The sequence below is a fragment of the Sciurus vulgaris genome (genome assembly GCF_902686455.1).
Source record: "Sciurus vulgaris genome assembly, chromosome: X".
Lineage (NCBI taxonomy): Eukaryota > Metazoa > Chordata > Mammalia > Rodentia > Sciuridae > Sciurus > Sciurus vulgaris.
The window spans coordinates 47,061,397-47,122,344 of NC_136471.1; the positions used below are offsets into that span (position 1 = coordinate 47,061,397).

The window sequence follows — 60,948 nt, forward strand, 5'->3', positions numbered from 1 at the left end:
GCATGAGACCTGGGGCCTTCTCTTTCTACTTGCACTCTGCTTATAATAGTTTCTATTTGTAGATCTCAGGCCTTCATAAAGACCTCCATCAACTCACAAGATTACTTGTCTCATAGAGTGGCATGTGGTCATTTGAGTAAAAAGTTACATGGGTATTTAATTCATAGGCATTCTGTTCATCCAAAATAACTGTTAATTTTATCAGCAGGTCAACTGAAGCCCCTTTCTTCTTACCCATACCAATTTTTTTCTGCCAAATTACTACACAATATCTTAACAAAATTACTTAAGTTTAAGTGACAAAAACAGTGGCATTTTGGTAAGTAACACTCAGTGGGTGCTGGCATATAGTTTAGGTAAGATTAAAACACCAAAGGCTGAAGTCTATGTGTACCAGGAACTGTGCTTATAGGTTTAGAAATTGACTGTGTACCCTAGAATGTGCAGTGCAATATTTTCAATAGGTGTTTTTTAACGAACACTAGATTTTTGGAATAATATATTTCTAATTAGAAGTATAGTGTTTTTCAATGGTCCATTAAAACATCATGCAAAATATTTATTTAGTTTATTGTCATGTATTGGCTAACTTTCAGGGGGCCTCAGATTCCATATGTCTTCAGTGGATTGACAAATTTCAGGTTTATTTGTGCCTGCCTCAGCCATCTCTACATTATTCTGAGGTATTCCACAATCTCTTGTTGCAGGTGCTGCTAAAAAAAATCTCAAAATTGTGTATCAGATATTTTAATTCAACTGTAAAAATTCATCTGTGTGAATAAAAGTGAATAAAAGTGCATTTTGAATAACCAATTTACAATGTTTTTCTTTCTTCCCTTTCTCATTTTGAGTGACTTGTGGATGTGGAAAACAGTACTTGTTAATCAAATCACTTTTTTACCAGATGTACCTGATGTGTCCTCCAGGTCATATTTCATGTGATGCCAAGCAACTCTAACTAGTGATCAGGCAGATCTGCTGTACTGATTGGGGAGCAAATTCAAAAGATTGGGGTGGGGAGGTTCCTTTTATTTTGTACCACTTTCTAATGCATGCAGCAGTGTATTAGGACTAGAAATCAGATCTTAAGCCTCTATTTCTTTAATACTATTTTAAATGAATGTTAAAATATCATAAAATATAAACAAAATGTAAATATTCCCTTTATTTTTTTGACTGGTGAATTGTCCAGATCTTAGAAAAATATGAAAATATAGGTGAAGCAAATCAGAAAACAAAGGCTAATTTTGTTAAATATTCTGATCTCTGGACTCTCACATAATAGACTTTAAAGATATACTAGCATCACATGACTCAGATATTCACAATAGTGACCTTTTAATAATCTCTCTACTGCACATAATTTTATCATATTGATTCCACCTGTCACATATTTCTCCCCTTTATCTACTCTTGCCTATTGGAACTTTGGACAATTAATATCAGGAGGAAAATACATTATTTTTGCCACATAATTTCACACCATGCTTCAAATACAACACCCCAAATCCTTTAGATTAGCTTACAATGATGCGACTTTTATGCTATAGAAGGTCATAAATTTATGGGTCCCTTAAAAAGGATTCACTCAGGCTAAGAATGTAGCTCAGTGGTAAAGAACTTGCCTAGCAATGCATGAGGCCCTGAGTCTGAACCCCAGCACTGAAATGGGAAAAAAAGTATTTTCCAACTGATATTATCCAAGCAGAAAGGTGGCTTTCTGTCTTTGTTTTATTTCTGCCTGATTCATCACCTAATAGGAAATCTCCTCTTGGTATCTTAAGAAATAGCATGGAGTCTGATTTGGGGGGAGTAGTTTGCCCATGGTACTTTTAGAAAATAGAGGGTTTGGAATACATGGTTTCTCTTTTATAATCAAATTCTCAAAACACACGGGAAAATTGAGGAATTAGTTTGAATGATTTTAGGAAGGAAGTTGAGGTGGGCATCTCTATTTTCATTTTAATTATCCAAAGTAGTCCCTAAGCATTTTTAACCTCAGTGATCCAGACAATCATTTCACTTCTTTCTTGCTGTGGAGATGTATGATTAATTACAAAGGAGTGATTTTTATCATACTTGATTTTAGGGAAGGTAAACTGTGATATACTGTCTTAGCACAAACTGCTATAACAAAATGCCACATAGTGGATGACTTATTAAGAACAGAATTTTATTTCTCCTGATTCTGAAGGTTGGGGAGTCCAATATCAAGATGCTGGTAGATTCACTGTCTGGTAAGGACCTGATTTCTGGCTCATAGATGGCACTTTCTCACTGTGTGCAGGATACAAGGGGTCCCTCTGGAACCTCTTATAAAAACACATTGCATTTATGGAGGCTCTGACCTTACCACCTTATTACTTCCCAAAAGACCCACCTCCTGATACTACCATCACCTTAGGAGTTATGATTTCAACATATGAATTTGCAGGGGGGACACAAACACTCATATCATAGCAAAATGTTAATATATGAGTGTGTTTTAGGATATTCACTAATATTCCATTTTTCCCAATTATATAATTTTCTCAAGTTTCCACACTAATAGAATCCACATTATTTAGTCTTTTCCCTTTAACAGAAGGAAGGGTTAATGACAGAATCTGGGCAAGTTTATGGAATAAAGTAAAGATTGTTAAAAGCCTTCTTATTGATATGCTTACAAAATCTGATGATCAATTATTTGCCTTTTATTTTGCTTGTGGTGGTGGTGGTGATATTCGTGTAATGTTTTCTTGGATTTTTTTCAGAGAATAAAGAGTTACTTAATGTTTTCACAGTGATAAAGACCATCTTCACAGCTCCAGATGAGAGTTATTACCTTTAGTCATATAGGAACTGCTGGAGTGATCTGTGTTTCTTCATAAATCTCTTTGCCTTCTCCAAGGAAACACAGAAAATTATGATTCAGCCATATATAAATGACTTTTTAAACAGTGAGCTTTATGTGTGTGAATATGTGTATTTTAGGTAATTTGTCAGTTTCTTTCCAGCTCTATAAACTATGGGTAAATGTGTAATGACTCTCACTGTAGCATTCCTGGATTTTAACCAGACCTGCCAAGCTGTGCTGCTTCCAGAGAATTGATAAAAAGGAATTAGAAAATGCTGCCTTAATGAAAGAAATAGCTCTCAATTCCACATTAGCTGCATTGAGTAGAGTAAAAATGCAAATCATGCCTTCCTGTGGTTCATTCATGAGCAAGCAAAAAACTGGCTCATGTCTTCTCTTTTCCCTTAACATTGTTCCTGGCTGCTTCAGAAAAAGCATATATCCAGGGGTGTGTCCTGTCATATATCACTCAAAAGTTTCCTGGTTGATGTATAAGTGTTGGTAGCCCTTGAATCTTCTCTTAATGTCACAAGTAAACATTTTTAAAACTTTGTCTTTATTGTTTTTCTGATTGCAAATGTTACAAACATTCATGGCAGAAAAATGATGGAACAGAAGAAATAAAAAGCAAGAAAAAGAAAATGAAAGTCATCCTTAATCTTATTACTCCAAGATAAACTATTTTATGTTTTAGTGTAGATTTTTCATATATTTCATATCAAGAAGTTGATGTGATACTGTACAGACCGATTGTAATTTTTTTCACTTAATAAACACTAAACTCTTGGCTAAGTCACATTTTCTCTTAGGAATTATATAGTTTTAAAAAATTGCTTTTAGTTGTAGATGGACACAATGCCTTTATTTTGTTTATTTATTTTTAATGCGGTATTGAGAATTGAACCCATTGCCTCACACCTGCTAGGCAAGCACTCTACCACTGAACCACAACCCCAGCCCCGGGAAGTATATTTAATATTTGAGAAATATTATATTGAAGGATTCACTACAATATTGGTAATCAAACATGCATTGCTAGACAGGTTATTTTCCAGCTGTCTCCTTTTCATGAAATAAAGCAGCAGTAAGCATCCCTAATATGAATCTTAATTCATATCTCTGTTTCCTGTAAGTGAAATTTCTGGATCAAAGAATATGAATATTCTTATGATTTTAGTATATATTGCAAAATTGTCATCTATAAAGTTGTCCCAAATGACATCAACAGCAGTAGAATAAGAGGAGGCCTATTTCCCCAAACATCAACACATATGAAAAATTATCTTCCTTTTAAACCACATTTGCCTAATTTGAGGGATGAGAAAATGTATATTTTCATTTACATTTATTTTAATTCCTTGAGAGTCATATTTTTGCATATATGCATTGTCCATTTTTGGTTTTTTAAAGTAAATGAACCATTCTGCTTTTTCCACTTGGAATGGGGAACATTCATTTTTATTTCTTATTGATTTCTAGGAACTGTTTTTTATATTATGGGTATTAACATTTGATCTTATCCATATAGCTGCTTTTCTGCAATCCCCTCCCATATCTCTTAATTTTCTTTATGTCATTTTAAACACATACTAGCAAATCATTAAAAGGGTTGTGTTCTGATAAAATAGAAAACACTGGAAGGTGGGAGAGAGAGAATTCTATGCCTCTTTGATTTGTCCTTTGTTCCTGATCACATTTGAGACCACATGTACTACTTTCTTTAGAAAGGTTCTGAATCTAAGCTTATGTCAGCATGGTAAGATAACTTATAAAAAGCAAATTATTGATTCATCCAGATACCTTATCTGCATGGTATCACAGAGCTGGCTTCAATTGAATTTATTTTTGTTGTAAGAACGGATTATTCTGAAGTGTTATACAAATATATGATAGGAACAGTTCAGTTTTCACCCACAAGGGGACAATAAAGACCAGTGTTCTAGCATAGACTAACCCTAATAGGCTACAGACTGTTAAACTAATGGGGCACCTAGAAATTACCCATTTAGTCCACCCCTCTCTTATTTTATGTACAAGGAAACTGAAGTCTGGAGCAGTTAAATGACTTGTGCAAGGTCACAGAGCTGGTTAGTCACAAAGCTACATCCTAGGCACTTACCAGTTTACCATACAGTGATTTAGTTAAACGGACACAAAATGTAAATATACACATTTTTTCCTGATTTTCAAAATGTTTTAACCTTTTTAAAATTGAGATGAGATTCATGTACAACCATTAACCATTTTATTTATTTATTTGTTTGTTTGTTTATTGAACTGGGTATTGAACCAAGAAACACTTTACCACTGAGCAACATCCCCAGCCTTTAAAAAATTTTTTTTTAAATTTTGAGACAGGGTATTGCTAAATTGCTGAGGGCTTCGCTAAATTGTTGAGGCTGGTCTTGAGCTTGTGATCCTCCTGCCTCAGTCTCTTGAATTGCTGTGATTACAGGCATGCATCCAGTCCATTAACCATTTTAAAGTACAAAATTTAGTTTTATTTACTTTATTCACAACTTTGTAAGCACATACATTTTAATCTCCTGAATTTAAATCCCAGTCCTGCCACTAAATGAGTGTACTTTAGGTTAGTTGTGTGAATTTGCTGACCCTGAGGTTTTTCAGCTTGTATGAGGGAGAAAATGGTGTCTTCCTCACCCTGTTGGTATGAAGCTTACCAGAAATGAAATGCACAAGTGCCTAGAAACTTCCCTGACAACGAGTAGTTGAGAAAGAAATGATTTCTATGATCTAAATCAGCTACTCCCCTTCTGGCATTAGTATATTTGTATCACATTAAGAATAAAAAATAGATGCCTGAGTAGGATTTTTCCTTCTCTTGAATATTACTGCTTTATTTATATTGGGCCTAAGTGTGCTCAAAGGTTAAAAATTAACAAAAAGAACATCATGAAACAGGTTCTTGTGACATAGTTGCAAAATATTACAGTATGTAGTAGATGCAAAAGGTCCTCTGTAGAACAAATTGGTTTCATGCCTGACATTGGTGGCACACGCCTGTCATCTTAACAACTCAGTAGGCTGAGGCAGGAGGAGGCCCCCTCAGCAAATTAATGAGGCCCTCAGCAACTTAGTGAGATCCTGTCTCAAACAAGGGGGACCGGGAATTTGGCTTGGTGTTAAAGTGCCCCTGGGTCAAATCCCCGGTACCTCAATAAGTAAATAAAATTGAAAAAATAAAATAAATTTCTTAGAGGAATTCCGAAAAGGGAAAGGTGAAATCAGCTTAGAGATGAGATGCAGAAAGCATGATGACGTGTATGCCATTTTAGAACAAATGTTAGAAAAGACTTTGAGGAAGTATGATCCAATCCCCTCATTTTATAGATAATAAAAATGAAGAACAGAGAAGTTAAGCAAATTCCTGAAGTCTCCAGTGACCAATCAGGCCTTTAAACTCTTGTCTCCTGCTTTTCAGTCCAGGATTGTTTCCAGTACACCTCTCTCTCTGGGGCCCGGATATTAACAATGTAGTTGGAAGGACATAGAAGGATGGGGATAGAATTAAAATGAAACCAGAGAGGTAAAGAAAGAAAAGATTTGGTTCTAGGCAAAGCAGGGTTTAGCCTTCACATAGTGTAAGGGGCAAAAGCAAACAGTAAACAGCTCTTGCCTGAAAGAAATTTCCTTGGAATCAGTTATAACATTATTCCACAGGAATTAATTCTAGGAACTACTGACAAGATGTGCATCCTCAATAGCTTTTGACTTACTGAATAAACAAAATCTATTGAAAATTGTTGTTCAGATCAGAGCTGATGGGTCTTGTTAGTTTCCCAAGTTTTTAGGAGTTTGATTAAAAATTACCAAACTAAATCTAAGTTTTCCTACTAAATACAAAATGGAAATAGATACTTGACAGGGAGATCATCTCCAAGAGTCTCTTGTTTCATCCCACATTCTCCCTGTTTCTTTTATGTGGATGTAAAGTAAGAAAAACAGCTTTTGGCAATAAATCATGGAAATTACTAATCAATTGATGGCTATGTCACAGTTGTTAGCTGCTATGAACTAAATGTTTGTATGCACTAAAATTCATATAGTGAAGCACTAATCCCCCATGTGATGTATTTAGAGATAAGGCCTTCAGGAATTAATTAGGGTCAGATGAGGCTATGATGGTGGAGCCTTCATGATGGGATTAGAGCCCATATAAGAGAAAGGGATAGGAGACTCTCTCTCTCTCTCTCCTATATGAGGATACATTAAGAAGGCAGCTGTCTGCAAATCAGGAAGAGGACCCTCACCAGACACCAAATCTGCCAGCACCTTAATGTTGGCCTTTTCAGCCTCCAGAACTACAAGAAATAAATTTCTGTTGTTAAAGCCACCCAGTCTACGGCTTTTGGTTATAGCAGCCTAAGCAGAGTAAGATACAAACTTTTGTTATTAGTTCCATTTAAACCAAATGAGCCTTCTACTGTGTGGTGTTATGCTTTAGATTTTTATGGTACTTTGTCCTAAGCAAATTTTTTTTTATTTTGAATAACAAGTTTATTTTTTTAAAGGCATATAGACAATATACAAAGTAAATATTTAAACGGATCTTAACTTCTGTACTAGAATTGTTCCATTAAGGTCCAGTCTCTAAACATTTTTAGTTCAGTAATCGTCATCTTCATCAGAGTCCATTACTTTTCTTCTGTTGAATTTAACTGTTGTTTTCTGTTCGTTGGCCTACTTTTTCAAGAATTTCTATTAAGCCTTGTTCTGATACCTTCCCGCTGAGTTGTCCATCTCTTGCCATTTGTATAAGGTAATTTTCTACTGCTTTAGTTTTTTCAGGCTTTACAAGTGCTAAGTTACTTAACCTGGCCCGAGCTGACTGATCCAGAACTTGGGCCAAAATACTGTTTCTCATTTCTGCTTCCCTGTGCTTTGTTTCTTGTTGTGCTGCATCACCTGGATCCCCAGGCTTCGCCTGCAGCTCCGCCAGCCTCTGCTTCCTCAGCGTCTCCAGCTCCTCATCCGCCATGCTGCGGCCAGCGGGGGTCGAGCAGCCGCCGCGCTCTCGGGCCCTGACGGAGGGATCTCGTGCCCACTCGGAGGGGCACATTTTTTGTACATACTAAATTGAGTTGGAGAATGATTATCTCTCAGCAACATGCCCTTCATTTATTAATTAATTAATTTATTTATCTACAATTACTTTTAGTCACAAGAATAAGAGCTGGTTTATCTGTTTTTAGTCACAGGAGTAAAAGCTGTTTATCTGACAATCTAGCAGAGATCTTTCTTAAATGACATTTCCATACTTCAATATTGTAATCAGAATTAATGTTTATGACAGTGACCTCCGGACATTATGTGTCCAAACTGCTCTCTGGATCATCAAGGAAACAATAAGGGTTATTATTGTTAGTTCTGTTTGATAGTATGGGAAATAGACATTCCATGTATGGCATGTATGCATATGGTATTTATGGTAACAATTAACCACCATACTTTATTTCCCTGTAATGGAGAGTTCATTTTCTTTCCTTGCTCTCTTCACCTTTAATTACCCCACAAAATCACATAACTTTAAGAAACCTTTTAAAAATTTATCACATTTTATTATACATTTTTAGTTGTAGATGGACATAATAGCTTTATTTTTATGTGGTACTGAGGATCAAACTCAGTGCCTCATATGTAGTAGACAAACACTTTACCAGTGAGCTACAACCCTAGCCCCAAGAAAATTATTTTATTTAAATTCCACTCAGTGCTTGAATACTTTCACCAATGCCTTCCAAGGATTCATAGAATCAATGCTAGAATAATTCAGGTGACAGTGAATATTGTTCAAAGCAGATTATCACATCTTGTAACAGCAGTGATCTCTCATATTGAGTAAAATTATGACATTTTAGGACTTCCACTACTTGGTCCTAGGGTCATTTGAAACAAGCATTCCTATGACACAGACCTTCCACACATGAAGACAGCTCTTTCCCTCTCAGATATTATTTTTATGACTTGAAATATCCCCAAGTACTTTAGTGAAATGTGCCATATTCAAGTACCTCATTATTCTAGTGAAAGAATGGACATTTTTTTAAGCTGTCTGAGGTCACCCTCCCAGTTATCTTAACTCCCTAAGGTCACCCTCCCAGTCATCTCAACTCCCTAAGGTCACCCTCCCAGGAATGGGAACAAAGCCCTTAAAGCTGTTCCAAGAAACAGCCCCAAACAGAGAATAAAAGGGTAAATTGAGCCAGATAGCCAGATAGTGCTCAAAGTGTATGATTACCAGAAACTATGGACCAGAATCTACGCCCTGTTGTAAAACATTGTGAAACATGTTGTATGTTATCAGCAAACCCAGACCCCCTTTGAAATTTCCCAGCGGCTTTGTCCCCCTTTTCCCTTTCATGTGCGACCCCTCCCGATGTGTGGTTTCTGCCTTTATAAACCTACAAGATTTTCTGCTAGGGACTCGACTCCTCGAGTTGGGTCCCAGCGCGCTGGAATAAACACCTCTTGCGGTTTGCATCAAGTGACGCCTCCTGCGGTTGATTGGGGTTGCCGTCCATCCATGGGACAGAGTTGGGGTTTCCTTTTTGGGGGCCTTACACTAGTAATTAGATAAATATTTGTTCAGAGAACATCAAGCACAACTAGAAGCATGAAGATGAAGAAAACAAATGACAGAAGCAGAAGTTGAGGCAGAAGCAAAAGAGAAAACATAATTTATGTCATATTAAAGAATGTGGACATATTTTGAAAGCAATTAGGAATAAAAGTAGGTATTTTAAGCAAAGGAGTGGGAAGCTTAAATGATTACTCTAGTGAGGTGGATGATGGGATTATAGTGGGAGTGTGGGTGACACACCTACAGATAGGTGACCAGTGAGAAGGATAGACAATAGAGAGGAAAAGATGAAGGATCCTTCAAGTTATGCCAAGGCATTGAGAATTTAACCTGCCAAAGCCTAAAATGAATAATGTAAAAAGAACAACAGAACATTTGTAGCGGAACCAACTGGGGACCTTCTTAAAATGCAAATTCTTGGGACCCACCCAGACCTCCTTTTTCAGATTCTCTGTAGTAGGTACTGCTCAGTGATCACCTTCACAAGTCTTCCTAGTGGCTTTGATGCATGTGAACTGAGGGGGAGGGGTTAAAAAAGCCCAGGTGGTAGCAGACTTTGTTACTTAAGTGAAAGCCAGCAGGCATCCAGACCTCAGAGAGCCTGATTACCAAGACAAAGTGTTTGAGGATGCCCTGGCCCACTGGCAGGGATACACCTCACCTCAACATACCCTAGTCTCCTCTCCACTCTTGCCTAGCTGATGTCTTCTTTCTCCAGGGGTTGAGGCTTAGGCATCATCTTCAAGTTATTTCCTAGCCTTCTACCCAATCTTATACACTCTTGCAACACCCTGTTTCTTGACTTTATTTATCACAATTTGTAATCTTATATCCATATGAATGGTTCTTCATGGGTTCCCCTCCCTATTAGACTTGGACTCCAAGAGGTCAAGGCCCAGGTCTGTTTATCTATATGCTATACATCCTACAACATGTAGCTCGAGGAGGGACACAGGGTACATGGTAGCTAAACCTTATAGGATAAATGCATAAATGAAAGAATGGATGAGAAGGCACTAGTGCCCATCCCAGACTGGTCAACAATGCTGGTGACAGTACATCCATAGGGCCAGTCCTAGAGGCACAGCTGGTAAGGTTTCTAGCAATGCTGCTGTCTTAGTCAGCATGGGATGCCATAAAAATACTACAAGCTGCGTGACAAAAACCAACATAAACTTGTTTCTCACAGTTCTGGAAGCTAGAATTCTGAGATCAGAGTGCCTATATCGTTGGATTCTGGTGAGGTCCCAATTCCTAGCTGGAAGATGAGTACAAGCTCAATGTGTCCTCTCACAGCAGGTGCGGAAGGTAGTGAGAGAGAGATCGATTTTCTTGCCAGGATAGATGAATGGTTCCAGGCAGACCTGGGCTGTGAACACTACAGCCTGGTCATGTCCCTGCTGGAAGGGTGTCCAAGGAAATCCCTCCAAAAGGGAGAATGGGATTTCAACTTGACCTGGGCAAATTCCTGACTTTCACCAAAGAAAACAATTTCAGGGCCTTCAGACAATAAAGCACCAACAGAGATTTATACAGTGAAAGAAAGCAATAGAGCAATATATGCACTGAAAGGAAGAGGGAGTTTTGGGTGATTGCTCAAGAGTGAGACACACTTTTGGGGTGTTGGGTTAGTCTTTTAAAGGAAACTATGTGAGAAGTGGGTATGGAAAAGTATGTGGGAAAGACATTACTCTGATGAACTCAGTTCTTTGTTCATGGATCAAAAGACATTTATGACAGTCTGATCTTCTTTCAGGTTCTTCAAGTTCCTATTGCCTCCTGTATCTAGATAATATTTGGAATGTTCCTTTATTATAAGTTCCTTAAAGTACATCTTCCTGTGCTTTATCTAATCTAAAAATACATTGTGTAGGTTAATAGTGCATATAAGCTTTCATAAAAATGAGACAATTTTCGTGAGTGAATTTAAAATAAGTAATATTAGTTAGATTCTCAAAAATTCGGGAGTGATAGACTTGGAGGAAAATCATGGGTCTGGGTAGTAAGTGTGATCATGGGCTTTTAGATTTGTTGTTACAGTCTCTTTTTCCTTCCCTTTTGTCTCATTCTTTTTTCTTCTATCCTACCTCAGCCCCCGGTTCCATACTCTGAATCCCTGCTCCACATAGTAATGTCCTCCTCATACAGCTAAGGACTCAGGGGAAGGGAAGACCAGCAATGGCCCTGGGCTTACACAGCCCATTAATGGCTGAACTAGAGCTAGCAATTATGTCTCCCCTCCCCATCCCGCCATGTCCTTCCCACCACATGGCTCCCATCTCTACAATATGGATAACTCATCCCTGTTTCCAGCCAGAGTCAGGCCCAGGTCTCTTGAGTCTCATGATTGGGTTTTCTTTGACTGCTCAGCACTCAGAAGAGTCTAAGACTGGAAAACCTTGGTGGGAGCAGGCCTCTGGGTGGGAACCAAGCTTTGGAGAAGGATGGCAGCCCAGACTAGCACTGTGCTCGTCTCGTGGCCACGAGCCTCCAGAGGTTCCATTTGCCCTCTGAGGCCTTGGGTGTCAGGGTGTCCCTCTCACAGCCCCTTTGGGAGCTGCTCCCATCCTGCCACTTCCCGTCTTCCTCCCCTTGACTTTCTCTCTGGCTTAGCTCTGGGGGCTGGGCCCAGTAGGTCCCTCCCATCCAGGGCTCTTAATGAGAAGTTTTGTCATGCCCAGGCAGCAAAGATGAATAATTCAGGGAAGGAAGCCCAGGGAATGTTATCCTTTCAGAGAAGAGTCCCTTGACAGTGGGAGAGGCAGAGAACCACTGCATCTTATTATGGGAGGAATGGGGGGATGGTGTGACAGCAGCAGAGGTCAGTGGCAGGAGAAAGGCCACACGGGAATCACAAAGAGTGCTTGCTTTCACTATGGAGTTATAAACAGAAATATGGTTGGAGACCAGAATTACCTTTTTAAAAGGATACTGTGGGCTTTAATGGGATGGATCAGATTTAAGGCTAAAATGAAGGCTGGAAGAGCAGACAGAAGGCTCTTTCAATCATTCAGTTTTTAGTTGCAAAGAGCAGGGAAAAGTAGAAATGGCAGGACTAGATATATGTCATGAAGGAAGAGTCTTGGATAATTCTTTGGTTTCTGAGCACTTTCTGCTGTGCTAACTCTAACTTGTTAATGTATCTTTTTTTATTGTAAACAAATGGGATACATGTTGTTTCTGTTTGTACATGGTGTAAAGGCATTCCATTTGTGTAATCATAAATTTACATAGAGTAATGTTGTTTGATTCATCTGTTATTTTTTCCCTTCCCCCCACCCCTCCCACCCCTCTTTACCCTCTATACAGTAGTTCCTTCCTCCATACTTGCCCCCCTCCCTAACCCTAACTCTAACCCTAACACTAACCCTTCCCTCCCCCCCATTATGTGTCATCCTCCACTTATTAGCGATATCATTCATCCTTTGGCTTTGTGAGATTGGCTTATCTCACTTAGCATGATATTCTCCAATTTCATCCATTTGCCTGCAAATGCCATAATTTTATCATTCTTTATGGCTGAGTAATATTCCAATGTATATATATACCACAGTTTCTTTATCCACTCATCAATTGAAGGGCATCTAGGTTGGTTCCACAGTCTGGCTATTGTGAATTGAGCAGCTATGAACATTGATGTGGCTGTATCTCTGTAGTATGCTGATTTTAAGTCCTTTGGGTATAGGCCAAGGAGTGGGATAGCTGGGTCCAAAGGCGGGTCCATTCCAAGTTTTCTAAGGAATCTCCACACTGCTTTCCAGAGTGGCTGCACTAATTTGCAGCCCCACCAGCAATGTATGAGTGTACCTTTCTCCCCACATCCTCGCCAACACCTGTTGTTGCTCGTATTCTTGATAATTGCCATTCTAATTGGGGTGAGATGGAATCTTAGGGTGGTTTTGATTTGCATTTCTCTTATTACTAGAGATGGTGAACATTTTTCCATATGTTTGTTGATTGCTTGTAGATCTTCTTCTGTGAAGTGTCTATTCATTTCCTTAGCCCATTTGTCGACTGGATTATTTGAATTCTTGGAGTAGAGTTTTTTGAGTTCTTTATAGATTCTGGAGATTAGTGCTCTATCTGAAGTATGATTGGCAAAGATATTCTCCCACTTTGTAGGCTTTTTCTTCACATTGCTGATAGTTTCCTTTGCTGAGAAAAAGCTTTTTAGTTTGAATCTATCCCAGTGGTTGATTCTAGCTTTTATTTCTTGTGCTATGGGAGTCCTGTTAAGGAAGTCTGATCCTAGACCAACAAGGTGAAGATTTGGACCTACTTTTTCTTCTATAATCTGCAGGGTCTCTGGTCTGATTCCGAGGTCCTTAATCCATTTTGAGTTTAGTTTCGTGCATGGTGAGAGATATGGGTCTAGTTTCATTCTGTTGCATATGGATTTCCAATTCTCACAGCACCATTTGTTGAAGAGGCTATCTTTTCTCCATTGCATATTTTTGGCCCCTTTGTCTAGAATGAGAAAATTGTATTTATTTGGGTTTGTGTCCGTGTCCTCTATTCTGTACCATTGATCTACCTTTCTATTTTGGTACCAACACCATGCCGTTTTTGTTACTATTGCTTTGTAGTAGAGTTGAAGATCTAGTATTGCAATACCCCCTGTTTCACTCTTCCTGCTAAGGATTGCTTTAGCTATTCTGGGTTTCTTATTCTTCCAGATGGATTTCATAATTGCTTGCTCTATTTCTGTAAGGTACGTCATTGGGATTTTAATTGGAATTGCATTGAATTTGTATAGCACTTTAGGTAGTATGGCCATTTTGACAATGTTAATTCTTCCTATCCAAGAACATGGAAGATCTCTCCATCTTCTAAGGTGTTCTTTAATTTCTTTCTTTAGTGTTGTATAGTTCTCATTGTAGAGGTCTTTCACCTTTTTTGTGAGATTGATTCCCAAGTATTTTTTTTTCGATGCTATTGTGAATGGGGTAGTTTTCCTAATTTCTCTTTCTGAAGATTCATCACTTATGTATAAAAATGCATTGGATTTATGGACATTGATCTTGTAACCTGCTACTTTACTGAATTCACTTATGAGTTCTAAGAGTTTTCTGGTGGAATTTCCAGGTTCCTCTAAATATATAATCATGTCATCAGCGAACAGGGATAGTTTGAGTTCTTCTTTTCCAATTCGTATCCCTTTAATTTCTTTGGTTTGTCTAATTGCTCTGGCCAGAGTCTCAAGAACGATGTTGAATAGAAGTGGTGAAAGAGGGCATCCCTGCCTTGTTCCAGTTTTTAGGGGGAATGCTTTCAGTTTTTCACCATTTAGAATGATATTAGCCATGGGCTTAGCATAAATGCCCTTTACAATGTTAAGGAATGTTCCCACTATCCCTATTTTTTCTAGTGTTCTGAGCATGAAGGGGTGCTGTATTTTATCAAATGCTTTTTCTGCATCTATTGAAATAATCATGTGATTCTTGACTTTAAGTCTATTAATATGGTGAATTACGTTTATTGATTTCCTGATGTTGAACCAACCTTGCATCCCTGGGATGAAACCCACTTGGTCATGGTGCACTATCTTTTTAATATGTTTTTGTATGCAATTTGCTAAAATTTTGTTGAGAATTTTTGCGTCGATGTTCATTAAGGATATTGGTCTGAAATTTTCCTTCCTTGATGAGTCTCTGTCTGGTTTAGGTATCAGTGTGATATTGGCTTCATAGAATGAGTTTGGGAGGGTTCCCTCCTCTTCTATTTTATGGAATACTTTGAGAAGTATTGGAATGAGCTCTTCTTTAAGGGTTTTGTAGAACTTGGCTGAGAACCCATCTGGTCCCGGACTTTTCTTTGTTGGTAGGCTTTTGATGACTTCTTCTATTTCAGTACTTGAAATTCGTCTATTTAAATTGTTTATGTCCTCCTCGTTCAGTTTAGGCAATTCATATGTCTCTAGAAACCTGTTGATGTCTTCGAAATTTTCTATTTTGTTGGAGTATAGATTTTCAAAATAGCTTCTAATTATGTTTTGTATTTCAATCCTGTCTGTTGTGATATTTCCTTGTTCATTCCGAATTTTAGTGATTTGGGTTTTCTCCCGTCTTCTCTTTGTTAGTGTGGCTAAAGGTTTATCAATTTTGTTTAGTTTTTTGAAGAACCAACTATTTATTTTGTCAATTTTTTGTATTGTTTCTTTTGTTTCAATTTCATTGATTTCAGCTCTGAGTTTAACTATTTCCTGTCTTCTACTACTTTTAGTGCTGGTCTGTTCTTCTTTTTCTAGGGCTTTGAGCTGTAGTGTTAGGTCGTTTATTTGTTGAGTTTTACTTCTTTTATTAAATGCGCTCCATGAAATAAATTTCCCTCTAAGTACTGCTTTCATAGTGTCCCAGAGATTTTGATATGATGTTTCTTTGTTCTCATTTACCTCTAAGAATTTTTTAATTTCCTTCCTAATATCTTCTGTTATCCATTCATCATATAATAGCATATTGTTTAATCTCCAGATGTTGGAATAGTTTCTGTGTTTTACTCTTTCATTTATTTCTAACTTCAATCCATTATGGTCTGATAGAATACATGGTAGTGTCTCTATCTTCTTGTATTTGCTAACATTAGCTTTGTGGCATAATATATGGTCTATTTTAGAGAAGGATCCATGTGCTGCTGAGAAGAAAGTGTATTCGCTCTTGGTTGGATGGTATATTCTATAAATGTCCGTTAAGTCTAAATTATTGATTGTGTTATTGAGATCTATGGTTTCTTTGTTCAATTTTTGTCTGGAAGATCTGTCCAGGGGTGAGAGAGGCATGTTAAAATCACCTAGTATTATTGTGTTATGGTCTATTTGGTTTCTGAAATTGAGAAGGATTTGTTTGACATACATGGAGGAGCCACTGTTTGAGGCATAGATGTTTATGATTGTTATATCTTGCTGATTTATGCTTCCCTTAAGCAGTATGAAATGACCTTCTTTATCCCTTCTGACTAACTTTGGCTTGAAGTCCACATTATCGGAAATGAGGATGGATACTCCAGCTTTTTTGCTGAGTCCATGTGCATGGTATGTTTTCCCCCATCCTTTCACCTTTAGTCTATGGGTATCTTTTTCTATGAGGTGAGTCTCTTGCAGGCAACATATTGTTGGATCTTTCTTTTTAATCCAATCTGCCAGTCTATGTCTTTTGATTGATGAATTCAGGCCATTAACATTCAGGGTTATTATAGAGATATGATCTGGTTTCCCGGTCATTTGGTTCATTTTTTAAATTTTATTTATTTATTTGTTTGACACAACTTGTTTCCTCCTTTATTTGACAATTGCTTTAGGATAACTCCTCCCTTTGTTGATTTGCTTCTTTGTTTTTCATCTCTTCCTCATGGAATATTTTGCTGAGAATGTTCTGTAATGCTGGCTTTCTTTTTGTAAATTCTTTTAGCTTTTGTTTATCATGGAAGGATTTTATTTCATCATCAAATTTGAAGGTAAGTTTTGTTGGGTATAAGATTCTTGGTTGGCATCCATTTTCTTTCAGGGCTTGGTAAATGTTGTTCCAGGCCCTTCTAGCTTTTAGGGTCTGGATTGAAAAATCTGCTGGTATCCGTATTGGTTTCCCCCTGAATGTAATTTGGTTCTTTTCTCTCACAGCCTTTAAAATTCTGTCTTTATTTTGTATGTTAGGTATTTTCATAATAATGTGCCTTGGTGTGGGTCTGTTGTAATTTTGTGTATTTGGAGTCCTATAAGCCTCTTGAACTTGATTTTCCATTTCATTCTTCAGATTTGGGAAATTTCCTGATATTATTTCATTGAATAGATTGTTCATTCCTTTGGCTTGTTTCTCTAGGCCTTCCTCAATCCCAATAATTCTTAAATTTGGCCTTTTCATGATATCCCATAGTTCTTGTAGATTCTGTTCATGATTTCTTACCGTCTTCTCTGTTTGTTCAACTTTGTTTTCAAGGTTAAATATTTTGTCTTCAATGTCTGAGGTTCTGTCTTCCAGGTGTTCTATCCTATTGGATATGCTTTCTATGGAGTTCTTAATTTGGTTTATTGTTTCCTTCATGTCAAGGATTTCTGTTTGTTTTTTTTTTCAATATCTCTAACTCTTTATTGAAATGATCTTTTGCTTCCTGTATTTACTCTTTTAATTGTCAATTGGTGCGATCATTCAATGCTTGCATTTGCTCTTTCATCTCATCGTTTGCTTCTCTGATCATTTTAATTATGTACATTCTGAACTCCTTTTCTGTCATTTCTTCTGCCATGCTGTCATTGGGTTTTATTGATGTAACATCTAGATTTGTTTGCGGCATTTTCTTTCCTTGTTTTCTCATATTGTTCAGGTTTCAGTGGACCGCTGAGATATTGCAGATTTCCTCTATTGACTTACAATGTCCCTGAAGATTTCTATATATATCCCCCATTAGCCTTCAGTAGGCTGAAGTCTTGGAGGAAGTTGATAATGCTGTGCAACACAAGGAAGCTGCCTCTCTAGGAGTGGTGGCCTTCAGGTGGGGTATATTCCCTGCTAGTGGGCAGAGGTGCCTCCACTTGTTGACCAATGGTCATCCAAAGGGGACCTAGGCTGCGGGCTGAGGCAAGGCCTGTTTGGGCCTGAGTCTCTGGTTTTACCGTCCTTGTGGGGAAACCTCACCCACCAGGGAAGACTCACCCGGTGGGGAGGTCTCGCTGGTCAGTTCCCTCCTAGGGGTTCCCCTCAATTTACAGCTACCGCCTGGGCTGGGCTGCCTTCCTCTGCAAAGGTCCCAGGGGCCCGGCCCTACCTCCTGGGCCTGGGAGCCTCACCCTTCGCAGATGAATCTCCTTAGGCTGCCCCTCCTCAGAGAATCTGCCCGCAGGTCTGGAACCTTCGCTCCGCCCTAAGCCTGTCTCTGTGCGGCTCTTCCACCAAGAAGCCTCCTAGATCCTGGGACCCTGCTCTGCACCTAATCGCCTGGCTATGCGGCCCCTCCTCTGAGCAGCCACCTGGGGTCCCGTACAATCGCTCTGAGTCCCCGATACCCGCCACACACCTCTTCCTCCAGACAGCTGCCCAGTATTCCGGTGCGGTCACTAGGAGTCCAAGAAACTCACTGCGTGCCTCCTCCTCCCACCAACCACCCGTAGCCCTGGGCAATCAATCACTCCGAGTCGAAGTGACCCTCCCCGTTCCTCCTCCTTCTCCAGATAACCCCCCGGGTGTTCAGGAGTGGTCTCTCTGAGTGGCTCTGAATCCACGTGACCCGCTGCACGGGTCCTCTGGGCAACCGCCCGGAGCTCTAGTGCGGCCACTCAAGACCAAGCTACCCACCACGCTTCTCCTCCAGGCAGCCCCCCTGTGTTCAGGAGCTGTCACTTTAAGTCCAAACAACTCACCACTCACCTTCTCCTCTGAGCAGCCGCCTGGAGCGCTAATGCAGTCACTGCGAGTCCAAACGATCCTCTGCGCTCCTCCTCCTCCTCCTCCTACTCCTCCTCCTCTGGGCAGGCCCCGGGGTTCAGAAGTGGTCTGAGTCCAAACAGCTCGCCACGCAGCCCCTTCTCTGGCAACCGCCTGTAGCTCTGGTGTAGTCACTCTGAATCCAAGCGGCCGCGCTCCTCCTCCTCCTTGTCCTCAGGGCAGGCCCCAGTGTTCAGAAGTGGTCTGAGTCCAAACAGCTCACCACACAGCCCCTCCTCTGGCAACCGCCGGTAGCTCTGGTGCAGTCACTCCGAATCCAAGCAGCCACGTTCCTCCTCCTCCTCTTCAGGGCATGCCCCGGTGTTCTGAGTCCACACAGCTCTCCTCGCCACTCCTCCCCTGGGCAGCCGCTAGAGCCCCAGTGGTTGCTCCGAGTCCCAGCGCTGTGCCGAGCGGCCTCCTTTACAGCGCTCCCAGTTGTCCGAGTTCACTGCTCCAGCGGGGGGAGGGGTGTCTCACCGGCAGCTCTACTTCACAAAGTTCCCTGCGTTCCGGGACCACCGTCCCATCCGGGACGCCTCCCCAATGGGAGAGACTCACCCGGCTGCTTTGAGTTGGTCCCAAGTGTCTCAATATCTCCTCTTTTGAATCCTGAGTCCTGGAGCAACATGAAATGCAGCCACCCTCTAGGCCGCCATCTTGAAACCCCCAATGTATCTTTTAAAATATAATTTTAGTTGTGTTCAGAGGAACAGAGAGTTAAATTCAATCATTAGTTGCTCTTCCCACACTATGGGAAGAGGCTATGTCATGGCACATACAAAATGGTCCAGGCTTTGGGCCACAGGCAGTCCTTTATCACAACTTTCTAACATTCCCTCCCCCAGGAACTTCATTGCTGTGGGATTTTCTCAAAATAATAAACCCCTCTTAATTCAATCCCAAATTACATTAGCTTCCTTTGCAACCATGCCAGTCTTGCTTCACTTTTTCCATTTCCTTCTTCTTTCCCTTTACTTTCATCTGTCTTAAATAGTTATTGAATACTTACCATATAACAGTCACTAGACTAGGAAGCAAAGTGCTCATTACTATTTAAACCTCCTAGTTGGTTTTCTCATGTGCTAATCCTTGAACCCCCATCTTGTGCTAGTGCAAATAATTTGAGTAGATAATGATAGCTATGACTGCATTCAATGTATGGCAGCTAATGCTGTGTGAATACATTTAGCGTCATTAAATTGCATCTAGTTAGAGTCATCCTGTGGTTAGTCTTTTAAGATGCTTTCTTATCCTAATTCTGTCAGCCACTCTATTTGCTATCACTTTCAAATTTTGTCATCCACAGATATAATGTACAATATCTTTATCTTTGTCTAAGTAATTGATTAAAAAAGTTGTACCCCATTTGTGTACAATGAATAAAAAAAGAAAAAAAATTTAGCAGGATATTCTCAAGAACAGAATTTTTTTATTTACATTAACACACCGATTAGCATTTTTATGGTATAATCATACAACTTATTATAAACCCACATAATATATCATTAAATAATCAATGTTTTTCCATCTTATCCTCAAGACTATCATGAAGAGAACTGGTTCAAATCTCATCCTGAGGTCTGGTTCATTCTCTTATCACTTGGCATAGAAGGGAACTGAGAAACCTTCAAAGATCTATTCCACATATGCATGTAACAATAGAGCTCCAAAATACGTGGTGCAAAAAACTGACAGAATTGAAGGGAGAAGCAGACAATTCAATAATAACAGTTGAATACTTCAATACCTGGCTTTCAATAATACACAGAATAATTAGAGCAACAAGGAAATAGGAAATCTGACTAGAACTATATACCAACTAGACCTAATGGACATCTATTAAAAACTCCACCCGTAAAACAGAAGTACGCATATTCTTCTCCAGTACACAAGGAACATTCTCCAGGATAGATCATATGTTAGGCCATAGCACAAACCTTAATCAATTTAAAAGGACTTATGTTATATAAATAATGTTGTCTGACCATAGTAGAATAAAATTAGAAATCAACAACAGAAGGAAATTTGGAAAATTTGCAAATACATGGATATTAAATAATACCCACCTAAATTACTAATAAAGGGAGAAATCAAAAGGAAAATTAGAAAATACTTTGAGATGAATGAAAAAAATCATGACATGCCTAAGCATATGGGATTCAGGATAAGCAGTGCTATGAGGGAAATTTATAGTTGTTTCCACCCATGGGAGCAGTGGCATACGCTTGTAATTCCGTCTACTAAGGATGTGAAGCAAGAGAATTGAATTGTTCAATGCCAGCCTGGGCAATTTAGTAAGACCTTGTCTTAAAATTTAAAAAAATTAAAAATGACTGGGGACGTAGCTCAGTTGTAGGGAACCCCTAGGTTCAATCCCTAGTACCACATTAAATAGATAAATAAATGAAATTTTAAAAATAGAATGATCCAAATCCACAAGCAAAACTCTCATCTTAAGAAAATAGAAAAAGGTCAAGCACAGTGGCACATTCCTGTAAACCTAGCAACTAGAGGCTTAGATAAAAGGATCACAAAATCAAGGCCAGCCTCAACAACATAGTGAGACCCTAAGCAAAATAGAGACCCTGTCTCAAAATAAAAAATAAAAAAGGGTGGAAGATGTGGCTCAGTGGTAGAGCACCCTTGGGTTCAATCCCCAGTACCAAAGAAAAAAATGTAAAAAAGAAAAAAAGTAGATTAAATAGCTAGGTGCAGTGGAGCATGCTGTAATCCCAGTGACTCTGGAGGTGGAGGCAGGAGGATCATGAGTTCAAAGGCAGCCTCAGCAATTTAGTGAGGCGCTAAGCAACTCAGTGAGACCCTGGCTCTAAATAAAATACAAAATAGGACTGGGGATGTGGCTCAGTGGCCTAGTGCGCCTGAGTTCGATTCCCAGTAAACCCCCGCCCCACAGAAAAAGGTAAAATACATACCTTGCGGAAAGAAAAAAATAGCAAAATTAAGCGTGTAACTATTGGGAAGAAAAAAACAGGAAATCAACAAAACCAGCAGAAGGAAGAAAATAACAAAAATTAGAGTGCAAGTAAATGAAAGAGAGAATAGAAAAACAGTAGATAAAATCAATGAATTCAATAGCTGGTTCTTTGAAAAGAACAAAATTGATGGAATTTTAGCTAGGCCTAATGAAAAGAAAGATGACTCAGCTTACAAACATAGGAATGAAAGATCACCTTAAATTGTTTTTTATTAAAAGATTATAGAGGAAACTATGAACAACTTTAGGTAAATAAATCTGAAACTATTAACAACTAGGTAAACAAATTTGATAATTTAGATGAAATTCCTATACAGGTACACATAACCAAAACTAACTAAAGAGGTAGAGCATCTAAGAGACTGAATTACTAATTTAAAAATTTGCCAAGTGGCACAGGCCTGTAATTCCAGTGGCTATAGTAGACACAGAGGCAGGAGAATCCCAGGTCAAAGCAGCATCATCAACCTAGTAAGGCCCCAAGAAACTTAACTGAATCCTGTCTCAAAAAAATAATAAATAAAAAATAAAAAGGGCTGGGAATGTATCTCAGTGGTTGAGCAACCCTGGGTTCAATCCACATTCCATAAACCAAACCAAAACCAAAAAAACTTACCAAAAAGAATTATCAGGAACAGAAGGCATCACTACTGAATTACACGGATTTTTTAAGGACTAATACCAATCATTCATAAATCCTCCTCAAAATAGAGGAGAGACACTTCTCAACTTATTATGTGAGGCCAGTACTACTCTTACAGCAAAGTCAGATAAAGAAACACGAGAAAACAGAGGCCAATAGTCCTTATAAATACAGACACAGACATCTTCAAGAAAACAGTAGAAAACTGAGTCAAGCAACATAAAACATCCTACACCATGAAGAAATAGAATTTATCCCAGGAATACAAATCTGGTTCATTTCTGAAAATCAGTCAATGTGATACAGTACATTAATAGGATAAAGGGATAAAAGATATCAACATCTTAACAAATGATAAAATTGAACACCCTTTCATGATTAAAAAAATTCAACAATCCAGGAATACTGGTAAATTCCTTAACTAGATAAATGCATCAATTATAAGTCTACAGTTAACATTGTACTTAACCACCAAGGACTGAAAGGTTCCTCCTATGATAAAGACAAGATGTCTGCTCTCTCCAGTTTGATTCCATATTGTAATAGAATTCTAACCAATGTGATTAGGCAAGAGCAAGAAAAAGGCATCCAAATTGGAAAGTAAAATGTAGGATTATTTTTATTCACAGATGACATTAGCTATAAAAATTCTAAAGAAAATCACAAGACTGGTGATGTGGATGTACCTCAGAGGTACAGTACTTGCTCTGGGTTTGATCTCTAGGACTGAAAAAAAAAAAAGAAGAAGAAAAAGAAGAAGGAAACAAAAAACCCCCACAAAAATCTAATCTATCATAGCAAGTAAATTTAAAAGAGTTGCAGAATATAAGATCAACACATAAAATCATGCATATTTCTATACTCTGACAATGAGCAATCTAAAATGGAAATTAAGAATCCAAAAGAAAACAATACTTACACATAAATTTAAGAAAAAGTTAAGACTTATATACTAAAAATGACAAAACTATTGAAAGAAATTAAAGAAAACCTAAACAAATGGAAAAACATCCTGTGCTCATGAATTGGAAGTCTCAATAATTAGATGGAAATACGTACCAAATTGATCTACAGAATCACCAAAATCCTTAGCAAAATACCAGCTATCTTTTTTTGAAAAGATTGATAAGAATAGCTAAAATCATCTTGAAAAAGAACAAAGCTTGAGAACTCGCTTCTTAATTTCAAAATTTGCTACAAAGCTACAGTGGGCAAGATATTTTAGTGATTTTGTTAAAATAAACATATAGATTAATAGAATAGACTTGGGAGTCCATAAATAGACCTTACAATTTAGAGAATTTAGTGAAGCTCTAATTTAGCAATTTAGTGAAACTCTAAGCAACTCAGGGAGCTGCTGTCTCAAAAAAAATAAAATAAATAAAAAGGGCTGGGGATGTGACTCAGGGGTTAAGCACCCCTGAGTTAAATCCCCTGTACCCACCCAAAAAAAAAGTTAAACAAAATTGACATATGCCTTAGTGATTCTACTCTTAGGTATGTATCCCAGAGAATTGAAAAAATTTTCTCACAAAAACATATGCATTAAGGTTGATTGCAGCAATATTCATAATAGCAAAGAAGTGAAAAAACCCCAAATGTACATTAACTGAAGAATAGACAAACAAAATGTGGCATACCCATAAGACATAGTGTATATTATTCAGAAGATGGAATATGTATTACTTGGCAATAAAAGGAAAAAAGTACTGACAGATGCTGTGACAAGGATAAGCCTAAAAAATATTATGCTAAGGGAAAGTAGCCAGTCACAAAAGATCGCTTATTGTCGGGTGCTATTTATATGAACTGCTCAGAATAGACAAATTCACAGAAACAGAAAGTAGATTAGTGGTTGCCTGGGGCTGAAAGGGTGGAAATAAGAGAATGGGGAGTGACTGCTAGTGGGTATAGAGTTTCTTTGGGGATGATGAAAAAATTTTTGAATTGATTGTGGTGATGGTTGTACAACTCTATGAGTCTATAAATCCCTGAATTTTACACTTCAAGTGGGTCAATTTTGTGTAAATCACATATATTCATAAAGTTGTTAAAAAGTAACCTGTCACACACTTCAAAAAATAGCCAAGTTAATGAACCAGCCCAGGTGCCAGTCAGTAGACAAATGATCGAGAAAATGAGGTACATACACACCCTGGAGTTTTACTCAGTCATAAAGAAGAATGAAATTATGGCATTTTCCTGTAAACGGGTGGAACTGAAGAACATCATGCTAAGTGAAATAAGCTAGACTCAGAAACTCAAGGGTCAATGTTTTCTCTCATATGCAGAAGCTAGAACAAAGTAAGGGGAAAATGGGAGGATCCCATGAAAATAAAGGGAGATCAGTAGAGGAAGAGGATTGAGGGAGAGGGAGGAGGGATAGGAAAAGGGAGGAACTGCAGAAGGAAATTGACCAAATTATGCTATCTAGATACAGGAATACACCACAGTGAATTCCACCTTTTTGCATATCTATAAAGCACCAATTTTAAAAAATTATAAATAGAAGGGAAATCAGTAGAGCAGAGTAAGGGGAACAGTGGGAGGGAAGAGGGAAAGGAAAGAGGAAGTACTGGTGACTGAAGCGGAACAGATTATATTCCATGCACTTATGATTATGTCAAAATGACCCCCAATATTATATATGTCACTAATAAAAACATTTTTAAATTATGAGTTTATTTTCACATTGAACTGCAAAGAAAAGCAGAGGCAAAGAACAACCTAGTCATTTTACAGTAAAGCAAAGGCTCTATCTGAATTCATTCCTACACAGTCACTCCCTAGAATTCTATCCTTTTTACACTTGCAATGTATCAGAAATATTATATTTCCAATCAGAAAAATATGCACTCAAAAGTAAAGGATATCATTCCAGGCAAATCGTTTTGTTGTTGTTGTTGTTGTTTGATTTGGAACTAAACTCAGGTTGCTCAGAATTGAGTTGATCATATTCCTGAGTTCTTAGTAAATTTTTGTCATCATTCTGGGTAAGGTCTCCTGTCATTTGCATTGTTCTTCTCTTCCTCCTCCTCCTCCATGATCCCTATTTGCATTTCCTTCTTCCACCCCAAGCACCCACTTTATTGTATTCAATATAGTTCTTAAACATGCTGGTATCCGTGTCAATTATCTGCTGGTGTTTGTGTAGTATGTATTTTTTAGTTCTTTTTTTTTTTTAATATAACTTGCTCTGCACTTAGTGGCTACATAATTTGCATGGTAGCATTTATGCAATGGTATTCTTCATGGTGTGGACTGAGTGTTCCAAGTTCTGATTAGCTTGTTCTATCCTTCAGCATTCTGTTCTCATTAATCTCATTTTATGCTTGATATTACTCTCTCCCAGGACAAACAGGACTGTTTTGTTTCATGAAATGTTTTATTTTAAAGCCCTGCTCCCCACAACAAGATGCTTCCTATACAGAAAAAAAACCATTGAGCAGTGTTTAAGTGCAGAGACTCTAGAATCTGACTACCTAGTTTTAAATCATAGTCCCATCACTTCTTGACTTATAATTTGAGGTGATACACTTAACGTATCTCTGCCTGTTTCTTCATCTTTAAAATTGGAATAATAATAATAATAATAGAATTATTATGAAAAGTTTGAGTCAAAATCTGCACAGTATTAATAATGTTGGTACATAGTAGAAGTCATATGTGCTTATTGCTATTTATTTCCAGGTTATCAGTCATATCTCAGGATCTTCTTATGAAACAATAATTTAGTCACACCCAGTGTAGAAGCTGGGCCTGGCAGTAAACAATCATATAGAGTTTCAGACAGGTTAGCAGTGGTTATTTGGAATACTGTCATTACTTAACAAGAATAGGATACCTGGAAACACGGTGGAATCAACTGGTAAAGATAAGTCTGAACAAAATCCTAGCAGGGGACTGGAGCAATAAGTGTGGTAATGACTTGAAATAGAGACAATCCTAAGTGGATACTCAGGCTTGGAGAACAGAATGCTGGAGCTTTGTGGTATAGGGGTCATGAGTAGCAAATAGACACAGTAAAATCCAGTACCGGAGACATCATGTACTTAATTGGGGAGAATGACTGAGGCAGAGCCTACAATGGATCCATGTATGGTAACCCTGTTTTAAAGCAATAAGCAGCTCAACATGCAGCTCAGTGGTAGAGCACTTGCCAAGTATGCATGAGGCCCTGAGTTCAATACCTAGTATCACAAAAATAAATAACTAAATAAACAATAATCCTCATATTTTAGAATTAAAAATTATCACTTATTTTAGATAACCTAAAATAAACTAAAAATATATGACATGAATTTCAAAATTTAACTGCATTAAAATCTTATTCACATAATTTTTCTGATACTCCTTGAAACAATTGGAGATACCCCAGGATGTTGAAAACAACTCTAAGAATTACCTATCAAAGGTTTTTACTGTGGGAAAAAGGTAATGAACAGTGTCAAAATGGAGTAGACAAAGGGGAATGAAGGGAAGGGGGAAGGGATAGGATTAGGAAAGACAGTGGAATGAATCTGACATAACTTTCCTGTGTACACATATAAATATATCACAGTGAATTTCTACACAATGTACACCCATAAGACACTAATTGTGATGGGTTGACATATATGACTCCATGGAAATGTTATAGGCCAGGCTCTATGGGCAATGACTAAACAGACTCCATTTTACCTTGAGACTCCATGTTATGTAGGAAATGCTTCTCCCATGGGAACGCCCTGCCTCTGTACCCATCAACAGTTGCTTAGCATGACTTGTTTGGCAACACAAAATGACAAAATGGCAATTCTCGTATAATGAAAAATTGTCTCTTTTGATTCCTACTTTCCTAAACAATGTACCATGTTAACGGTGATGTCAACAGTGATTGTTTAGATGTTAGTAACCATTCTTTAGTTTGTACCTAAGTAAGGTCATTTTGACCCACTTCCCCCTCTGCTAATGATTTCAGATCCTATGATTTTAGTTTGTAATTTTAAATCATAGTATCAGTCACTTATGATTGATGTACTGATTTATGGTATAAAATCCCCTGCAACTCTATGGTTGGGGCTGTTCTCCCAATAGCCAATTTTGGGACATTGTGTGAGACAGTCAGCCAACTGGCTAATAAAGACTCTCAAATTTGGACTTCTCAGTGGTGATTGGTCTGTTCTTAAGTTGTGCCCCATAACATAATTAAAAAATAACTATAAGTAAATAGCAGAAAGATCAGTAGAGGGAAAGGTAGAGGGGAGGAATGAGGGGAAGGTAAGAGGAAGGACTGGGGACTGAATAAGAATAAATTATATTCCATACCAAAATTATTTGTGTCAAAATAAATTATTTGGTGCCACAATAAATTCTGTTATCATGTATAAAACTTTTAAAAAGCCTTCCTCACCTGTGGAAGTAAAGGTTTTGGGCATGCTGTCAGTCATTTGAATTCATATTTGTAGCTATTTCTAGAAGTTTGCCAGACAGGGTCTCTTTCACATTGAAGTGTTAAAATGAGCAAAGAACCTGGAATTCTTATTAGGGTTGGTGTATCAAATATACCCTGGCTGGTGAAAAGAAGATGTTATTTCATCATACTTGAATCCATCTATTAACTTGCAGACCGAAACATTTAAGGGTTTTTGAATTCTAAACTTTGAAGAGAGACCTAGGGAAAAAAACAGACCTCAAACTATTTTCTTTCTTCTTCTTTCAATGCTGACCACCCTGTGCAGCACCACAGAAATGATAGTAGAAAGAAAAAGAAAAAGAACCCAACAAAGCAAGAGATTGTTTTGGAACTAACAACTCAGAAACAGATTAAATTAAGGTGAAGAATGTGTTTCCACACTGCAAAAGTTACAAAACATAGCTATATCAGTAATCATATTGACACAGTCTTACTCTACCACTCAAATAAAGCACAACTATTTTGGTATTGAGACTGAAGAGAAATGTCTCCCCTGTAGCTGAATTTCTGGAAATGTATAGTATAATGAATGACCCACAAAACATGCCCATAGTAAACATAGCCACTGTTGTGTAGGACTGCTTTCTATTTTATTTATTTTTTTGGCAGTGCTGGGGATTGAACCCAGGGCCTATGTGCTTGCAAGGCAGGCACTCTACCAACTGAGCCATATCCCCAGCTAGGACTGCTTTTTAAAACGCCCGTTAAAACTGGGTATAAGGGCACACACCTGTAATCCCAGCTACCTGGGAGGCTGAGGCAGAAAGAGCACATGTTTGAGGCCTGCCTGGGCAACTTAGGGAGACCCTGTCTCAAGAAAATAAAAAGGGCTGGGGATGTAGCACCATTGTGTAGCACTTACCTAGCACGTGTGAGGCCTTGGCTCAATCTCCAGTAACACACACACACACACACACACACACACACACACACACACCTTTATTATACTACATTAATATCACAAAGCAAAAAAATTCAGGAAAAATAATTCCATGGAGGCCATTATGGAGCCATTCAAATATGTTGCTACCTGTTGTCTGTTGTTCTGGCTTAAATCAGGAAAATATCTGATGTCTAAATAAAAAAAAAATTTGCCAAGTTTTGATGCCCTGTCTTCTTATGGACAGGTTAGAAAATGAAAGCATTTTTGCAAGGAATCCTCATATCCATCAAACATCAAGGATAGTCAGTAGAACAAATCCTCATACGTATGAGCCGCAATAAAATACAAACTAATTTTAAAGTACTACTGAATACTTATCATTACTGAAGCTGAGTGATGGTTACATACGGTTCTATTTACTTTTGTGTGGGTTTGAAATTTCCTGTCAGAAAAAGTTTTGAAGAGTGTTACAAAATTGATTGTAGATTTTAAACATTTTCCCAACCAATGGATTCTAGAAGTAAAATCACTATTGTGGTAGAGGCCTGCCATAAGTGATCGCCTTACCATTTTTTTGTACTCAAAATGGTTTGGAAAAACTGCTACACAGTATTGTTGCTAATGTGGAATGTGTACTGTATGCAGATTGCAACATGCTCCATTAGAAACTTTTTCTATTAATTTTTAATCTTAAAATAAGAAAACATTGTTTTATTAATATAAAATATAAAAATTAACTCTGGTGTCTTCACTCTATTCATCAAGGAAAGATAATTTTTGTTAGTTTTGTTTTGTTTTTACAATGAGTGAGAAAGTAAGTGCCTTTCAAAGGAAGCATGCCATGAAGAGCAATGAAGACAGATGTTTGGAAGTGTTTACATCATCCTGTGATTTTGTTACTGAAATCTGTGTCAACTGTTTGCCCAACTTCAAAGAAAAAAAGTAATAGAACGTTTTTAAATGCCTAAAACTGTCTACTCCAATAGCGTGAACTCATTTGTAAAAAATATTTTAGTTTGCAAGGGCCACCAAATGATGTTAGGGAGGCTGTAATTTTAATAAACCAAATTTCAACAAAAATGTTTGCATAATTGTGTAGTGAGAAAATTTAGGAGCACAATTTATTGAGCACTACCAATGGCATTCTGTGTCCATTTAGATCCATAGATCTTTGTAAAGCATCATCGTCAGCTATGACATCTGTTCAAGTCAATTGTCAGTTTAAACTGAACTCAGTGTTCCAGAATGTTAAACTGTGATTTCAAAAATAATGAGACATATTCAATCACATTATTCACACTAAAATATTAATGTTTCAAATAAGAGATAAATTTTGTATATTATCAAATAAAAGAAAATCTATTTTAAAGTATTATTTCATATTTCTCATCATTTTAAATGTTCTATTTTGCATAGTTTATAATGCATTTAGTATATTAGTACAGAAGCACATGAAAATAATGTTAATATTACAAACATCAGTGTGTTGTACATTTTAATATATTTTAGCGTAATTATACTCAGCAGGTCTTCTCAAAATTTAACGTGTATACAAATTACCCTGGATATTGTTAAAGTACAGTTTCTATTCCAGCAGTTGTAGATTAGTATCTGAGATTCTGCATTTCCAACCAGCTCCCAGATTATCCTGATGCTGCTTGCCATCAGACCACACTTTAGGCAGCAAGGGCATGGTGGAGGAGGTGGGAGTCCATCATGTTTTACTTTAATAGTGTCAAACAATATGAAATGACGTTGATTGGGGAATTCATTGACTACACTTCCTTTCGTCCTCCTTAACTACTGCCTCTCTCAGTGGAGTTTTTGGTAGGTACCAAGCTACAATCCCTGCAATTTTGCTCCCTGACAAACACCTGAATGCAGTATATCTGTACAGTTGTTAATCAGGTGAGCTGTGATAGGATCAACCTTCTCTCATGTAAACTGATGTGAACATTAAGAGCCCATGCTCCAGCATGCTGCTGCTGCTTCCTTCCAGGACTGATATGAAATGAGATGATATTTGCAAAGTACTTTGTGGAATACTTTTGTTGGAGGTGACTGCCTATGGACTGGGTCAAGATTTATATATTTTGGGTCTTCTTTAATACCGAGACAAATAGGTCATCAAAACCCTATGTCCTGAAGTATGTCTAAAAATATTGAAACCTGAAAGATATTTTAAAGTGGCTGAAACCACTTCAGCTATTAAAAACAAACACACAATGAGAGCAACACACACACAAATTTAGTAAACACACATATACCACATGGCTTTGAGTAATGTAATTTATTTGTATTTTCCCAGATAAACTAGATGCAGAATAAATCTGGAGGAACTTGCTCCATGGAATTATTTATACTATTCACCAATGAGGAATTAGAAACATCTACTGAAAATGACAAACTTGTTTTTAAAAATGTTGATATGTAGGCTTTCTTTCTAGAAATAATTATCTGAGCCATTTCTTCACTAACCACTTCCACCTTATAATAATTTATCAACTGCATATAGAATAATTCTTATAATTAATATATCTTCTTCATCTTCTCCTTCTTTTTGGTACTGAGGATGGATCACAGGGCTTCACACAAAGTAAGTGCTCTTCCACTGAACTACATTCCCAACCCTTTTTATTTTTTATTTTGGGACAGGTTCTTGCTAAATTGCTCAGGCTGGCCTCTAACATGTTATCCTCCTGCATCAGCCTCTCTAGTAGCTGGGTTTATAATTGTGCACCCCTGCGCCTGGCTGTTGTCCATTAATTAATTAATTAATTAATTATAATGGGGATTGAACCCAGGGGGCACTGAGCCACATCCCTAGCCCTTTTATGTTTTATGTTCAGAGAGGATATCATTAAATTGCTTAGGGACTCTCTAAATTGCTGAGGCTGGCCTCAAACTTTGGATCCTTCTACCTCTGCCTCCCGAGTTGCTGGGATTACCCCACTGCACCTGACCTGGTTTCCCTGGTTTTCCTGGTTTTAATATTAAGAATTTTTGAAGATGTCAATTAGAATTAAAACCAACTATAAGCTTTCATATACCAGTTAGCTTGTTCGGTTTCAATATTGCAACCCTCAGAATCCAGAGTTGTGGTATTCCCTTTTGATGTTTGGAAGATAAGAGTTTCACATAATATACACAACATCAGTGTAGCTAGATGGAACCAGAACTAGGTTACTTTCCATGTGGGTAAGCAAAATTGTCCAATGTTATTAAACACACTCAACTTTAAATATCATAGCATAGGCCTCTTTCTCTAGATACACACTTGCCTATCTATGTCTTCTTTTATGTGACACTTTGTTTCTTTTGGAACTGCACAAATTTCTCCCTGATTTTATCTTTTTCAAAGGATAGTCTCATTATTTTCCATGCTTCCTATCTCCCTTTGTAACCCTTTTTGTCTTTCATTGAGCTCCATGAGCGTTGAGACTGTGTTGATTTAATTCACTTCTGTTTTATAAATATCCAGCATAACACTTAGCAAAAGGATTTGTTTAATAAATATGTCAAAAGTTTCAATAAAATGCTAAAGTTGGATTATTTTTTAATCCATAAATTATTTATTAGTTTATCTTATTCTTTCCTTTGAAATAAAGTAGATCAATTTAAGGAGTAGCAGAACAGAAGCATAAAAATAGCAGTTTGTGGAACAATGGAAATAATGCAGAGTATGGCTGTTTGGTTCAAAGCAATCGAGTGAACAAGGAAAATCTTTCCCAATTTATGGATGTTGACTTGAATTCCTTACCTGTTTATTGACGTAGGAAAAGGCCATGCCACGCACAGTGGCACACACCTGTAACAGTGACTTAGGGGACTGAGGCAGGAAGATTGCAAGTTCAAAGCCAGTCTCAGCAACTTAGTGAGGCCCTAAGCAACTTAGCGAGACCCTGGGTCAAAAAAAAAAAAAAAAAAAAAAAAAAAAACAACTAAAAAGGGCTGGAGATGTGGTTAAGTGGTTAAGTGCCCTGGGTTCAATCTCTGGTACAAAAAAAAAGTACGGCTTTTTTTTAGATATAAGAATGGATATTTTTTCCATTTGTTACAGATTTCATGAAGCTATTGATGTCAAAATAGACACACTATATGTATTCACGATAAGGAAATTCTGTATTCTGTAAGGAAATTCAAAGGGTAAAGGACATTGTATCTTATATTTCCCTTCCTTGGCTTCTGAGATTTAGCCTTGGTGGGGAGGAAAAGTCAGGCTGAATAGCTTATGTTTATACAAATCCTGATCCATGTGCCCTCTGACTCCTCAAATGACCGAGTGGGTAGAAGCAAGCACATGCATTGTGACAGGGTGTTCACAAATGCTGTCACATGTAAGGCAAGGAGCAGGGTAACAGGGAGAGAGCAAGTCACAAGATTTTAGGATTCTAAATTGGTGTTTTGTTTTTATCAGGGCCTTAGAAAACTAGAGCCACTTGAAGTCATGACCCTTCACCACCACCTCTCCCACATACTAAGGGGAAAAATCAGATTCCCACTGTAGTCAGCCAATCAGATTCCTTTTTGTATGCTCCCTGCCTCTGCTCTATCCACCCTGGGAGACCTTTCCACTGTGGATGAAGCTGAGAAAGATCCCTGAGTATAAGATCATGTCTCCATCACCTTTCTACCTATAGTCCTAAATGTGAACTTCCCAGGGTTTATCACAAAGCTTAGTATGTGTTCAATAAATGCATACAATAATGAATGAATGACTGAATATTGCTTTGGACAAAGTGCAGTTTTCATGCACTGCATAACTGCACTCAGTACTGACCCTGAAAATTGGAAAAGCCATACAACTGACGCTGTAAGAAAATGTTTCTTGTTTATACTGCTGCATCTTGATCTTTGGCTGATCTAAGCACAAAGAGAGCTCTTTCATTTCTGAGAAAGGAGGTTTATGGTGTGTGGGAGAGCTATGCACAATGAGCTCAATTGATAGACTGGAGATGCTCTCAGCTTCTGAGAGTCTGGAAACTCCATCTATAGACCCATCCCAGAGGGCAGAGCCAAATAAGGGCAGATGGAAAACACAGCTTTCTTGGGAACTGGCTTTCAGCTCCTCTAAGGCAAAAATACATCCATTCTGTAGCACCCTAAATCAATTCTCCAAAATATGGTGCTGTGCCCTTGTTTGCCAGTGTCTAAAAATAAGTCCTTGTCATATTTTTATTCTTTTTGTCTTAAAGTCATTCAACCAGACTCACTTGCAGATTAGTGTGGTAAGCAGAATCAGTTTACTTTGAAACTACCTTTGAACAGAGCTCCTTAACTGATGACTTTGACTTGTTGCCTCCAGCTAAAGTCTCCATTCTCATCCATAATGTTCTTTGCCATCTACAGCTATGGGGCAATGAATCTAGAGCAATTTGAAGTTAGCTTTCCTTAGACTGGTCAAATGTGCCAAATTTTAACCTAGGGTTGTGACAGGGCATTAATGCTGTCAGGTGAACTAGGGGACTAAGCCTTCCAGGGAAGTGGGTGTCACTAATTTATTTTAATACTTCCCTGCCATATCCTGTTTATGTTTACATTGCCCTTGACATATCTGCTCTGCCCTGTAAACATTAAACTTTTTAAGCTGCTCATGGTAGCCCACACCTGCAGTGCCAGCTATTTGGGAGGCTGCTTGAGCCTAGGGAGTTCAAAGCTGGCCTAGGCAAGATAGCTGAAGGCCCACCTCTTTTACAAAGCTTCAAATCTTTCATCTAGTAGTTTCCAGATAAAACTAAATATGAGTCATGTATGAAGCACCACACTATCATTATTGAAATAGCCAAACAATTTAGGTAATAATTTAATTCTATACACATCAGGGGCTGGAGCACCACTAGAACAGTGAAGAGGTAACCCTATTTGAATTAGCAGAACACTCTGAAACCCAACTTCAAAGAGAGAAGAAACCTTTAAATAGGCAATGAATTGGTATCAAGACCCGAGTTTTAGCCCAAGCTCTACAAGTATACTTATTTTTTTTATAAACAACAGAAATTTATTTATTATTTCTGAAATCTGGGAAATCCAAATCAAGGTGCTGGCAGAGGTACACCCAGTGTCTGGTTGGGGCCCACTCCTCAAAGATGCTGTGGTCTTGATATTCTCAGATGGCAGGAGAGATGGAAGGACCAGGCAGCTCTGGAAGCTTCTTTCACAGGACAGTAATCCCCTTGGAGAGGGAGCCCCACATTTCCACCTATTACTACCATCACCTGGGGGTGAGAATTCCTGCATGTGAATTCTAGAGCCACCCATTTGCAGTAGATTCATACATGCTCTGATACACTGTCTATTGGAGACCAGAGCAGCCAATGCACCCTCACAGGTCCTGCCTCTCTGCTTCACTCTTTGTGGTCCCTTCTGGGCAGGGTGGTAAAGGTCATTGGTGCCTACTTGTGTGTACCTGGTTTGCAACTGCACAGACAGCTTCACTGGGCACACATGCCCATTGGCCATGTCAGGAGCCTGTCAGAGGGGCAAACACAGGGCATGGGGCTCTGCTGGTCTGTACAGTGGGGTGCTTACTTGATTTCCTTGAGACAATTCCTTTGCCTCTATTTCTTAGTGTCTCCAGCTATAAAAATATAAGTGATCTATTTATCTACTATTATTTCAGAGAAGTTGTTTGAGAATTACTTAGGTTACCTGAAAAATGAACTTCTTCAACAAGGTATAATTCTTACTTTTCTATCATGAGAGCAAACAGAATAATTCACTCAAAGGACACAATGTTTGATTGAGAACATTCTTAATTTTATTTTCTTTAATTTTATAAAATACATTTTGTAAGATAAGTTTCTAAAAGTTTATTCTTTATGTGTGTTAAAATTGAAATTCTATATCAGAAATGAAGGAAACACTTTCAGTTAACTCTCTTTGTGTGTGTACATGTGTGTATGTATGCATGTGAGGTTTTCAGGGGAGGGTTGGTTACTTATGTTATTAAATCAAAATAAAACACAAGGTACAGATTACTTCACTTCCCTTGATCTTGATTGGTTTCTTACAGAACCTTTTCCCTCTCCTACCTGTATGCAGCCTGGAAGCTTATCTTGTATACTGGTCTGAAAACAAGTATCAAGTGTCTTTTTGTAAAGATCTTCTATCTCCTTAAACATTGCTGAAACCACTTTTGGGGAAAAGAGCAACATAACTCTTTACAACAAAAGAGCTACAGTAGAAACTGTCCTTTCAATAATGACCAATCAGATAAGTTTCTCTACCCAAAGTTAACAAAAGCAGGAAATGACTAAAATCTGGAAAGCTATTCAGGTTTAAACTTTTTCTGTCTGTCCTTTTCCATGGAAGCTTACCAACTGATTAGAGGGCAGCTGGTACATTCTCTTATGTGATCTATACCAGAAGAAAATAACCTCTACGTTAAACCTAACTCTTAACAAACCAAGATAACATTGCTAAGTAAAATCATCTCCCATTAGCTAGAAAGAACAATCAAACAGGTTATTCAAATTGAGGTTCAGATTCATCAGATCTGTTTCTGCAAATGGCAAAATACTTGTAGAAAATTCCAACCGAATCAAGCAACTAGCCAATTGTAAATATCATTTGTTATGCTTACTCTTCAATTTTTCTTTCTAAAGGAATTATAATCCAAGAATCATTCTTCAGCCCTTTCAGATACAACCCCAAACAAGTGATAAGCAAATCAGAAACTGTGAAATGTGCATCATTCTGAAACAAATCAAGATCTTCAAATCATCTACTATGACTGAATGGATAAACCCCATGAAAAGAGCACCATTGTGAAGATATGACAGAGGCCAGAGTACACAACGAATTAACAGAAAAAAGACATGCTATCCAAATAGTTATCTATCCTGTGTCTACCAGAGGGCCATCTTGAATTACACCATTAGCCAACAGCAACTGTTGCTCCTTGGGCCAGTCTTTTTTCCATAAGCTAGTTTCTTTCTATTCTCAGCTCCTTGGAAACCACAGGGTTGCCATGGTAGCTGTTATCAAGGACAAAGGAGTGCGAAGATGCCAACAACACCCTGTTTCTCTTCCTAATGAGGTGTAAGGCCAGATGCCCCCTTTGTCTACACAGACACTACGCTCCCTTATGCTATAAGTAAGGTTGGCTGAGTTAAGGCTTCAAGAGTTCATCACCATCAGGGTCAGTGCTCTCTTTCTAAGGGTGAAAGATCCTTGCTTTGACCCCCTTCTCCCAGCTGCAACAGGCAGATTTGGGCAAACGCTCTTATTGTTTTGCTGTTTTTTTCTTCTATCATCAGTGGTAACAGGGAGACAGGAGTGAGTTTCCTGTTTTGTACACAAGGAGAATATATTTGGCTCTTCTAGATGGCAAGGGGACCAAGGACATTCCTTCTCTCTACCTGAGCATCTTTCTTTCCACTTTGTTTCCATCAGTGGAAGTGCCCTTTGAGAAGAAAGCTCTGACTGATCCTCAGGAGTTACACGGAAATTGAATTCGAGCCTCCATTCCTTGTGACTTGCAGTTGGGGAGTCACCTTCTCGGGCATTTCCCATTTCTTGCAGGAATCAGCTGTGGAGGAAAATGACTAAAAGAGGTCCATGAGAGGGAGAGTCCACAGTGAGACATTAATCACTGCAAGACCCTCCTATCTTGTTACACTCATCAGGTAAGAAGAGGGCCAGTCAGTGGCAAAGGCAGAGTTAAGATGGGAGACGCAGCATTGTTGGCTGTGTGGTTAGAGCCTTGCTATTAGACAAAGGGGGATTTTTATGGAACATCAGAACTTGGTGCCTCGGCCCATGAGTTTAAGGACAGCGAAGTTGTAAGTGGCAGCAATCATGAAGGTGAGCTGTAGGGAACAGAGGAGAAATTATGAGTGACAGTAGACAAGGAAGCTCTCCCTCCTCAAATCCTTTCGGGAGTGAGGAAGGGGAGAAATGAAATCATAACTGAATAAAGGGGAAAATCCTGCTCTTCATAAAATAGCACATCCCAGGCTTCTCGCTACATGATGACTAGAAATCCTCCCTGAGACATTTCCTTCCAATGGCCCAGTCCCAGAGAGTTAAGTCAATAAGGATTTATGTCACACGTATGCTCGGCCTAGCATTGAGTTTTCCTCAAGGAACTGAACAATACGTGGCTTCTGCCACATCCACATATCAGACTGACTTGTAGTCATAGGGTGCTTGGTATAGACACACAGTCACACCATACAACATAGCCCTACCCTGCCGAATGCTTTGCTTTATTTTACAAAGTAAGAAATTAGTTGACTTTGTATAATAGCCTCAACAATAGGAGGATTCTATGATCTCATTCTTTTCTGCTCACTGTTTATTAAATGACTTCCAGTAAATCACTTCAGCCCTTAGTGTCTTAGGCTTTTAATCTGCACAATGAGCACACTTCATTTAACACTGTGCTGTAACACTATGGGCAAGACCTGGAACATAGAATTGCAATTCTAATAATGTAAGGAAGTCCTTCCAGTATTTCCATGAGAATAACCAAATCCATTGGAGGTAGTTCAAAATGGATTCATATTTATAGTACATGGAAACCTAAGCTACAACATATCGTGTTAAGCAATGTTTCAGTGTTCTTATCAACAGTAGGACTAGGCTGTGTTGAGACTTAACTATAATTTTCCACTACAATGCACTTGGCAATATTACATGGTTTGTAAATGCTCTAAACTATCACTCATGACTATGAATCTCTTACCTTCCCTTTTCTCAATGCCACTTTCCTTCTTCCCATCTAATTTCTAAAGTATTTCTGCCTTGCCAACCCAAAGCAGAAATATATTGCCCTATATCTTATTATATCTTCCAGTAGCTTCTCTCCAGCATTTTGTGTTTGAAAGGAGTCATCTTCTTGTCTTTTAGCATAATCATACCCAAGCAATCCCAGGACCATTTATTTGTGAAATCATTCAAAAACAACTTACCAGGGAAACCAGTGTGGCTGCAGCCCCCACAAATGCAGCAATAAACAGGTGGAAGGTCATTTGGAACTGCAGAAAAATCCAAGAGGAAAAACTATTTCTTGTAACAACAAAAAACATGCTCCACTATAAATTATGAATGCAGCTTTTCAAACATGTTGATATTGTCCTTGCGTGTTAATTCTGCATCTCTAACTATATTTTCATTTCTCTAAATGTAGACCTCCCAATCTGTAACGTACACCATAGCACCAGGAACACAGAAGACTCATAAAATAGTGCTAGTGCTCCCAAAGAATCAACTTATCCCCTGCAGTTATACCCAGGGTCCCAAAATTTAAAGTCAATACTTTGCCTTCAAAGAAACAGTTTACAAATCAGGCATGGTGGCATACACCTGTAATCCTAGCAATTTAGGAGGTTAACTTAGAAGATCACAAATTCAAGGCCAGCCTCAGCAACTTAGTACTTAGTGAGGCCCTGTCTCAAAATTTAAAAAAATAAAATAAAGAGGGCTGGGAATATTGCTCAGTGGTAAAGTACCCCTGGGTTCAATCCCCAGTACCAAAAAAGAAAAAAAAAATAGTTTACTGCCTTCTTCTCCAGGATTTACTTTTATTCCCCTGCCTCATTTGTGTATAATATCTATTCTCAGTAGTGTTTTCCTTTTTCAAATGTACTTGTTTTACCTTTCATTAGAGATTAAGAAGTTCCAAATTGAAAGCGTTTTATAGAAACCATGTGTGTCTCTATACACAGCCCATTCTTTTTATGAGGTTTTTAACTAAAAGAATGAAAATTTTCATTTGGGGAACCCTGCTATTAAGTTCTTTATTTACCTAAAGCTGCACATTTCTCTTTTAGGGGAGAGAATTTTGGAAAGTTGTTTTCACAGTCTGTGCTCATCGGTTTGAGCACACTTAGGCAATATTTTGTAGGACAATCTGTTAACTCAAAATCCAACAAAGAGAAACTTGAGTCTTTTTAAAAAATATTTTCAACTGTAGATGGACACAATACATTTTTATTTTATTTATTTAGATGTTGTGCTAAGGATCAAGCCCAATGCCTCACACATGCTAGGCAAGTGCTCTACTGCTGAGCTACAACCCAGTCTGAAACTTGAGTCTTGAAAATTGAAGACCACCGATAGAATTTCTGTGGTATTTTGCCATTCTATTGCAAAACAGACCAAATGGATGACTCACCTCAGCTGTTTTGCAGATGGACAGAAGGTTGGAGCCACAAACTTTGCCTGGGAAGGCATTCCATGGGAGAACACCTAAGGAAGATACACAAATCAACCATGATAAGCTTCATAGAGTTATGGGGCCACATTGGAGAGATTCCCCCACAGCCTTCTCTAATTATCCTGGTTTTAAAGTTGTATCTTGCCAACAGTCAGTGTCCTCTTTTCTAGAGACTTACAAAACAGCAAAGGTGCTACCAAATAGTTATGAAATCTTCTGTTTGTTATTGAAATGCACTGCTTTGTGGTTGGGAACAGCAGTCAATCAGAACACAGCAGTATGAATAGCCAAGAAAACTCCCACCACTTCCAAGTACCCTTCCCAGGGAAAAAAAAACCTCTCTGGTTTCAATGGGAAGGGATTAACAATCTAAGACCCAGGCATTCATCATCTTATATTTTCCCCATAATCACCACCCCCTTACACTAAGAAAAATAAAAGGTGTATGTTGCTTCCATAGTTGGTAAGGGAGCTAAGACACCCATACCCTAACTCACCATACATTCTGGCATCAGCACAGAGGCTGCCTATACTGGCAGAGGTCTTGCTGGGGAAGGCAATAGACTGGCAGGTAGTCCATGTATTGAAGTAAATGTACACGGGCACAGCAGAGCAGGCAAACACCAGGAGCCACACAACGGTCAGGGCATATGTGATGCCCACAAACTAAAACAATTGACATGGAATGGTTAGAAACCAGCATCAGCCTGCAGATGTTGAAACACAAACTGTGAGACCCTGGAGTGGCATAAGCAATGAAAACAGATTCCAGGACTCTCCCCCAAATGAAATTAGTGAACAGGGCACCTCTGTCATGTGCCATGGGCAGTATTTACTACAGAACCGGCCCCAAATGTGAGGGATGGTAGGGGGAATGGGTGGGGGTTGGAGTGAGGAGGATCCCTGGGTTAGAGAGGCTTCAGGGAATTTTTTTTGGCAGATAAGGTATAAAGAAGTCAAAAGAGATCTTGAAAGAAAGTCGTGCCATTTCGTGCCTTAGGCTGAGCTTAGAAAATGTTCCTTGTCAAAAGATTTTTGTTCCCTAGTCATTGAGCAAAGCCAATAGGAAATTTAAATTTTAGACACAAAAACCTTTCTAAGCTAAGTGCTGGCCACAATGAGATCACCACAACCCATACATGTTCAGTGCTCTCCGCCATCCTTGCAAATTTTTTTTTTGATGCTGGAGATTGAACCCAGGGCCTTGCACTTGTAGGCAAGCACTCTACCACTGAGCCATAACCCCAGCCCAGTCCCTGAAAGATCAACTCTAGAGACTGAAAACCAATATATGTCTTACTAGAAGCATGGATAGTCCTCAGGCGGAGACAAAACGTTAAATATGCAAGTCTACTGTAATTCACTCTGGGACCCCCAACAGTGTAAGATCCCAGTTTATTATGCATTCCACCGTGAAGTCAATTATTTAATTTCTATGATCCACTCTCCCTCTCAGAGCAGGTGTCTAGGACTCAATCCCATGAGCATTTTAGAGTCTTATAGTCAGGTCCACTCTTCTGGTCCCTGCTAAGAAGGGAGTAAAGAGATACCAACAGATGGCTTAGAAATGGTCTGATTATACAAAGCATCCCAGAGAACTCACGATTTTCATTTCAAGATGAAATTTTCTAGGGAATCTATGAAAAGTGAGACTAAGCCAGCCAGGCACCACGTTCTTCCTGACCATCTCGTTCGGCTGTGGCCATCGCTTCCTCACTCAAAAGCCAGTCCCTGGAGAGGACCTTGTCTTGGGTGGGGATGAGGCCACAGACTCACGCCCAATTGTCCCCCACCCCTTGTTATTGTCACAAAATCCTGAGGATGATCACCTTGTCGGGATGTCCTAGCCATTTTCCCAAACAATGACACACCCGCTCCAAAGAATGAGCTTGATGTTGGCCTCTGGAACCCCTCCCCTTCTGGCCCCCTGTTACCGTTGCACTCAGGCCCTTGCCGCAGATGGTGGTCTTGTAGTCGCCAAAGATCTGCCTCACTGCGCCGGTGGTGTAGAAGCCCTCAGCCAGCAGGAGGGCTCCATAAAGGAAGAAGAAAGAGGCAGTTCCATAGATGACATACTGGAAGGCATGGATCCTGCATTAATAGACAAAAGAGACCAGACATTCATATGCATTGAGGACCCAGGTCTTTTCTCACATGAGTGAGGTATACATCTACATGGGCACATTAACAAGGATAGAGGTTCTTTAGTGGAATCACTAATCACTGTTCCAGGGTTTCATTTCATCTTTATTGAAGGAAATGAAGACAGGGAGCAGGTGGTCAGAAGCACAGGCTCCTCCACCCACCCTTTGCTTACCCTGAAACCTAGAGAACAAGGGCCCTACTCTTACCTGATCCTTCAGAGATGCTACCTCACAGGAGGGAGGAGCTAGACAAAAAGGTAAAGAGATGAAGGAACAGTAGCCTAATTGCTCTAGGAGCAGGAGAAACTCAGTACTAAGCCTGAGCAGATGCAAGTAGTGAGTCAAACCAAGAGCAGTGACCCCATTCTATCCAGTAATTGTGCCTCTCTTGGGTTCTCCTTATCTACCATTGCTGAGTCAACTGAAGCAACATTAATTACAGCCAGCAGAAACAGAAAATGGATGAGGAAGTGAGGAGTAGGTGGGATGGAATGCCAGGTAGACCACTCTCTCTGTGAATCTGGCACTCTCCCCTCGTTTAGGGATTCTGATGTGGTTCAGGTGGAATATGAACACAGAGGAAAGACTCAAGAATCCAGCCTCACTCCACCCCTATTCCCTACTAGTCTCAAAGGTACTATTGTTGAATTCTGTTGTTCCAGGATGGAGAGAAGGGAAAAGAGATGGGTCTCTGTAGGAGGATAGGTACTTACACATTGATGAGATACTCATAGTCCTGGTAGTTTTTGGAGAAATAGGTCTCAATGAGTTTTTCTGTGCCAGTGAGTGCTTCATGGCCACAGCCACAGAACAGTGCCACCCCAAAGAAACACAATCCAGTGGCCACCAGGGATGCAAATGGGGCCCCTACCAGACATCTTGCACAGCACTCTAACAAACCTGGGGAAGAATGGGAAAGAGTCAGTCATGCACAACATGTAATTCATGCTCTCATGCCACTCTGCTGCACTAGGCAGCTCCTATGCTCCCAAACATTGATAAAATGGTTAGCTTGGAGTCCAAAATCAGGAGAATTTAGAGTTTGGGGCTGTGGAAATGTTAGATTGATATAAAATCCTTATTATGTTTCATTCTTGAAAATAAATCCTATTTTTAAAATAATTCAGTAATTCTAGTAGTAAGGCAAAGAGATTATGGAATCAGTCCTCCTTTTATGTTGCTCCAGTCTATTTATTTGTTTTAGTCATTCATCAATTATTTATGTAATGCTTACTATGTGCCCAGCATTTTGCTGGGTATTGTATGGGATATGAAGACAGAGAAGATACAGACTCTACCAGATGGGAGTCTTTAGTTTATTGAGAAGAATTAACTAGGTACACCTAATATTTTCAACTAACGATTCTAGGTAGCCAAGTAAATGATTATAGAGGGTAAATGTGCTTGGCATTCAGAAGAGATGAGTAAAAGCCAGAGATATTGGTATTATCAGACAGGATTTGGACCTAAGAGAATTCCAAGTAGAAAAAACATTGGAAATTTCATGTTCCTGGATATTCCTGAATATTGAGTACATTTGTGCAAGAGACACTTAATTCTTCTTAGTCTACATATGTGGGAAAGAATCCAAAGGGAAAAAGGAAACTAGTATAGGACAAGAAAAGATAATAAGAAGATTACAATTATAATAAAATCCAGGCTTAGTGATTTGGAGGCACTTTGAACAACTGTTTTGCCCCCCCAGCCCATACTGCAGCTTGGCAAGTGTCCCTACCCCTAGTCTGACAGTGGAATTTTGTCAATATAGCCTCAAAGGGACTCTATACAAAGTCATCAAAGCATAAAACAAATTTCTGACATGAGGAAAATACACCAAAGCCTGGGACATACAGGTATCTTAAAATGCTAAGAGTTCCCAAGATTTTCAGATCTGATACCCCAGCCCCATGCCAGTGTTGCTGAGAAATGAGAAAGGAATACAAAAAGTTACAGGGCTTTAGAAGCAGCTATATCCCAAGCACTAGTCCCATTTTCTAAAGTGTCATATGCAATGAAATATGTCAAATCCCAAGTATATGACTGACTAGATGGGTAAACGGATGGCTCCCTCTGGCCTCATTGCCAGATCCTTAAAGGTGGAAAAAATGAAAATGTTAAGCTCCACAAACGAAAATTCTTAATTTATACATGTGTATATATACTTGTATAAGCATATATATATATACCCACACTTTATATATATATATACACATATATATGTACATATACACATTATATTTTTATATGTAATTTATGTATACATATAAATTAAATATATACATTATCTATATATAATTTATAGATCTATTCATATGGTATGGTATGTATACACACAAATAATCAGCAAATGTGCTGGAAAGGTGCTATTTTGGATGAACAGAATGAAAATTAATTCTATTAATTTCTTAGGTTTGGATTTTTGTATTCAGGCATTCCTCCAAACCAAGTTCACTTATCTGTATCAGAGTACCAGGGAAAATGGGAATCCTTTACCAGGGAAAATGGGAATCCTTAATAATAGAGCAGCTTCTTTTTACACTTGAATAAGCATTCAAAGATCCCTTTGTGATCTGCATGGCTAAATTAAATCAATGTGAATGTATTTTCAAGGACCAAATTTTCTGTATCATGAGAAAGCTGAGGTAGAGTCATGTCTCTATTTCCAGAGTCACAAAGTGAGTAAGTACTATTACCCACCATCTCCTGAAATTACAGCCCTTTGCTGGACTTCGAAGAGTCTCTTCTCCAAAGATCCTTGTGTATCATGTCAGAAAAGAGGCTTGGAAGCCCAAGCCAATTAAAATACATAGCAAACATTTGCAGCAGAACTGAGTTCCTTTCCTTTTCCATGAACTAAAGCACTGCTGCCAGAAAGCTTGGCCTCCACGAGAAACAGTTTGTAGTTGTGCTAATGTGAGTGGAGGCTGGTTACTCAGAATGTACTTTGCAATTGTGCTTGATAAGAATGCTTCATTTGTGCTGGCCTATAGAGTGTTTGTACACACACGTGCACACACACACACATGTTCATGAATGAGCACATACAAACATGTATACCAGAGAGGAAAATACAACAACTGAAACTGATCACTGTTCTCAGGAAGTATCCCAGAAATTGACCCTCCTTTCATTTTCCAATAGGTTAAAATACTAGATGCATCCTGTAAGTCAAGAAAGGGGACTTGGAAGTAAACAATACTATTATTTTCCTTCCCTGCCTTTCCAACTCCTCCCTACCCTCAAACTTGTAGTCTCTTCTAGTAAAGAAGGTATCTGAAGACTGGGGGTTGGGGGAGCAGATGGTCAGTGACCCCACTGTTCCCTCTCTCCCCAGCACAGGGTCAGGGCTTGGACAGAGCCCTCCATAGCTCCCCTAGACAAAGAAGCCTTGTTTTTCCTAAGATCTCAGGAGCCTCATTGGTATTCTGCAAGGGCCTGCAGGCCTGGGGTGGGGAGGGGGTCAGACCCAGGAAACAATGGCAGGACTGTTTGTTTAGTAAGGAGGGTCATCCACCCTAGCAAGTGGCCATCCTAAGCCCACTCACTCACCCCTGCCTTTTCACCCTGGAAAGGGCTAAATGGTGGTACAGGTGTGATTAGGGGTAGAGGAACTTGAACTCTTGCTAGGCAAACAGAGAATTTCACTCTAAGTTTTAGTTGATGCCCCTTCTAAACAACACACTAAGGATGATTTTTCATATCATCAGGTTAAGATAAACTGTCTTTAAAAATTAGAGGATAAATATCCTTAGTATACTTGATTCCTTGATCATCATTCAAACAACCAGCAAGTGTCATATGTAGTATTCTTACTGGGTGACAAGGGGCTAAGCTGTGGGAGCAACTGTGAATCACTAACTGATGTTATCTTTTTATATCCATTTGTCTTTGTTTTCCTAGAGCTTAGATAAATTAGCATCCCCTTTTTCTGTTGCATTGTTGCTTAAATCAAGAGGCAAGAAGGACCTAGGCTTTAATGAGACTTTAATGAGGAGTCTGAAATAAATAGCCTTGGATAAATCAATCATTGTTGAGCTACAAACAATTCAGCAATATTAGCATAAGCATTAGATATCCATCTCTTCATGAGTGAGATGAAATATTTGTTCTGAGGGTATTTAAGTTCAGCAGAAGTGAAGAACCTCAGTCTAAGCAAAAATCAGTTTGAATTCCAACTGGGAAAACCTCAGATCAGGCAAGAAACTATCTTTTCATCAAAGTAGGTGACAATCAAAGCATTCTGAAAAAGGTCCATTGGGTTCACTTTGATTTTTCACAAACAAAGAAATGAGCTTGGGAATGTGTGAACAATAGCTTAAAACTGCAAGGTCTTCATTTCTAGAACACCTCATGGTTATAAGAGTGTGAATTGGATTCAGGAAGCATGTGAGAAATTCAGGAAGAGAAGTTCCTTGGCTCTCTGAAGAGACATCCTCACTTTTCCAGGCTAAGTAGAGACTGAGACATGGTAGAGTTAGCACAAAAGAACTGTATAGTAATAATGTTACCCAGTGCAATTCAATTGGATTAAACTGCCTGACTTTGATGAGAGATCATAGAGAAAACTAATGACCCTTTCCAGTGTTTTCCTTTCATTTCTGTTTATGTGGATTCAGCCCAAGCATTAAACACATTAGCAGTGACCTAGACACTATGAGAAATAGAAGGTAATTGGGAGGCCCAGTCCCTTTTCCTGAGAGAATCTTGTTTGGAAGAAAAAACTTATGTCTATGAATCAAAACAAAGCTACTTATTATCAAGTGGTAAAATGGATAAAACCAAGTCCTGTGGACAAAATGCAAGTGAAGGAAAGAAATCAGTTCAAAGTTGGATACATTTATCTACAAATTCCCAAAACAAATCTAATCAATCTGTAATAGAACTTCAGGCACTTCTCACAACGTTCTTTCACAGAGATTAATAGGACCTTTGCAACTCAGATCCAGGTCCACCCCAGTGACTGTGTTGATCCTGATGCTCTCTCTTTAAGCAAGAGCCAAGAGCTCCGAAGCCCTCCCTCCTTTCCCATGCCCTGGGCACGCCTCAAGGACCAGCTCCATGATGGAAATTCAGTGTGAAACTGGGAACTCATCAAAGGGAAGAGAGGAAGGGCTTTCATCGAAAGGAATGGTAGAAAAAGACCAATTGTACCCTGCACAATTCCCAGCTTGTCCCTTCAATCCAGCTGACAAAGGGAGAGATAGAAGAACCCTATACAATAGAGCTAAATAACAGGCAGTCTCATTGAGTGAGAAACTGGCCCCATCTCCCTAAGTTTCTAATCTGCACTAGTCTACCCTCCTACCAGAACCCACCCCTTAACCTCACCCCATGAACAGAGGCCTCCTTGATCAGGGCCTATAGCAGTTGACAGGGCCAAGATACTAGAGCAGCCGTGACTGGTACTAGGGATGGATGGAGATCAGTGGGTGGGTTCTAGGAGTAAAACAACAATCATCAGGAGGTTCCAGAGACAAAGACTTTTGCTTTTGGCCTTATCCTGATCAGACAAAGCCCTGACTATGATTCTGTCTATTCTACATTATATCAGCACTTCTACCACATTGAAGTGCTGGAAAGGAGCCCTGTAGCCACTGGAGCCTGGGAATCCAAGCTTGCTAGATAGTCCCATGGACTCAGTCATGTGGACAAGGTTAGATGAAAAGGAATTCCAGCCTCCTCTTTGATGGTATTATTATCAACATGGACACAGCATCTGGACCAACTTGTTTCCTATATTCCTTTTCTCCCCACCTCCATGTACACACTAATTTATGTGCAAACATTAGGAGGTTGAGGTACAAGTTTGTTTGTTAAACTCTATCCCTGGCATATGGTCTCCACTATTCCCACTTTCAGGGAGATTAGCAAATACCTGAACCTAGAAAGAAAAGTTCTTTAGGTCACTCTCCTACCAACTTTTCCTCTCTCCTTGGCAGCAGTGTGAAGTAGATCTTGTTCTCTTCTTTGGGATGTCACTGACTATTTTTCAGAGCCCTGCTTGAAAGAGAGCTCAGAAGCCAGTGGAAAGCTGAGAGATGGCCCTTACAACCATTTTGCAATAGCCAAGAAGAAGTTAATCAATCAGTATTTGCTGAGCTTTTGATGTAAGTTTGGCACTGGGTAGAGCCTGTGAGTGGAAAAGGAAGGGAAAAATGCTCTGTTCACCTACTATGGTTGATGTGACTCTTTCTGATCACGTCACTGCCCTGAATTGATCTTCTCTAGACTCAAAGTTCTATGGGCAGGGAAGACACGCCTTTGTGTTCTTTCAAGACAAAGGAGTTACTACAATATGACACACAAATAGGTAAGAGGGAAAAAGATGCCACTGGTTAGGGTTCTACCTTAATGGGTATGTTCCCTCCTGCCCACCTCCCTGGGTTGAGGATGTTACTACTCAGATAGCTGTGGGAGAACAGTTCTGTTGTCAGGCTGCTGAGCAGACTTTTCATGTGCCTAGCTCTGAGCCAGGGTGAAAGCCCCCTGGAGTAGGGAACAACTTATAATCTCCCTGGCTTTCTGAGAGCTCCTGTGACTCTTCAGGACCAAGGTGAGAAGTGGGGCAGGAAAGGCTACCCTTCATTATTTTAGTCAGTGTCTCTAGGAAGAATAAGTGAACATGCTCATTTGGATCTGGTTTCTTTTTAGCACCTAACATTCTTGTGGCTTTCTTGCCACCTTGAAGGAATTCAATTAATCCTCATTCATTTGGTAAAAGTGGACCTCTGCTCTGCCTTCACATTTTTTTTTTTTTTTTGGGCCTGGGCTACACCCACTTAACTCCAAGTCTGCCAAAACTATACTGCTCATCAGCCACTTTTGGAGGGAAGCATCACAGTCTGGTTACCAGGGTAACAGCTACTGTTCTCAGACAATGGGCTTGCAGAAGCCAACATTTTGCTGTTCAGTAATGGCATTGTGTAACTGAGCAGAGAATAATCAGCTGCTGCTCTTTGGCTCCTTTCTGGTTCCATTGTTATCCTAAAGACTCATTTGGAACATCTCTCTTCCAAGTCAGGACAAAGTTTAATGAGCTCTAACTTCCCCCACAGAACCTTTTGTGCAGACACCACTACATTCAGTGTCTTCCAATCCCAAGGTAATCTACATGGTTGAGGTAGTGAACTTCCTGTTCCTGGAAGTGATTAAGAAGAGGCTGTGTGAATGTTTAATTGATTGTTGTAGAAATTAATTCTGCATTAAAAGTTGGTCAGATAACTTCTAAAGTTCCTTCCAATCTCAGATTCTGTAATATGATTTGTCTAATGCAGTAGTGAAATAGCAAAACAGCAACAAACTCCACATCAGAAGTAATAGCAGTTTAGTACCTTGTTAGGGATGGCCTATAATTCACAAAGGAATTGTTATTGAATAAGTGAAAACTCAAAGGCTACTCCATCCTATGTACCTGATCCAAGTACTGCCCACCCCACCAGCTAGGACCCAATACACACCCCTCAATGGTGAACATATTTGTGTTAATCTTCCTCTAGAAGAAAGCATTCCACCTCCATAACAGGAAACTGTTGCAGTCATCACCGTATTTGTTCCTACCACTTTTTCAGGGCTTTTATCCCCTAAGGAAGTAACATTCAGCATTCTTCTTTACTCCCTCTCTGTTTTGAATATCAACCTACCCAATCAGATACCTTCACATTACATACGTTCTTGATGTTATCCAGGAAGGGAATTGAGTTCCTCCAAATTTCACCCCTCACCTGGCCACAATTAATTGGTCCTCTGACTCTTACCCAAGTACACAAAGTGTGCCCAAAGCAAATTCAACCACCTTGGAAAGAGGAAGAGTCAGCCAATTCACAAAGTATTGATAATATTTGGTATCATCATGATTTACAATTGCTATAGAGATTGTCCATTTTCAAAGGACTTCCACATCATTACTTGATCCTCAGCCCTGAAAGTAGACAAAACATCATTTTCCAGATGATGAAGTGGTGATTCACAGTGACCTGCTTGAGGTTGTACAGTTAATTAAAGGTAGATCTGGAATTGGAACCTGGATGTTCAGAATCCTAGTCTAGAACTCTGCCCTCTTAACCACCATACCTGACTATGTGCTTCAAAGAGCTCTCTCCATGATTTGGGATGAAACAACCTAAATGCTGATACTGTCTCAATACATTTGAAAAACCTACCTCCTGGATCATGTCAGTCTACTTGGTACTATATTTGATGGTTAATACATGGGACAATTGAGTTTAATTTCATTCAGGATGTGTTCAAGCTGCTACCTTTGTTTTGCCAAATGCTTGACTACATGTCTATATGCCATCCTATCCGAACCCTTTTGTTTTGTACACCTTATTCTGAATAGAAACTACCAGATATCAGAACCTCCTAGCTTCTTTCTTTGTTCATGAAACCTAGAGAAGCCCTCAGTTCTCAATCAATTCATTAAGAGCCCTAAGGTTCCAGTAGACTCTTTGTCTCAGTTGGGATTCAGGTTAAGTCTATGATATTTATTAGAAATGGTCACCTGTTGCATGCACACACACAAACACATGCACACACCCATATCTGTTTCTCATGAAAAAGCCATTGAGGACTTTGCTTTCATTTCCTGAACCTAAGAATGACCTCCTCATCTATGGCCAAGTCTGCATCCAGCTTGCCAAATTCCCCTACTACTGATGCCAAACAAGGTCCAAATTTTATATCAATCAAGCAGTTATTTTGTACATCTGAAGGCTAGCCAACACTCAGTTGCCTCCAACAGAGCCAAGGATGCCAGCTGACCTGGTCATAACCAGGACCTTAACATCAGGGGAAAAGAGAAGGTAGAAGGAAGTGAGGAGGTAAGAGGACACATGACCACATCCATTCTGCTGGACACTCTATCCAGGGATTCGTGGGACTCCACATGTGCTGCTAGAATTCTTTGACAATAAAGCATCGTGTTCAGTACAACAGAAAAGGAGTTAATCTAATTGAATGCTAAGGAATTTAAAAAGAAAACAAATGCCAAAATACAACTCATTTAAACCACTGGAAATCCCAGACCCCAAAGTTGGAAATTCTCTAGTGAATTCCTGTGGCTGTTTGAATCTTCCATGCTAAAGTTGTTGAAACTCACCCATGTCTTTGGGACTCTGAATCCAACTGTAGCCGGCTGGCTAGGCTGCTTTGCGGCTGACTTTGTTCAGCTGGAAGGATCCTGGTCTCTCCAGTCTCCTTCTTCAGTCCTTTACTTTTTCTCTCTGAGTATCTTTGTCCTCTTCTCCTGCAATGAAAAGGGCTTTCTGATTGACAGCCAACCCCCTTAAAGGGACAGGCTCACTTTCCTCCTCCTCTCCTCCTCCCCTTCTCCTCCCCTTGTCCCCACCTCCTCAGGGATACTCCCTTCTTTAAGAACTCCATCTTCTCTTTCTGCCTTTCACTGCCAATTGTTTCTTTCTCTCTTTTTCTTTTAACCTAAGGCTTCTCTGGAATTTCAGTTTGCTGCAAAGACACCTGGAAATGTGGATTGGGGTGGGAATAAAATGAAGAGAGTCTGGACAACTCCAAGTGATCCTTGGGGTCTATTTGGTGTGGGATGTGGCAGCAAACACATAAGAAGCCATGGAACTGGTAATCCTGATGAGGGGATCAAGATCAAAAGCCTACATGTTATCCCCAAAGTTCTTCCAAATCTGCCTCAAGCCTACTCCTCATTCCTAGCTGCCATGGACCCTGTCCACCTTTCCCTGCCCCTTACTCCTTAGCGAAGTAGGACTCCTACCCCTCCGAACTCTAGAAACACAATAGAGAAGAAAAAAATTGTCTTCTAAAATAATTTCTTCCAAACCCTTCTTGTTTTCAGCTGAATGAGGACAAAATGCAAGCTGTTGATTTCACGAACAGATTGTGACCAAGCTGGGGAGGCTCGAACTGTAATCATTCTAGTAAGACTATAACAGAGACCCAGAGGAGGGCAAGACCTGTGTGAATTCACAGAATAGGCTAATGAAAAGGCCAGAGTCAAGGATGTGGGTGATTTCCAAGGAGAATAATCGACTTCGAGACAAGTCAAGAACATGGTCTGGGAACCGGGTAGTAGAAAGAATGTAGTGTCTTCCTCAGAGATCTGAGGCTAGACTAGGGAGAAGCAGGGAGTGGGATGGGGTGAAGCAGCAGGTGGCAGTGGTGGTGAAGAGGAGAAAGAAAATGTAGGCCTTGCCTCAGAGAAAGAAACACCACGGAAAAAATGTCCAAGCAGCAAAAACAGGAAAATAATATATGAAGTCTGCCTTACCAATAAGTGATTTCTGAAGACTGTGAAGGCATCTGATCACCCAGTGCTATGTGGGATTAGTCAGGGAAGGCTTTCTAGAACAGGTTAATCTTAAACAGTGTTTATCTGGGCACTTTGTCAGTATTTGCTGTACTTTCAGAAGCCTCAGACAAGTAGAGCTCCCTTGACCTATAAGACAAAGTCTAACCATGGATGTCCCATAAGGAAACTGGTGGGCATAAAACAGGAGGGTACCTCTTGCAAGACCCCAGAAAAGGAAGATATGGCTTCCTAGAACTTTTCATGTAGTTTGCCTTGGAGTAAGAGAGAAAAGGATGGAAATAACTGAGCACAGCCTAGAATCTTCATATGAGGTAAGAAAGGCAAGATTGTGTCTTACGGTTTTCTCTTTAAGCCATGACCTTAGACATATTGTGGCTTGGGTTCTGCTGTTAAGAAATGGGTTAGTCTTTGGCAGAGGACCCTAGGGACCCACTGGAATAAAGTCCTTCAACGTTTGAAGCTTGCTCAGAGTCCTAGAACTCTAAATTTGTTGTTCTTATATCAATCTCAAGGTGAAAGGATCCTAGTAATCTGACCCATCACAGAACAGTAGCATTTCAGAACAGAACACAAACACCACATGACTGAGGGTAGAGTGTCCTAAGGCCCCTGTCTTCCCAAGCCCTGCTAGCCATAGACCATGTCTGCTGTGGAAGCACAGTTGTAAGATTGTGCCAGCAACATACTTCTGGATGGTCTTTGTCAAAATGGCCCTGAAAGAGGAAGAGGAGGAGGAGCAAGAAGTGGCTAAATGTGTACCCTCAGTTCATCAGAGGACAGAAGGAACTGAGTCTAAACTTTGGGCATTCTGATGTAGGGCATCAAAGAGCTGATCTTTCATAATTCAAACAGACAAGACAGTTCTGCACACAGGGAAAATTTCTCAGACTGAACCCTCTCATAAATCTTTCCCTGGATTCTCAGCAGTCGCTCTGGAATGGCTATACTACTCAGAAGAAAACATATTTCCCCAAATGAACTCACAAATATGAATTTACCAACCACATTCCCTTAATGTACACTTCTCTTCTCCTTTCCTCCATCTCTATTGTTTTATCATTCATTGTATTTTCTTCCCATGTCTCAACCCCTCTCTTACTTCATATCTGTGTGTGTGTGTGTGTGTGCGCGCGCGCACGCGCATGCAAATCTTTTTCTCTCTCCACATCTCTTCATGGAGCAAATATTAAATCTTCCTGCCTCTGCCTTGCTCTTATTTCCACAGTTGGGAAAGGGGTTCAACCAGGTGACTCTGTCATACTCACTGTCCCCAGTCAGTGCCCTAAGGTTCCCAACTCCCTAGGATCGGTTTGTTCCAGTCACTCTGTACATCCTGACTTTGCCTGGAGAACCCCTCTGCACTCTTCTCCTAGGCCCTCCCCGCAGCCCTCAAGAAGCCTTTTTCAATCCACCCACCCCCACCTATTCCTGTGATTCTGCTTCCATTGGTTCTGCTGGGTGCCCTTGCAAAAAGTTCTCAAGTCGAGCTGGGTTGCCGCAGTGCCCGTGGATTCCTCAAGAGGGCACTGCCAGCCTTTATGGTGGCAGGCTGCTGCCTGCACTGGGTGCCTGTGGGAACAATGCAGGATTGTTTGAAACTCGTAAACAGTTTGCTTCATGCAGTTCTGATGGTACATCAGAGAATCTGAGTCCCCTTGATCACAGCTTGGTTGGTTGTGCAACTTTCTGGCAAATAATTCCAAAACACTTGAATATTACCTCCACACTCTGTTCTGTGATTCCATAGTACCAGATTCTTGAAGGCCACAGGGCAAGTGGTTCTCTTTGCTCCAGTGTATAGCATGAACACTGAAATTCAGGGAAATCCAGCAAATTTCTCCCAGAAATCTCCATAAGCATTCGAGTGCCCAATCCAGCGGTCTACTTCTCCTTGGCCATGTAGAAGATGATAAAGGGGATAGCATAAGCATAATACCAGTGAGAGGCTGGGATCACCTGCTAACATTTGGGCTTCTAGAGCTGAGGCTTTGCTTCTCCTCCCCATGATGACTTCCTCACAGACCAAACTTGGGAAGGCAACTGGCTGCTTCTTATAGCACTTCTAGCCCTGGCATAGAAAGCTGGCTGGCAGGCAGTGTATTGTGTCCTATGCACTCGTGGCTAGAACTTTCCACACCCAACTTTATGCCGATTGGTTTGACTATGGCTTTCTGGCCAAGAGAACTGAGGGCTGAGGACCAGAAATTTCACATACTTTGAGCTGGCCTGAAATGTGGGGAGGTGCCCTTCTGCCTCTCCTGAAGATTCAAGGAGCAATGCCAGGGTAGATGGGGGCAGATGGGTATGGATTTGTCAGGGGGATATGTTTGTGGCTTGGGGATACAGTAAAGAGTAGCCTGAAAGTCAAAATATTCAGATTAATAAACTCAAAAAAAGAGCACCTGGGGATCATCAAACAGTCACCAGAAGTATAGAGAAACCAGTTGACCACAAACCCACCTCCACCACCATGAAAACTTGGCCAGCTCTGACAGGGTGGCGCTATAGAGAGGCTTCTTGTTTGATATGATTTCTGAACACAGAAGAAATAAAACTACTATCCTTGCCTGTCAGATACTTACCTATCTATAGGGGACCAATGTTATTTTTTTTCACTTGACCAATGAGGTACAGAGGCCCCAATGCCCCCAAGTACTCAAGGGACAGAACCACCTCTAGGAAATACCTCTCTTCAGACTCTTATTGCTTGGAAGTTGCCTGGAAGATTGGTACTCTGAAAGAATGTTTTAAAAGAGAGGTTGGGCCCTGGACAGCAGCAGGTGTGGGGCAGGGGGTAGGGGGTTAAGCCTCAAGCTGCTATGGTCCAACTTTCCAATTTCTCAGGCTAAGTAGGATGCCCATGTTTGAAATCCAGAACAGAGGTAAGTTGCATACAGTTTGTAGGATCAGTGGGATTACAAATCAGGGGAATTCAGTAAAGATTAAATTATACAAATGATTTTTTCGTATATGTTAGCTGTGATAATAGCAATCATGATTGCTTTATTTTATTTATTTATTTTTTTGTGGTACTGGGTATTAAACTCAGCACCTTGTGCATGCAAGGCAAGCACTCTACCAACTGAGCTATATCCTCATCCTGATCATGATTGTTTTTTAATGTTTTTAAAAATTTTTGGTACTAGGGATTGAACCCAGGGGTGCATTGCCACTGAGAAACCTTCCCAGTTCATTTTATTTTTTAAATTTTGGAATAGGGGTCTTGCTAAGCTGCTGAGACTGGCCTCCAATTCACGATGATCTTCCTGCCTTAGCCTCAAGAGTAGGTAAGATTACAGGTGTGTGCCACTGTGCCCAGCTAGGACTGCATTTTTAAAAAAGGGTCTGTATCAATTAGAGATGCAAAGAGAAATATTTACACGTGAAATGTCATGACATCTGGAATTTGCTCTTTTCAGAAAATTTTAGTATTGAGTTTAGATGAAATAACATTAGCCATATTTTGATAATTATTGAAGCTGGGTGATGGGTTTATTATCCTGTTTTATCTATTTCATGTGTGTTTGAACATGAGATCAGAAAAGTGGAGTCATTAGAATTAAGATTCAGACTCACCCAGAAGAAAAAAAGGAAAAACATGTCTAAGAGAAGTCTGATATTTCTGGGAGAATGTACATAACTTGCTAGGAGCAGCTGCTTCTGGGGAAAGGGTTGGGGATTGGGAGGGAGACTTTTCATGGTACGCCCTTCAGTACAGTTGTAATTTGTAATTATATGCATTTCTTGCCTGGTCTATTGTAAAAAACTCATTTGAAAAATCCTTCAGGCTGGACTGAAGAACATCAGTCTGTAGGCCCTTTGGGGCTGCTCCACTGATCTCAAGATGCTCATGACAGTGAATCCCTCACTGTGGCAGGTTAGCCAGCCTCCACTGTCCACAAACACTATTCATACTGCCCATACCCTTCTGTCTGTATTTCTGAAATACTGGCCTAGTTTGAAACACAGGAGGGGATTCCCAAGAACCCCTTCCTGAGGCACAGCTGGATGGGGAAAAAATTGCTGCACTAGCCCTGTTCACTGTGGGAAAAGAAGACATGTGCCCTTGAAAGTCAGAAAGGTTCTCTGCCCAACAAGGCAGACTTCCAGGGAAACAAGTCTCCTTTTTGCTCCTCTACTGGCTCCATAAACACTGAGGGCTATATGTGCCCCTGAAGGGCTGGCTCTGGCAGCCGCCAGACCTTTCTTTCAGAACTATAGCCATGGGCAGCCTTTTCAGAGATGTGATTCCCCCTCCTCTTCTTCCTCTTCCTCCTCCATCATCATCATCATCATTCCCTTTTAGAGAAACTAGGCCAAGCCTCTGGTTTCTTGCTGATTGAAGGTGTCACTTGGGGCTGTGACACTTCCACTGAAGGCTGGGGAGGCTATGGAGTGGACTGTCTCACCTTGAGGCTGAAGTCCATGCCTCAGGAAACAGTGCCAGCAGCCAGAATGGGTAAGGAAGGGAAACCTCAGCTGTTCCTGCTGAGAGCTACACAGTTTAGATGAGAACAGATCATGCTGCTGGTGCTCAGGGCAAATACCTCACAAAGGGAGACTTTGTTTCCCCTCCCCTTCCCCCTGCCCCAGCCAAACCTTGGACCACAACTGGGCAGCTGCTTTCCCACCAGCAAGGACCCAAGTGGCAGCCCATATCTTGGCACAAAGAGGGCAGAGACTCCCTCCTGTCTCCAAGCAGGATGGGGCAGGCTCTGGGATGATGAGCTCCCACCCTTCAACTATTCCTGCCTGAGCAGGTCCATTGCTGCAGGATTCTCTGTGTGAAAACAGGAGGTCATGAGGGGCCCTGGGCCCTGGAGCTAAGGCCTCTGCAAGCTATGATGAGCTACTGCCTACCTCCAGCCCCTACAGTAGGGAAGGGCTAATGCATCCTCCACCAGGGCCTGGCCCTTCTTCCTAGGCTGTGGGCACCCTGGCCCTGGAGAAAAATGTTTTCTTTTTTTAAGCACAATTAGTCCAAAACTATAAAGTCTAAGAAGGGATTCCCCTGGAGGACCCTCCAAACAGGGTTTTACATGCTCCTTGGGTTATCCTTGAAAATCCTTCAAAATTCTGAAGCATTGCAATTATTTCCACAGGCTGAATCCAGCAGTTCTTGGAAGGATTTCAAAGGGTACAGTGGCAGAAGCTCCCTGCAGCCTCCCTTCCATACCCACAGCAGAACTCTTCAGAAGGAAAAACAAACCCTAACTGGGATGTTCTCTCTACTATGACTCTACCACTGTGACCCAGCCACAGAGGGTCTATTCACTTTTTTGCCCAAGAGACCCCTTCAAGGACCTGTCCTCCAGGAGAGCCACTGAACCGAAGCTAAAAGCCACAAGGTTTCAAATATTCTCAAATTTATTCAAAAAAGAGCAACTTGGAGATGACTGGTGGAGGCTGCTGTGGGGCTGGCTCCCTCCGTAAAAGCTGAGTTTGGAGAGATTCATTTCCCTGAGTTTCCTGGGAGTAGCCATCTTCTCTCCACTGATAACTGAGCAATAGGGAAGCTATTAGAACTGCAGCATGAAGGATTTTAGCTAGACATCAAGTAGGTCTTCCAGATGATTAGAGGCCTCCATGAGCATAGTGATTAAGAACACAGACACTGAGCTGGGTGTGGTAGTGCCCACCTGTATTACCAGTTTCTTGGGAGGCTAAGGCAGGAGGAATGCAGGTTTGAGGTCAGTCTGGGCAATTTAGGGACCGGGGATGTGGCTCAGTGGTTGAACATTTCCCTAGTGGTTGAACATTTCCCTGGGTCAATCTTCACTACTGGGGGAAACAAAAAGAATGTAGACTCTGAAAACAGACACACCAGGGCAGGACAGTCAGTTTTACCAAATACCAGGTCTGTGACTTTGGACAATGATTTAACTTCTCTGAGTCTCCAATTTCCATTCCTAAAAAAAGATATAAGAATATTGGTGACCTCGGAAGGTTATTGAGAATATTGTATAAAATAATGTACATAAAATTAATAGCACAGTGTCTGTGTTAAGGTACAATAACAATTATAATAATAACAGGGGAGACAGAGCATGTCTAGAAATGTTTGATAAATATTTAATGAACAGAGGCTAAAATGTAGAAGTCTCTAGAACCAACACCTCTCAGATATCATATTTCTAGATTTCCTTCAACAGGCCTATTTTTAAAATGGAGCCTAGGAAGTGGAAGAAATGTTGAAATTCTTTGACACTCACCTAGTAGTATCGCCATACATTTGTTGTCTTCCCTCGACAGTTCCAGTTCCTCCAGGTACATGCATTGGGGTGACCAACTGTGCCAGTTTGCCCAGAATAGTTTTCTCAAAACGTGGGACTCTCAGTGCTAAAACTGAGCAAGTCTTAGAAAAATCAGGACAAGGTGGTCAGCAGGCACGTGCTAGAGTACAGTGCTAAGGCCTGCACTGAAACAGTTGTGCCAAGGGCTGCAGGCAACAGCAGGTGTTCAATTCCCCAGAGCCAAAGCCACTGCATGGGAACTTTCAAAAGCCCCAATTTCTCCGCTCTGAAAGATCATGCCCAGGCAAGTAGGTTTGCCAAATAAAATACATGATGCCCAGTTATATTTGTTTTTTTTTAATATTTACATTATATGGTTTTAGAAGGACACAATAACTTTATTTTATTTACTTATTTTTATGTTGTGCTGAGGATGGTACCCAGTGCCTCACATGTGCTAGGCAAGTGCTCTGCCACTGAGCCACAACCCCAGCTGCCCCAATTATATTTCTATTTCAGATAAACAATAAATAATTGTTTAGGATAAGTATGTCCCAAATACTGGATGGAGCATATTTATGCTAAAGAAACTGTTCATTGTTTATCTGAAAATCAAATTTAACTGGGTGCCTTGTATTTTGATTTGTTAAACTGGTAACCTTACAGACAAGGGCAGTCAGCTGGCCATAGCAAGTCAAGCTGGCATCTGGGGAGAGAGCCAGGAGAGATGCTGGGGAAACCTCAAACAAGAAATCCCATTCCCTATAGACATACCTTCCACTCTGCATTCAGTTCCCAATTTCTTCATCTTGTGGGCCTGTCCTGAGCTCCTTGGTCATGCTTTGATCTAGGAAAGATCATCTGGGGCAAGGCAGATGCGATGAGTCCTGAGGCAGGCTGCAGAATGCACACTGGTTCTGCATTTGGGCTTTGTGGTCAGCCATATTGGGTTCATCTCCCAGCTCAGCCTAGGGAATAGCATAATAAGTGGAAATTGTTGTTAATACATAGAGCCTGACCTTTCTCTTTCTCTTTTCTCTTTCCTTCTTATGCTGTATCCAGTACTTTGCAGATATTGAGAGGAATATAGAGAATGGGATGGTTCCTTGACGCAGCCCTTGCCTTTGAAAGCTAACAGCCTCATTGGAAAGCATATTAGAAACATTAACCAACAGAGATTAAGACACAACTAACATTAACATTAACATTGTGCTTGGCCTTGCCCTAAGTATACATATAAGCTGATGTCAGCAAAGGGGCAGCCTGTTCTTTCAAATTCAAATTGGCTCAAGTCCCCATCCCACCCATCCCTTATTAGGGAAGTCTAGTGTCTTATTTAAGATTTCTGGTGGGGAATGGTTGGCACACTGTAATCCCAGTGGTTCTGGAGGCTGGGGCAGGATTATCTCAAGTTCAAAGCCAGTCTCAGCATTTTAGCAAGGCCCTAAGCAACTCAGTAAGACCCTGTCTCTAAATAAAATATTTTTTTAAAAGGTGCTAGGGATGTAGCTCAGTGGTTGAGCACCCCTGGGTTCAATGACTGGTGCCCCCCACAAAAAAATATATATATATATATATGTATATGAGAATATATTTCTGAAAATTCCGAGGGGCTCACAATCCCATATGGTTTTGAATCTGGGCTCTTAATAAACTTCTAATTTCACCATTCATATTCCATGGTCAATCTTTTCTTCCTATTTTTTGTGACACTACATCAGGAACACTGTCCTTCTTTCCTCATTTCTATTTTAAAAAATGAAAACAACTACTCACATGCAGGATTTGTGAAAGTCAAAGGATTTTATCAAGGTTTCGGTAGATGAAGGGGGCATGTGCTACAGTAACACAAACAATTAAAAACTGATTACTAGATGTTTCAGTATTTTAAAGTCCTTGGCATCCATGTGTGATAATGCATTCCTGTAATTTTTGCTACTTGGGAAGTTGAAGCAGGAGGATCAAGAGCTCGAGGTCAGACATGGCAACATACTGAGGTCCTATCTCCAAAATAAAATAATTTTTGCCGTGTTTGGCTACAATGTCACTTTGAATTTCTTTGCAAACTCCAATGTCCTTTTGTGGACTCACTCTTTTTTTTCTTTGTAAATGGACACAATACTTTCATTTAATTAATTAATTTAGTTTTATGTGGTGCTGATGATCAAACCCGTGCTTCACACATGCTAGGCAAGTGCTCTACCACTGAGCCATAATCCCAGCCCTGGACCCACTCTTGAGCCTTCCTCCCATCTCTCATTTCTTCCCCTTTCTTCTCTGGCTCATC

The 60,948-nt window shown here is 39.9% G+C and overlaps 3 protein-coding genes across 4 annotated transcripts in view; 1 reads left to right on the forward strand and 2 right to left on the reverse strand.

Annotated features, from left to right (window-relative positions):
* Positions 1 to 1,082, forward strand: part of RAB9B (RAB9B, member RAS oncogene family) — a 12,165-nt gene extending 11,083 nt beyond the window's left edge. The window contains exon 3 of the mRNA XM_079124973.1: positions 1 to 1,082. This exon is cut by the window's left edge and continues 2,613 nt beyond it. The gene's annotated coding sequence lies outside the window, so the exon portion shown is untranslated.
* A 6,253-nt stretch (positions 1,083 to 7,335) lies between these two features.
* LOC306652018 (programmed cell death protein 5-like) lies at positions 7,336 to 7,904 on the reverse strand. Its single transcript, XM_079125082.1, has one exon. It carries the CDS (start codon positions 7,833 to 7,835, stop codon positions 7,512 to 7,514), a length of 324 nt encoding a protein of 107 aa, XP_078981208.1. The 5' UTR covers positions 7,836 to 7,904; the 3' UTR covers positions 7,336 to 7,511.
* A 27,656-nt stretch (positions 7,905 to 35,560) lies between these two features.
* On the reverse strand, positions 35,561 to 59,608 carry PLP1 (proteolipid protein 1). 2 transcript variants are annotated; one of them, XM_079124720.1, is made up of 9 exons: positions 59,436 to 59,608; positions 54,148 to 54,318; positions 51,229 to 51,375; positions 42,845 to 43,031; positions 41,922 to 42,078; positions 40,485 to 40,653; positions 39,946 to 40,019; positions 38,741 to 38,806; positions 35,561 to 37,636 (listed from the first exon to the last, which is right to left on the reverse strand). In XM_079124720.1, the coding sequence occupies exons 3-9, from the start codon at positions 51,230 to 51,232 to the stop codon at positions 37,565 to 37,567; spliced, it is 729 nt and encodes a 242-aa protein (XP_078980846.1). In that variant the 5' UTR covers positions 51,233 to 51,375; positions 54,148 to 54,318; positions 59,436 to 59,608; the 3' UTR covers positions 35,561 to 37,564. The 2 variants fall into 2 exon arrangements, with proteins under 2 accessions (XP_078980846.1, XP_078980845.1); XM_079124719.1 differs by lacking the exons at positions 54,148 to 54,318; positions 59,436 to 59,608 and adding an exon at positions 52,387 to 52,428 and having other exon boundaries at positions 41,817 to 42,078.
* Positions 59,609 to 60,948: the final 1,340 nt, after the last annotated feature.

Bases quoted from the DNA above. Each gene is read 5' to 3' on its own strand.
- LOC306652018 (XM_079125082.1), bottom strand. From the start codon at position 7,835: ATGGCGGATGAGGAGCTGGAGACGCTGAGGAAGCAGAGGCTGGCGGAG.
- PLP1 (XM_079124719.1), bottom strand. The intron at 40,654-41,816 runs GTGATCATCCTC...CAATTGTTTTAG, and splicing joins GGCTAGGACATCCCGACAAG to TTTGTGGGCATCACATATGC. The intron at 37,637-38,740 runs GTAAGTTGTTTT...TGTTCCCTACAG, and splicing joins CAGCCACACTGGTTTCCCTG to CTCACCTTCATGATTGCTGC.